The sequence below is a fragment of the Benincasa hispida genome, chromosome 3 (genome assembly GCF_009727055.1).
Source record: "Benincasa hispida cultivar B227 chromosome 3, ASM972705v1, whole genome shotgun sequence".
Classification (NCBI taxonomy): domain Eukaryota; kingdom Viridiplantae; phylum Streptophyta; class Magnoliopsida; order Cucurbitales; family Cucurbitaceae; genus Benincasa; species Benincasa hispida.
The window spans coordinates 29,422,959-29,495,047 of NC_052351.1; the positions used below are offsets into that span (position 1 = coordinate 29,422,959).

The 72,089-nt window shown below is 32.8% G+C and overlaps 4 protein-coding genes across 8 annotated transcripts; 1 reads left to right on the plus strand and 3 right to left on the minus strand.

Annotated features, from left to right (window-relative positions):
• Positions 1–8,089: 8,089 nt before the first annotated feature.
• On the plus strand, positions 8,090–15,037 carry LOC120072990 (cellulose synthase A catalytic subunit 2 [UDP-forming]-like). Its single transcript, XM_039025542.1, has 14 exons — positions 8,090–9,084; positions 9,766–9,961; positions 10,038–10,273; positions 10,367–10,466; positions 10,555–10,729; positions 10,945–11,211; positions 11,361–11,706; positions 11,861–11,998; positions 12,204–12,329; positions 12,478–12,690; positions 12,780–13,050; positions 13,153–13,346; positions 13,451–13,801; positions 14,067–15,037. The coding sequence occupies exons 1-14, from the start codon at positions 9,004–9,006 to the stop codon at positions 14,646–14,648; spliced, it is 3,276 nt and encodes a 1,091-aa protein (XP_038881470.1). The 5' UTR covers positions 8,090–9,003; the 3' UTR covers positions 14,649–15,037.
• Positions 15,038–26,707: 11,670 nt separating this feature from the next.
• On the minus strand, positions 26,708–30,460 carry LOC120073169 (ribonuclease P protein subunit p25-like protein). 2 transcript variants are annotated; one of them, XM_039025832.1, is made up of 9 exons: positions 30,096–30,460; positions 29,865–29,990; positions 29,237–29,317; positions 29,056–29,144; positions 28,892–28,966; positions 28,317–28,378; positions 28,172–28,228; positions 27,577–27,759; positions 26,708–27,111 (listed from the first exon to the last, which is right to left on the minus strand). In XM_039025832.1, exons 2-9 carry the CDS (start codon positions 29,988–29,990, stop codon positions 27,029–27,031), a joined length of 756 nt encoding a protein of 251 aa, XP_038881760.1. In that variant the 5' UTR covers positions 30,096–30,460; the 3' UTR covers positions 26,708–27,028. The 2 variants fall into 2 exon arrangements, with proteins under 2 accessions (XP_038881760.1, XP_038881759.1); XM_039025831.1 differs by having other exon boundaries at positions 26,708–27,120; positions 30,096–30,454.
• Positions 30,461–31,493: 1,033 nt separating this feature from the next.
• On the minus strand, positions 31,494–40,929 carry LOC120073168 (RNA-binding protein 39). 3 transcript variants are annotated; one of them, XM_039025829.1, is made up of 13 exons: positions 40,101–40,726; positions 38,572–38,650; positions 38,427–38,483; positions 37,915–37,970; positions 36,798–37,020; positions 36,094–36,180; positions 35,920–35,994; positions 35,747–35,830; positions 34,331–34,395; positions 33,980–34,175; positions 33,821–33,909; positions 32,082–32,196; positions 31,494–31,905 (listed from the first exon to the last, which is right to left on the minus strand). In XM_039025829.1, exons 1-13 carry the CDS (start codon positions 40,724–40,726, stop codon positions 31,867–31,869), a joined length of 1,791 nt encoding a protein of 596 aa, XP_038881757.1. In that variant the 3' UTR covers positions 31,494–31,866. The 3 variants fall into 3 exon arrangements, with proteins under 3 accessions (XP_038881757.1, XP_038881755.1, XP_038881758.1); XM_039025827.1 differs by lacking the exons at positions 31,494–31,905; positions 32,082–32,196 and adding an exon at positions 33,383–33,596 and having other exon boundaries at positions 40,101–40,929; XM_039025830.1 differs by lacking the exons at positions 31,494–31,905; positions 32,082–32,196 and having other exon boundaries at positions 33,815–33,909; positions 33,980–34,167.
• Positions 40,930–43,972: 3,043 nt separating this feature from the next.
• On the minus strand, positions 43,973–50,091 carry LOC120073872 (protein LIKE COV 2-like). Of its 2 annotated transcripts, XM_039026778.1 has the most exons (8): positions 49,501–50,091; positions 48,150–48,202; positions 47,945–48,054; positions 46,623–46,790; positions 46,348–46,445; positions 44,700–44,826; positions 44,247–44,365; positions 43,973–44,165 (listed from the first exon to the last, which is right to left on the minus strand). In XM_039026778.1, the coding sequence occupies exons 1-7, from the start codon at positions 49,615–49,617 to the stop codon at positions 44,265–44,267; spliced, it is 774 nt and encodes a 257-aa protein (XP_038882706.1). In that variant the 5' UTR covers positions 49,618–50,091; the 3' UTR covers positions 43,973–44,165; positions 44,247–44,264. The 2 variants fall into 2 exon arrangements, with proteins under 2 accessions (XP_038882706.1, XP_038882705.1); XM_039026777.1 differs by having other exon boundaries at positions 43,973–44,365; positions 49,501–50,090.
• Between the last annotated feature and the right edge of the window lie 21,998 nt (positions 50,092–72,089).

Here is a 72,089-nt window from a genome sequence, read left to right on the forward strand (position 1 = left end):
TAGTAATTATTTCTCCAAATTTATTTATTTATTTATTTTTTTATATTCATGAGATAGGATATTAAATCCTAAATATGTGACCACCATGAATTAAACCCATGACTCCTTAGCCTTTGGCCTTTTTTTATGTTTTCATTACCACTAGGCTAATCAATGATGGTTCTTCCAAATTTATTCATTTGTCATCAACCTTTTACCAATGGTTTGGAAAATCAAGTCAATTTTAAAAAACTAAAAAAAAAAAACTTCTAAAAACTTGTATTTGTTTTTTAAATTTGACTAAAAATTCAATTATTGTATTTTAAAAAAATGTAAATTATTGTATAAAAAATTTAAAAAGAAATAGGTTTAATTTTTAAAAATTAAAAAATGAAAGGATTATCAAACACTGCTAAAACATGTGAAGAACATAAAATCGCCTAACATATATATCAATAGTGTCTATTGTTAATTCATATCTATCAATTAGGTAAAATAAAAATAAAAATATATAAATGTCTAAATATACGTGCACAAAATTTAAAAATGTCACTTATTTTTGTTGCGTGACGCATGTGCAAATACGACAACATATATGATTTTGCCATTTATTATAATTTGTTTTAAAGTTTTTTTTTTTTAATATATAGTTTCATCTGTATTTTTAATGCAAAATATCCCCTCTCTCTCTTGAAATCTTGAATGCAAAACATTGACACATCAACTTCCCAATTTAAAAAAAATGTTAAAAACAATTATTTCTGCATTATATTTTTCATTTTAAAATTTTCGCACAGATTTAAGCTGATTTGATTATCGTCATTATAATTATGTACTTTTACATTGTATTTGATAACATATTCTCTCTATTGTTAATTTGTTATGTATGCCAAAATTTAATAATTTATATATTAATTAAATTCTTATCGATACATGTCAAGCCAAATAACAAATCTTAACACTGTTTTTTAAAAATAAAATATTAAACTTTTAAAATTTAAAAAAGTGACAAAATCATCTAAAAAACATACAAATATAGAGTAAAAAGTGGTGTGAACTTGTGGATAAATGGAACATGAATATCAATAAAATATAATATTAAAATAAATATAATATAATAATAAAATAAATTAAACATAATATATAAATAACTAACATAAAATAAAATAGAAAATAAAAAATAAAAACTTTCTCTAAATTCTCTATTTCTCCAATTTTAATAGAATTTAACCAATGTGCATGTATTTCAAAACCAAATTAGAAAATAAAAAATAAAAACTTTCTCTAAATTCTCTATTTCTCCAATTTTTATGGAATTTAACCAATGTGTATGTATTTCAAAACCCACCAAATGTCACTATTTATAGGTAGTTGATTACACGGACACTGATAATGTATAATGTTTAGACACGTGGACAACATTTTGGAAAATGAAGACATGACACATGGTCAATGGACACTAAGCATGAGCAATAGGTATCTATTATCACAATATTTACAATACTCCCCCTTAGATGCTCATTATATATGTGAAATACGCCTCATTAGAACCTTACCAGGAAAAAACTCATTGGGAAAAAATATTAGTAAAGGAAAAATAGTATATACTTCATATAATCTAATACTTTTTTTTTTTTAAAAAAAAAAAAGATATATTTACTCCCCTTCTTGAAAACATCACTTGAGATCTCCGAGTCGTCGCATTCCAATATCATGCACCAATTTCTCAAAGGTTGTGATTGTAATGATTTTGTAGATAAGTTTGATAGGTTACCATTCGAACACATTTATTGTACAGTGACGTCACCATTTTTTTCAAGATCATGAGTGTATAAAAATTTTAGTGAAATATGTTTTGTTTTACCTCATTTAATATATACTCATTTGATTTGGGATATGCATGCTGTGTTGTTTTCGTATAATATCGTCGAAAGATTTTTATTATAAGACAAACCACATGTTCCACAAATGTTTTGAATTATTGATCTTAGCCATACACATTATCGACTATCCTCGTGAATTGCAAGAGTTTCACTCATCGTCATGATATAAAAATTATTCTTCATGTACTGAGTAACATGTTTAAGATCTAGCTTGTATGGGTTAGATGATTAACTTGCATCTTCACAACCGATATAGATCATAATTAGATTTATTAGAATAAAATAAATCAATATATACTAATTCTCAAGTAAAATGTACAATATATTTAATTCTAGTCAAATATCTTCATTTTGGAGGAAGATCATAAATATGTAACAAAAATACTACAAAATGCAGTGTATAAACTAGTAAAATTTATATAAGTGTACCTATTTTTTAAAAAAATTTATGGTTCTTCAAGTCCTATTATTCTTCATCATCTTTTGTAGATCAGATGATATATCATTTTCACATCGAGTGAATGAACCACTATTTGAGTATTCAATAATATACATAATCCACAAAAGATCTTTTATGTAATTTTTTAAAATTCATGGTTCTTCGGGTCTTATTATTCTTCATCATCTTTTTGAGATCAGATGATATATTATTTTCACATCGAGTCAATGAACCACCATATGAGTATTCAACGATGTATATAATCCACAAAAGATCTTTTACGTATAAATTGATGCAATTTCATTTGCTCCATGCTTTATTTACAAGCCAAGGCAAAATTTATCATCTCAATTTCTTTTTTCATAAATTCTATTGTCTTTTGAACTATTTTTAGGAGTTTCTGCTCAAATCATCAACATATGGTAAATCTCAGGTTATGATTTCTTAATAAAAACACATGGATATATTGGATTGTTTTGATATCCCTATTTCAACAAACATCCACTCAAGCGATTGTACCACATTTGTCCTAATTGTTTCAATCCGTATAGCGATATTTGTAACTTTATTAAATACAATTCCTGGGAATTTGATTTATATATTTCCGGTACCTTAAATCATTATGGGATTCTCATATAAATGTCATCATCGAGAGATCTATATAAATATGTTGTGACTACATCCACATGACGAATCCTTCTGGGATTCATGGACTTCAAGTTCATTATTGCATATGTTTCAATTACTCGTATATGAATATAATATAATCCAGAAGATAAAGCAGACAACTCTTCCAAAATACGTTTTTCATACGAGACAATAGATATGATAGAAAGATACTCAATATTATTCTTTCTACCAGTCTCGATATGATAACTATTGCAACATATATCTTTAAAACTAAGTATTAACTTTTGCTTCTAGCATTTTCAATTTGAAAAAAATACTTTCTACTTGTAAATATTGTATATGTAGTTGCACGGTTTGCCAGACATAGATATTCTTTACTCTTTTTTTAGTCACCCAACATATGAAACTGATACAGATTTCTTCATTAAAAGAAAATAATTACAAAAAGAAAAACAACACTTAGAATATACAAAATTTAATATTAATCCAAGAAAAAAAAACATGAAAATGAAATAAAAGAAAAGAAAAGAAAAAAAAGAAAAAAGACAACATTAATACTAAACATTCTCAAAATCTGTCTTGAATCTGTTTGTGGGCACTTCGAACAACCTAGTATTCAACATATTTATTTATTTGTAGTATTTACGATTTTGACCATAGGGTTTAGAGTAGTGCACTATATAAACACTCTAACCCTAGAGGCGCCGTTTTGATGTAATTTTGAAAACATTATCTCAAATAATATTGTTCTCCCTCTGCCCGTGGATGTAGCTAACACACTGTTAGTGAACCACGCGTATCTGTGTGTCGATCTTCTCTATTTCTACGTTCCTTTTTGTGTTCTTTAATTGTCGTTTTCGCAACAAAAATGTTTGTCATGTCATCAATTGTGTCAATTTTCTCTTCAAGAGTTTTGAAAAAACGTGCTACATTCAAATATGTAAAATTTGCTTCCACATTTTTCCATTTTTCTTTCAGGGAGGTTTGTTAGAGATCAACTAAGTGTTTTGACGTATGATAGGTATTGACCGCTGCCTAATCATTCCACATCGGAAATCTTTATTTTCAACACTTTTTGAACTCTTATCTTGTGGGGTTTTTCTTTGTGATCATCATTTTGTGTGGTTCTTTTGAAATTTGAATAATTAGAACGACTACCATAAAAATAATATTTATTTATTCATCTGCCACAGTCACGACCTCGACCACGATTATTACTATTCACAGCATTCGCTTCAGGGAATGGTGTTGTTCCAATTGGTCGAGATTTATGATTTTCCATCAATAACTCGTTATTTTGCTTGGCCACAAGTAAACATGAAATTCATAATACTGTTTAAAACGTTTCTATCGATATTGCTACCATAGGAGTATATTCGAAATGTAGAAAAATGACTTTTCTAACATATTAATTTAAAATTTTGGAGCCTCAAGTGCATCCATTTACGACGAGTTTTAAGAAGAAAGATTGTTTTATGATGATCATATTTTTATGGCATCTAGATGTATTTTGTCATCAAGCACTAATGACAAATAATTATTACCATTAATATCAAATGCTACAAATTATAATTTTATAATATTTTCATAGTAACACCATTACAAAATATTATATTTATATTAGAAATTTAATATATATCAAATATGTAAAACAATATTTAATCTATTAATTATAATGAAGAAAGAAAACCAACACACCTTTAGGACATACCTTTAGCGAGGAAAACAATAGGAGCTTGTGAACTTGAGGAGCATAACGGGAATACGGATACCAATAAAATATGATATTAAAATAAATATAATGTAATATAATATTAAAATAAATATAATATAATATAATATTAAAAAATATATAATATAATATAATATTAAAATAAATAAATTAAACATATTATATAAATATGTGAAGTAAATAAATAACAAAAGTAAATAAAAAGGATGAATTTCTCCACTTTCTCAAATTTTCGTGGAATTTTGCTCAATATATGTTTTCGAGTACCCACTAAATGCCACTATTTACAGGCAATTTGACAAGTAGGAGGTGGATTACAAATTAATAATGTGTAACGTTGAGACATATGAACAACATTTTGAAAATGCGAGCATGACACATGGTCAATGAACATTAAGCATGAGCATCTAACGGGCATTTATTATCATAATATTTCTAATAAAAATAATATTTGAATTTCTAAACTAAAAGGAAATCTTATGGTATAGAGAATTTTGAGGTGCAATATTTAAATGTTTTGGGTCAAAGGAATTATTGATGGGGATAATAATGGATGATTAAGAAAGGTAATAGAACTTAAGTGGAAGAAGTTATTTCTTTGGAGACCAAACTTATGTGCACTCAAAACTTCAATTTGCTCAATAACAAAGTGTCTTGAATCATTAAACATATGGCTGTTCTCTTTTAATTAAATATTTGCTTCACATAAATTTGTTATGGAAAAATAAATTGTAATTCTCTCTCTCTCTTTATTATTATTATTATTTTTTAATTTTCTCTCTCTTTTTTCTTTGAAATAAACCGAATGGAAAGATTTGAAAAACGAACCTCTTGATTCCCAATACATACCGATGTCAATTGAAATAAACTCATTTTGACTCGTTTTTCTATAATTCTAAATTCTAGATTAGAAACTTCTATATCATACATCTTAACTTTGAACTTATAAGAAAGTATTATTGATGTTGAAACTGTCATGGTACATTTAAATTGGTTTGTTTATGTTTTTTTCCTCCAAATTTAAAAGTTATATTTAATTTATTATGTAAAATTCTTTATATTCACATCGTTAAAAATGTGATTTATATATTCCAATCATTGCATGGATAAGAACTAGACATGAAAATCGATAAAATAATAACAACAAATGACAAATTATGAAAACCACTGATATAATATAGTAGCAATTATAATTATACCCTCAAACTATTAATTATAAAATTTGAGCTCTCAAATTTATATATTGTTAAAATTTAACTCTCAAACTTACAATAGTTGTAAAATTACATCCCCAAATGATAAAAATTAAACACTCGAACTTATATACAATTGTTACAATTTCTATAATAATGTAAGTTTGAGGGTCTTGTTTTAACAATTGTATAAATTTGAGAGCTTGTGTTTTATAATTGGTAGTTTTGTAGTACACTTACATTTACTACCATGTTTTAGAAATAGTTTTTGAAATTTACCCAATAAAAGTTTAAAAATACAATTTGAGCTTTTGAATATATACATTACACAAACATATAACTTTGAAAAATAATTGTTAAAAGTAAAAAGAAAAGCGATAAATTTCATAAATCAAAACCCCATATATATCTAAACCAACGTGAGTAAAATCCATTGAAAATCCATTGATTCATGATACTTATTTATATCTTGTCCTATACAATAAATGTCGAGCAAGTGAATTTGAATCAAATTTGTTTTCGAATTATTAAAAATGTATAAGACAATAAACATGACAACAATAGTTTTACCAATTTCAAAATTACTCTCCAACTTTGTATTTAATATCTTAATCACTAACATACCTGAGTGAAGGGATAAATGTCCATCTTTATGTACTCAGATAACACTTTAAACCATCAATTGAAGACATATGCCTTGCTTGGCTGAATTATGCCCAAGTTATTTGTTAAGAGATGTCATTTTGATAGTTTTCAACAAATATTATCTTTATTTTTTTATAAGAAAATATCAATGTTAATTATAACAAATACCCTTAAACTTTGTCATTTATTACAAAATCCTTTAACTATTTTTTAACAAAAGTTGCAATATTACCATAAACATTTTAGAGACATTTTTAAAAAACTATTATTGGAATTTGTAATATAAATTCTTTATAATGATAGACAAAAATTGCAACTTGAAATAACGTATATCGACCTAAGTCGTTGTGATGTGACAATTCAATTTTTTGTTCAAGGTCACTAACAAGTTGTTTCACATCCTAATTGATGTTTGACATTTTAAAGAATTTCTACTCCAAAGTTAGTTTAAAATATTTATAAGAATAGATGGTAACACTATAATAAATTTCTACTCCAAAGTTAGTTTGAAATATTTATAAGAATAGATAGTAACACTATAATGGCACTAGGGGTGTACATAAGTTGGATTGGATTGAGTTGAGAGGATTTTTAGGACCGAGTTGGTCGGATTGACTACTCGAGTGATATGAATAAGGTCTTTAATCCAACCCAATCCAATCCTCAAAACTCGGATTGGATTGGGTTGTTGGGTTATTTATTTATTTATTTATCTTTTTTATTACATTTTTTATTAACTTGAAATACTTAAAATTGGCACAACATATACTAGTAATTGAAATTTCATAAAACTCAAATGTAAAATATCAAAATCCAAGATATCTATTACGAACATCATAAAAACCTATATATATGATATTAAAAATTTGGGTTGGTCAATCTGAATTTTTAGAAGTGTAAACTGAATTGAACTGAATCCAACCTGAAAAAAATAAAAAAATTCAACCCAACGCAATCTGAAGTTAAAACTAACTTAACCCAACATTTACAATTTGGGTTGAATAATTCGAATTCGAATTGTTCGAGTTGTCGAGTCATTTAAACACCCTTAAATGATACAACTTTTAAAAGAATAAAAGAATATATCTATCTATCTATATAATAGAAAAGATTAAATCTATCTTTTATTTTTTAATATAATTCTAACCAAAGCCAAAAAAGCTTAGTTTAAGGATAATTGATCGGTCAATTTATTTATTTTTTTTAAAAAAAACTTATTGTACTAAATAATAATAGTTATAATAATTTGATCGAAACAAAAGAAAAAATGGTATATACATAAAGAATTTAACAAAGAAGCAAAAGTGAAAACCGGGGATGGGAACATGGAAGGAAGAGCTAAAAGGAACCTTGCAATGTAAGAAGAGAAGCGTATAGTCAAAACTACTATTTAATAGTCAACTCCGTCTTCTTCGTAACGCTCCCACCTTTTTTTTTAACCCTAACCCTAATCCCCCATTTCTAATCCAATCAAGAAATTACTACGAACAAGCAAATTGAAATTAAACATTTTAGATTTACAACATTTACACTCAAAACCCCAAAAAAGTTAAAAAACGCGTTTGCCAGCAAGCACCACCACTACTGCTCTAAGATGCGAGAGATAGAGATCAAAGCAAAAAGACATAATCTTCGCCGCGTGAGCAGATCCTATTTCCTTTTTCTCTTTCTAACTAATCTCCCTTCTTAATTCTTAATCCAATTTCACTTGCCATTTGGGAATTTCCTGAAATTCTTGCCTTTCAGATTCTCTCTCTGTTTCTTCACTCACTTAACGCAACTGTGGAATCTGGAAAGTTCAATCCCCTCTTTCGTACTGGACACAACCCACTACCACAAATAAAGTAACAAACACCCAACCCGAACCAAACCCATCAATCGTTTTCTCTTCCTCTGATTCCATTCGTTAATTTCGAAACACTCTGTTTTTGTTGTGGGTTTTTCGTTTTTTTAAATTTTTTTCTTCCCTTTCGCCACCAACTCCGGCGGTGGTGGACACTGCCCAGCGCCACCACCACACTTCTGGGCCCACCTTTCTTGTCACTCACACATACGAACCCCTTTATCCCTTTCTCTCTCTCTGTCTGTCCATCTCTTATTATCTCCTTCTCTTCTACGCCTTCTCATTTCCACACAAGAACAATCTCCTTCTCTCTCTCTCTCTCTCTCTCTCTCTCTCTCTCTCTTTCTCTTTCTCTTCCTTTTTCTTGTTTATCCCTTTGGCACTGGCCTAGATTAAGACGGGGGCCAGCTAGTTTTGCTAAGGGGACTCACTTTGCCGTGTGCGGGAATCCTCGAAGATATGCGTTTCTAGTCGATTTTCCAATGGGGGGTACTGAAGATTGAAGTTTTTTTACGGCAAAGATGGGATTTTTTTGAGGTGATTTGTGAGGGGCGGACTCGTTTACTTCGAGATCGGCTTCTAATTGGGATTCCCCTCTTTCTACAATCTGGGTTTTATTTCAGTTCAGGAGCCGAATATTTGTAGTGCGTTTGTAAACAATGGACACCGCTGGTAGACTCATTGCTGGGTCTCATAATAGAAACGAGTTTGTTCTGATAAATGCAGATGAGACTGCTCGGGTAAGATTAAAACTCCTTGACGCTTCGTTAATGCGACGCATTGGCTCGTTTGAGGAATTTTCCGACTTATCTGTGTTTGTTTTCCGTTTTACCTTGGGGTTTCTTGACAATTTGGGGCTTCGATTCTTTGTTCTTGGAAGGAATTTCTTCTGTAGGTCTTTGCTTCAACCGACGACGAAAGGATACTGTTTTCTGTCATCCCTTTTCTTTTCCCCCCTTTGTTTTTCCACTCATAGGAAAGCTAAAGATAAAGAAGGCAAAATACCAAGTCTTTCCCTGATTTCTGTGCATGTCGAGTTGCTTTCGTAGTTTTGGTCAGGGGAGGAGTTGATCGAATTGAAGAAATTAGTGTCTGTTCTTAGTTCATCTTGCATTTTGATACTTCATTTTTTTTTTTTTTTTTTTTCAGATGCTTTCTGGAAAGCTTTGAGCTTTCTGCTTTGTGTTATAAATTTTCATTTTTTAACATGGTCGTATAGTCTTTTAGATCTACCCTGAGTAGGGCTAGAACAAAATCTCGCCTCTCGGCTAAATTTTGACTGCACTGCTTTTGTTTTGTTGATTCTGTTTAAGAATCAGAAGTAATTTGCTTTTAAGATGATCAGTGCTGGACTCATTTTAGCCGCCATTTCTAGTTTGGGTCCTTATTCTACTCTTTCCATCTTTGTTTGGTGTTTCCAGATCAAGTCTGTGAAAGAATTGAGTGGGCAAACATGTCAGATTTGTGGAGATGAGGTAGAGTTGACTGCTGAGGGAGAGCTCTTTGTTGCCTGTAATGAATGTGCTTTCCCAGTTTGTAGACCTTGCTATGAGTATGAGAGAAGAGAGGGAAATCAAGCTTGTCCACAGTGTAAAACCAGATACAAGCGTATTAAAGGTATAATTTTTAGCATCATTCTTCTATTGTTGTGATTTTTTCAGGTGCCATGTCTAATCAGTGGTGGAAATTACAGGCAGTCCTAGGGTTGAAGGTGATGAGGATGAAGATGATATTGATGATTTGGACAATGAGTTCGACTATGGAAACCTTGATGCTTTGGGCCCTCATCATGGTGCAGAGGGAACATTTGCCTCACACCTTAACATTGGCCGCGGTTCCCACCCTAATGCATCTCATATCCCTGGACAGTCAGAGCATGAACCTTCTCCCCTTGGTTCAGAGATTCCTCTCTTAACATATGGCGAGGAGGTAAGTGGAGTTATTCAACACTCGTTCTCTTGGTTATGCTAATTGTTGATATTCATAATCAAACCCATGTCATGTTGCCTTTTCACGTGGTAGGATTATGAGATTTCTTCTGATCAACATGCTCTTGTACCCCATTTTATGGGTAATGGAAACAGAGTCCATCCAATGCCTTCCCCTGATCGATCAAGTCCTTGTAAGTCATTGAGGCATCGGGATGCTTATTTTTAATACACATGTTCATAATATACATTATGGTTGACATCTTGATTGCCATCCCATAGCTCAATGTAGACCAATGGTTCCCCACAAAGATTTTGCATTGTATGGTTATGGGAGTGTAGCATGGAAGGACAGAATGGAAGATTGGAAGAAGAAGCAAAATGATAAACTTCAAGTGGTGAAACACCCGGGGGTTGATGATGATGGAAATGACATCGATGATCCTGATTTGCCCATGTAAGCCACTGTAATGGGTTTATTTACATGCATTTTTGTTACACCTATCTAAGTTCGGTTTGTTGTTGAACTCAACATTTTAGTATTGCCGTGGACAAATTGGCATGCAATTTAACTTATTTCATGGCTTCTTTGACTCTTCCTGTAACTCTATTTCATATTTTCTTCTTTGATCCATGTAATAACTAACCATCTATTTGTGTACCACTCGACAGGATGGATGAAGCTAGGCAACCATTATCGAGGAAATTGCCTATCTCTTCAAGCAGGATAAATCCGTACAGATTAATCATCCTGCTTCGTCTTGTTATTCTTGGCCTGTTTTTCCATTACAGAATTCTTCATCCAGTTAAAGATGCCTATGGCCTGTGGTTGACTTCAGTGATATGTGAAATATGGTTTGCTGTATCGTGGATTCTAGATCAGTTCCCAAAATGGTATCCAATTGAAAGGGAAACTTATCTTGATCGGCTGTCACTGAGGTGATGGACACAATTTTCTTAATGCCTTATTCCGTCACATATCAATTCCTTTTTTCCCATCAGATGATTCAAATCGTTTTTGGTAGTTTGGAGATTTTTCTTTCTACTTTGGGAAGTTTTCCCTGATTATTTGGTTTCCACTTTTTCAGGTATGAAAAAGAAGGGAAACCTTCTGAATTAGCCAGTGTGGACATATTTGTTAGTACTGTCGATCCAATGAAAGAACCTCCATTGATCACTGCAAATACAGTACTTTCCATCCTTGCAGTTGACTATCCAGTCGATAAAGTTGCATGCTATGTCTCTGATGATGGTGCAGCCATGTTAACATTTGAAGCACTCTCCGAGACATCTGAATTTGCAAGGAAATGGGTTCCTTTCTGTAAGAAATTCAATATCGAGCCCCGTGCCCCAGAATTTTATTTCTCTCAGAAGATTGATTATTTGAAGAACAAGGTCCACCCAGCATTTGTCAGGGAAAGGCGAGCAATGAAGGTTTGTAACAATTGCTGTTTTTTTTCTTTCAGTTGATGCAAATTATATAACCTCCTTTACAACTGTGGTTGAAGTTAGGATGCTGATCTTATATCCTTATGGTTTGCTGCAACAACATTACTGACTTTCTGTTCGTTTACTTTGCTTTCAACAGAGAGAATATGAAGAGTTTAAGGTTAGGGTAAATGCTTTGGTCTCCATGGCTCAAAAGGTTCCTGAGGATGGCTGGACAATGCAAGATGGTACGCCATGGCCTGGGAACAATGTTCGAGACCACCCTGGCATGATTCAGGTAATACACGTCTTGAAATTTGTCAACATTTTGTTAATAAGAATGGCTTGCTGTTTTTGAAGCTCTGAAACCTACATAAGAATGACGTCTTCCTCTGATTGTAATTGTGTGAAACAACCCATTTCTGCATTTACATATACATGTCTTATTGGTCATGTAATGTTTGTACAAGCTAAAGGGGTACTTTGCATTTGTGCCTTAACAGGTCTTCCTTGGCCAAAATGGAGTGTGTGATGTTGAAGGAAATGAGCTACCACGTTTGGTTTATGTTTCTCGTGAAAAGCGGCCAGGGTTCGAACATCACAAAAAGGCTGGTGCCATGAATGCACTGGTATGTATTAAGCTAGAATCTTCATCTCCTGATTTTTTTAATTGATCAGCACTTGGATAGTGCTCTTGTGCTTTTTTTTTTTGTGTACCCATTTGATTATATTTGCTGCCCTTAAACTTTACCCTTATTTCCATTTTTTTCTTCAAAGGTTCGGGTCTCGGCAGTTCTCTCAAATGCTCCTTATCTTCTCAATGTTGACTGTGACCACTACATTAACAATAGCAAGGCACTTAGAGAAGCTATGTGTTTCATGATGGATCCTACATCCGGGAAGAAAGTTTGTTATGTGCAGTTTCCTCAAAGATTTGATGGGATCGATCGACACGATAGATATTCAAACCGGAACGTTGTATTCTTTGATGTATGTATAGGCTTCATTGGTTGGACAGTGTACTTCAAACTTTTATACTTAAGCCTGGTTGAAAGCCTAATGTAAATAATTTAATGCAGATTAACATGAAAGGATTGGATGGACTACAAGGACCGATATATGTTGGTACAGGATGCGTTTTCCGGAGGGTTGCTCTCTATGGATATGATGCTCCTTCAAAGAAGAAGCCCCCAAGCAAAACTTGCAACTGTTTGCCAAAATGGTGCTGTCTGTGTTGTTGTGGGTCTAGGGGCAAGAAAGGAAAGGCCAAGAATGCAAAAAAGAAGACGAAGCACAGAGAAGCATCAAAGCAGATCCATGCACTCGAGAATATCGAGGAAGGAATCGAAGGTAACAAATCAATTTGATTTTGGAACGATGTGTTGTACAATCTTTTTGTGATTTAGGGAGATTAGGAGAAACCCAACTTGACTTGCCATATGTTTATTGCAGATCTAAGTGTAGAGAAATTGAATGCGTCTGAAATAAAACTGGCGAAAAAATTCGGGCAATCTCCGGTGTTTGTTGCCTCAACCCTGTTGGAAAATGGAGGTGTTCCCCATGATGTGAGTGCTGCATCTCTCCTAAGAGAAGCCATTCAAGTCATCAGTTGTGGTTACGAAGATAAAACAGAATGGGGGAAAGAGGTTAGTAATAACTGAAATTTTTAACTTTTTCTAAAACAATACAAGTTTGATTTTGCGTTCTTTGAGATCTCGTCTCTGAAATCTTTCGACATGATTGATTTCAGGTTGGCTGGATTTATGGTTCTGTGACTGAAGATATCTTGACTGGATTTAAAATGCACTGTCACGGCTGGCGGTCTGTGTACTGTATTCCCAAGAGACCCGCATTTAAAGGGTCGGCTCCAATCAATCTCTCAGATCGTCTACACCAAGTTCTGCGGTGGGCTCTAGGATCTGTTGAGATATTCTTGAGCAGACACTGTCCTATCTGGTATGGCTATGGAGGTGGGCTGAAATGTTTGGAGCGATTTTCGTACATAAACTCAGTGGTCTATCCGTGGACCTCGATTCCATTGCTTGTTTACTGTAGTCTGCCAGCCATCTGTCTTCTCACTGGGAAATTCATTGTTCCTGAGGTGATCTCTTCTCCTTTATTTCGGTTTGTTTGAATATACTTTTTTAACTAAAAATTACTGTACATAACGAAATGAAACTGTATGATTAACTGTAAATTATTTCGTCTATTTGCTACAATGTGTTGAATGAAAGGATCCTTGGAATGACTTCTGTTTTGGTTACTCATTTCATTAACTAGCATTATCAAGAATTTGTTTTCTTCAATTTGTGATCTTAGATCTTAGAAGGGGTTCTAATCACCAACATATTTGTGAATATTTGCAGATAAGCAACTATGCTAGTCTTATTTTCATGGCACTCTTCATTTCGATTGCTGCAACCGGTATCCTTGAGATGCAGTGGGGTGGTGTCGGGATTGACGACTGGTGGAGAAACGAACAGTTCTGGGTTATTGGAGGCGTTTCGTCACATCTTTTTGCTCTCTTCCAAGGTTTACTTAAGGTTTTAGCTGGTGTTAGTACCAACTTCACAGTCACATCGAAAGCAGCTGATGATGGTGAATTTTCAGAGCTCTATATCTTCAAGTGGACATCATTGTTAATACCTCCCACTACCTTGTTGATCATAAACATCGTTGGTGTGATCGTCGGGATCTCGGATGCGATCAATAATGGGTATGATTCCTGGGGTCCTCTTTTCGGAAGGCTATTTTTTGCTCTCTGGGTGATTATCCACCTCTACCCTTTCTTGAAGGGATTGTTAGGGAAACAAGATCGGTTACCGACGATCATTGTTGTTTGGTCAATTCTTTTAGCCTCAATCTTAACATTACTCTGGGTAAGAATCAACCCATTTGTATCCAAAGATGGTCCTGTTTTAGAAGTTTGTGGGTTGAATTGCGATTAGGAAACAGGTTGGTCGGGACAAGACCGGACGATTATGGTTTTTGCAGGAAATTTGACTAATTTTTGTGAGAAGAAAGTTAATGCAGTATGATGTAGATAGAGGGGTTGGGTTGGTTGGAGAGGTGAGTAATCGTTATTTGTTCTATAGATTTCTTTGATTCTTTTATTAAAATTACTCTGGTCTCTGGGTGCTTAATTAGCCTTTACTAAACTGTTCCTTATTTTTGTCCCATGGAAAACATCAACTTATATAATTTATTCCCTTCTCAAAACTCTGGGGGGATATGTAAAATTTGTCTCAAACTCTCATTTTTGCCCTGTTTCCTTCATAAATCTTTGTTTCCCTCTTTTCAGTGTTGAATTGAATACCACTCTGTTATTGACTTTCCATTTGAATTTCAACTTTCAAATTCCATTGTTTGTCACCAGAAAAGTTTGGGTCCTCAACTGTTCTTTGCGTTTTCCTCAATATTGATCTAACCGTCTTAATATCGGTCAAGATGAAAGTTTTATGTTTCTTTTGTCATAGGTTTGGTGAAAAAAGAGAATTTTCATGACATTTTGATGAGTGTGAAAGTGAAGAAACTTTCCAAAGTTAAATTATTAGCATTAGGACTCGATGAAATTCTTCTAAGGTGACAGTCCAGTCTCACATGACTCAAATCAAATGAGAAATTTGTAAAGGAAACTTTTGTTTAGTTTAATTGGATTTCTCTCTATCTATTATTGGTTTTTTCTTCATTGACATCTATGACCAACATCTGTTAAAAGTCATATATCTAAGTATATGCATATACAAATGTGAAAGCAGGCTTAAACCATACTTTAAAAAACTTTGAATTACTGAATTTTACCCATTGAACAATTCTTAATGGGTCATTCAATAAGCTAGATCCATATTCCCATTAGAACGTAGGAACTATACAAACATTAAAATAACTTTTTCTAGAAAAGAACAATTATACTTTTCATCCACCAGTTTTCACCTGTCAATACATATCTATCCACATTTGTCTATAGTTTGACAAGAATCAACATCTTCATTATATCATATAGAAATCAATGAAACATTAAAAAAAAAAAAAAAAACTAATGCGAATCTAATAGACTAGCCAAAATAAGCATTGACACAGTTTATTTTTGTACCACCAATCTTGAAGTCAGATAGAATCTAGAGGGTCGATTTTTCAAAAAATCTAATAAACTAATACTAAGGGAAAGAAATTAAAACCTGTTGTGCTTATTTGGTAATTTAAATAATTTATCATAAATTTTTAATATTAATAATTTTTTTTTTAAAAAAATCATATATTATATCAATATTTCTGTAGAAATTTTCTTGAAAACTTTCTGGGTAGGGTAGGAGTCAAAGATGTAATAGGGAAAATAACAAATAAATAAAAGTAATGACAAAAATGTTCAGTTAATTTTTTAAATGTTATTTTAACATATTTAATATTACAAAAGCAATAAAAAAAAACCTAGTAATTTATTTATTAATTGTAAAGTTCGAATTGTTCGATCAACTAATTTTAGATGCATACGTTTTTTTTTTCTTGAAAGAAAACGATTTACTTAAATTTCCTTTTCAATTTACTTAAATTCGAGAGATGGAAACAAAACTTCTAACCACGTAGATAGACTTTTAAACGTCATTTAGAATAACCATAAAGAGTGAAAATAACAATTTAAGAAAATGAATAGTAATTTCCATAAGAGGAATATTTAAAAAAAAAATCAAAATATAATAATAAGAAAAGTAACCATTTTCCTAACGCAAAAGCAATTAGTCTTTTACACGCTTACTTATCATCTAGCGAAGCCTAACCCAAGAAATGGTCAAAAGTCATCCTCCTTCGATTCTTTCAAATTAAGCCTCAATATATAGGAAAAACATGGTACACGCGAGTTCGATCATTTTCACTTTGACGGATCAATAAATTTTGTTGATGGGAGTTTTATATAATTTAATAAAAATAAGTATAATAAATGAATTTTAAATTTGAGTCTAGAGAGGAGTAAAAGATATATTTACCACTGTGCTACTTAATGTTTTGTATACTATATTAGTTTATATATATATTATTTAAAAAACCATAAACTTGAGGGGGGCTCGAGCCCTCTTGAATCCCTTGTCAATCTGTCATTGCTTCTCCCAATCATAGTATTTCATTTTCATCCATAAATCGACGTTTTTATCGATATTTTTTCATTATGTAAACTCGACATTGACAAAAGAAACAAATCAACATTTTTACTATATCGTAAAAAGTCTATGAAACATAAAAGAAAAAAATCAACAATATATCACTAATACAAATATGGTACAAGTAATAAACAATTTATTTCTTTATTTTAATAATTTCTCCTTTGTAAAAATATACATTAACGTGGATATTTTGTTTATATTTTTATAAAATTGAGACTTGACATGTTTGTGGATATGGACATTTTAAACCTTGAGGACTCAACCAATTACAACCGTTTGATTCTAAACGCTGTGCATATCCGACGGCTTACTCTTTCTTCAGCAAACTCGTATTTGTTGGTGGCGTATTATCCTACCATGGGATTGCCTGTAGAGGATCCTGGCTCGTGTGAAGACCTCATCACAAGGGATGCCTTCTTAGCTTGAAAGACCATTATATATATAATAGTGATTACTCATGCCTTTTTCGGTAATTATTCACCATTTTATTTACTTCATTACCATTTAAAGACAAATTCTTTGAATATTTCTTTGAATATTTCAGGGTGAAATTATCCAAAAATAAGGTTTTTAGTTTTTTAATTTTTTTCTAGTCTATAAATTTAAAAATATTATAGTTTTATCTGGAATGTTGAGTTTAATTTTTATTCGATTTCTAGATTTCTAAAATCGAAATTTTCGAAAATAAGAAAAGAAAAAGAAAAACTATTACATAAAATAGCAAAATTTAATCTCCAGATCAATAGAAGTATATTAATAATAAAAACTTATAGAAGTTTATCATCGATACTATGTGATAGACGCTAATAGAAGTCTATTAGTGCCTATCAATATTCTTTTTGCTATTTATATAAACAGTTTGACATTTTTTCTATCTGTGAAAATTTTCCTTTAATGTTACATTTTTCACATTTGATTTTTCACTATGTATTCACTTCCATTTGATGCTAAAATCTATAATTAATTTAAAAGAATTAAATTAAGTATAATTAAATTAGTTTTTACTCAATTTTTTTGTTATCATTATTGAAATTAATTTAAAGTTTTTTTATCACAATTGTTTTAAATTAATTAATTGAAAATAACGCTAAAGACCAAAAATGAGAATTAATAAAGACTCGAGAGGAAGTATAAAGTGTTGTAATATAGAAACCAAATGAAACCTAAATTCAAAATTCAATAGATAAAAAATGTAATAATTTGAAATCTAAGGACTATGTGAATGATAAAAACTCAAAGATAAAAAATATAACATTTCGAAACTATAACAAAAAAAAAATTATTTTCCCCATGTTTTAGTAGAATAACATTCTTATTCTTAATTTTTATTTCGAAGTTAATAATAAATAGATTCAAACTTCTTTACCCTCTCTTAATTTTCTTTAACCATCAAATAGAGCCTATATTTTAACCAATCGTGTTATGTTTTGGGAAATGAAATTTTTAATTTTCAATTTAGAAAAAATTAAGAGTGCTTAGAAAGCTATATTGAAATTGTAGGTTTATTTTTAAGAAGTCTATATCTTGTACTTTGATGCTAAAATAATCGCATAATTTGAAGGACATGGTTGATGGTTAAAACTTTGAGTTGATTTTAAATTAACAGTCCTAAAATATTAAAAATAATCGAAAATTTATTTCTTTATGAAAGCTAAAGATTTTTTTTTTAAAAAAAAATAAATAAAAAGGTCAATCACATTTATTTATTTATTAGGAAACGTAAATGCACTCGTAACATAATTCTCAAAAATATAAATCTAGTTTAAGTATTAAAAAAAAATAATACTTGTTCAAATCATAAAAAAAAAAAAAAAAAAAAAAAAAAGAATAGCAACTTGGAACGACATAGGTCAACAAAGTCAACAATGCGTTATTTAAAATTTGCAAGAATCCAACGGCTTAGATGATTGCACTAAAAATAAATGTGACACCCGAATTCTTGAAGGATTTTTTAGGTTAAAAGGAGAATTTGAAATTAAAAACTTTGAAAGGAAAAGTTTGATTAAGTGCCTGAACTATGTCTTAGAGGAAAAAAAAAATTATAAGTGTTAGAGACATAGTAGGTTGAGGTCAGAATTTTGGCCAAGTGTTCAAACTATGCTTTGAACCTAGAGTTGACTTGAGAATGAAGAATAACAAATTGGCTAAGTATGGGAGACAAATAGAACACCTAGTCTAAGGAAGAGGAAGGAATTTGGACTGAACACTAAGTATGGGATAAGTCACTCTAGAGTTGGAAGTATAACTGGAATTGTAAGAGCCTTAGACGCATGTTTGGACAAGAACAGGCTCACTTGGACACATGCTATGGCAAGAAGAACCATTTCGGGATGTCTAGGACTAGGTGAATGCATGGGAGAAGAAATAATTGTGTTGGACAACCATGCGTTGAACTATGCACAACTAAGTGAGAAAACTAGGGTTGGATGCATAGCAATGAGATAGTGAACGAATAAAAGGTCCATGCTGTAAATTTGGCTAAGTGTTGGACAACATGTGACACAATAAGTAGGTGGAACACTAAAGTTTGAGGGTTGGGCGCCTGGAAAGTATAGTGGACGCATAGAAGGCGATGCAAATGCCATTTTAAGCATATGAAGAGCAAGATTCGAGCTTGAGGTAACCATTTAGGAGGAATTTGCATAAAAAAATCCCATGAGAGACAAGGTAAACGCATACCATGAGAAGACAACTTGCTTGGACGTATGATCTAAGGTGTTAGGCGTTTGGGAAGTCACTTGGGGAAGTATAAACCTCAAAAGGATGGTTTGGATACACAAACCTGAGGAAGGCATGCATTTAGTTTCATCTTGGACGCATAGTAGGGAGTTTGGAACTAAACCAAGGGAAGAAATCATGCCACAAAAAGGAAACTAGAGCCGAGTAGGATTTGGGAAGTTGAACGCATGAACAAGGGGATCATGCATCCAATAAGGAGTATTTGGGCATTGAGTGATAGCCTGGGGAGGATTGTGGCTTCTCCGAATGAAATTTTGGCAAACCGAAGTAGGAGGTGGAGGGTAGAGATGCGAGATTTAATATGGGGCAGCCACATCAAAGGAAGTATGCATTGGACATATGCAATAGAGGACACAACTTACCTATATGCAAGTAGATGGTGGCAATGAAGAAGGTAGTGGCTCAACTGGAGAAAGACACTCAAGTTTTTTTCAAGGAGGAGGTGGTTGGTGTTGGATGCTTGAAGGATGACAAGGATGATCTGAAGTTGGTTGCCTATAAATACCTTGAGGGAGTTACTTTTCACTACATAACTTTCTGATCTCTTGAGAAGTCTTAAAAAGAGAGTGATTAGAGAGAATTAGAGTTTGGAGAGAAGACCATGCGTTGGAGTGTTGTATCAGGCATCCAAGCTTGACTGTTAAGTGTAGAACAGGTTGAACCAGGCGTTGGTATTGCTGTCCATGCATCCAACAGCTGTTTATTTTTCCAAATTGAAGGTGTAGTTTAAGCCTGGTGGGTTGGCAAGCTAGGGTTAGGGTTAAGGAAATGTTTTAAGATTTTTTTAACCCTAAATACGGGATTCTAAGTTGATATTTGGATCAATACAGGTTTGGGATTGAAGATGAAAGAAGATACAGGAGATTAGGGAACCTTGTTTCCCCGTGAATTGTGAGTGGTTCTCTTTTCTCTGTCTTGGTGAATTGATATGTTTATATATATATTGAGGCCATGCATACTATGTTTGGTTATCTGTGAAATGATATTCCCAAAAAATATTTCCAACAACAAATCTATTTTTATACTAAACATACCACTCATTGAGCTTTCCCAGCTCATATTTTTCAAATGTTTTATTTTCCCCCCAAGAAGCTCAAGAGTAGAATTCCAGGGTGTTGTTAAGGTCAAGGTTTGGCATATTGTAACCACGTTTCTGGGTTAAGGTCTGCTCTTTATGAATTCTGTAGACTAGGAGTAGAGTTATCCAAGCTGAGTTTGGAGTTGTTTTAATATTATAGTGGTTTGATATAAAATAAATTAACCAGAGAGTTGTTGTCATTTTATACTAGGTCCAAGATGAGCAATAGTTATCACAAAAGAGTTTGAGATGTGCTTGATAAGTACAAGGTGATGGATAACATGTGTTACAATAGAGTAATGTCTATTATCTTCAAGCCTTCTTTTGGGTGAAAGAGGTAAGAGCGGAAGGGGGTGTGACAATAAAAATATCGATATTAAAATTTTAATTTTATGAATATATTGATGACATATCGATAAATAAATAATCAAATTCTTATCCTCAAACGAAATTATAGATGTTGTTGTGATATTTAAAATCATATTGGGTTGAATCAAAATGATGATATACATATACATATATATGTGTGTGTTCTACAAGTATTTATTTCTAATAGATAGAGATTGTCCCATCTCATGTATCCCTTTCCATCATAATTGAGAAAAAAACATCTTTTCAAAAAGAAAAATACCTGGTTGCATTATATTTGTGTTGCTCACTTAAGTGTTGAATCACAAGTTGTCACATGACAAATTTATCTTTATTTAAAAAAGATATTTTAAAAAATATATATATATATATATTTCCTTTTATGATCGAAAGAGATGCATGAAAATGAGTGCAACTCAATTATTGCTCTTTTAGATTAAGAAAATTTTGTCATGTGATATAAACTTATTGTTAAACACGACTATACAAAAATGAATGCAGGTTGAAATAAACGAAATATTTTTCCTTTTTATATAAATGTTGAACTCTCTAATTGACAGATAAATCAAAATCAAACGACAACTTATGATTAGACACTTAAATAGATTGCACAAAGATGAGTATAACTTGAGATACATTCAAATATTTTTCTTTCTTGATCAACAAATGTATCCATGTGGCTACCAAATGTTTTAATTCTTAGACCCACAAACAAATTGTTTATAATAGAACCGGGTGTAGCAAATCACTTCGAACAACTTTATATAACAAAAAAGAAAAAAGATATAATTTCCATCCATCTTCTTGGCACCAACGTCGCAATTTCATTCTTCTGTAACCAGTTTTCTCTCTCCTCTTTTGGTTGCTTCTCTCTCTCTCTAAAAGCTCTACAACTTCAACTATTACGCGCTCTTTCGCAAAACCCATAAAAACCCATTACAATTCACACACACAAATTCAACACAAAAACTAAAAACACACCAACTTGATCACTACACTTCATCCTCTCTCTTCTTTCTCTCTCTAAACTTTTTCTTTTAGTTTTAATGGAAGAAGAATCGTCGAGTTCGCATAATTCGGAGGAGGTTTTGGGTGCAGCGCAGCAGTTGATGCAGCTGAGCAACGACGACGACAATAGTAGCAATGTTGCCTTCATCGTCTCTGCAAAGGAGAACAAGAAGAACAAGAAGAAGATGAAGAGGGACCACGGCGGCGATGGCGGCGGGGGCGGTGGAGAGGAGGAGGTTGATCAGAAGAGATGCCAAATTGAGTCATCAATTTGGTTGAAAATTGAAGAGATTTTTGGGAAAGATGATGAAAAAGATTGTTATGATCATCATTATTCTACTTCTCGTCCTAAGAAGCGACGATTTCGATCCATTCAAAGCATATATATGAACACTAAACCTATCAATATTAATGGTAGATTCTCCACTAAGATGATCGTCGGGAATTGAACGTGGTGACGGTGGTGGTCGCGGTAGATCAACTCGCATGAGCATAGTTCTATGGTTAAAGTACATCTCTACCTTTTTAAAGGGTTATGTTTCGAATTTTTTTAACTAATTGAACTATGTTCGACAATTGATATTAAAAGAAAAACTTTGATCTTAATTTTGAATATGATGTTTGAAAATTAATGGTAGAAATTGTACATTTTGCCTTCCTGCTACTCTCTATGCAAGCCATTGGAACTAGAAAAGAGATGAAAATTGTTGAATGAATCTTTATGTTTTGATCTCTATTATCTTTTATATCTTTGCATTTCTTTCCTATTCCATTTTAAATTAATTAGGAGTTGCACATGAAATTTGAAAAATCTTTTTTAGTCATTTTAAAAAATGATATCTTTGTTTTTAAATGATTGTTGATTACCCTATTAGAATTGGGATGGTCATTTTTACTAAGCCCTCTATGGGTTTTTTTCAGAAGTGTTTATAATTATTATTCAAAATTATGTTTTTTTATTAAGTTATTCAAGATTATGTTTATGTTAGGGAGTAATAATAGAAGTAGTAATTTTAGAAAAGAAGAGTTAGGATGAATTGATTTGTAAATTTGATTTTCATACCATCCTATCGATATTAAATTGTAAGAATCATTATGTTTTGTTTCAAAAAGGGATTTTAGAATTTACCAAATTACGGACATTTTTTTTTTGAAAACTTATTTAACTAAATGGTTATGATAAATATCTATTTTTATTTGTTTTACTGTGAAATTTTTATTTATGGGATTAATATTTTAAGTATGAAAAATATGTACAATAAATATCAAAAGAAAACACAAATCTCTTTTTCTATATTCAATGCATCACAAGGTCGATTTAAAAGAAATATTGTTATTTTATTAATACCCTTTCTTTATTTATTTTATTTTTTCATCTTTCTCGTTTTCCTTCTAGCTTTTAAATTAAATTACATATTTGATTCCAATAATTTTTTTTTTAAAAAAATTATAATTTAGTTTTTATAGTTGTCTATGGTCTCTATTATTTATGAGAAATTTTATCAAACTAAATTTTAATTATAAATCGTAGAGACTAAATTAAAATTTTGTCAAAAGATTAATTTTTTTTAAAAAAAAAAAAGAAAAAAAAAAGTAATTTTAGATTTTAGTGCTACAAATTTTCTATTATATTTGACATGAAGTTTAGCCTTCCTATTTTCCAAATTTGGTTTTAAACTTCGTGTGAATAATGGGAGAGCTAGAAGCAGCGGCACTAGGGTTTATAGTGTGATCACTAAAAAGGTAAATTGTATTCCAAAATTATTTAGAGGTTATTTTGAAAATTTTAAAATCACTTCTATTTATTTCAAAATTACTTTAAAACGTGCCACCGATCATTCAAATATAATTTAATTTTCATGTCATCGAATTATTAAAAATGTATAAGGTGTTTTTTAAAATAACAAAACTGATTTAATGATTTCAAAATCACTTTCAAACATCCTTCATTTATCTCAAATACACATTTACAAAAGTAATTACTTCAACTTAATTATTTTTTTTTTACCTTTAAGTTGATAGAATATTTAGAGGTGTGGAGGATCCGAACTTTAATTTACTCAGCTGAATTATACTTGGATTGACACTTAAACTTAGGTTAATGAAATTCTTTTTATATACTATACGCTAATAAAATAGTTAAGTTATTGAAATAACTTGTATAATTTCTTTGTTGAAAGCTCAAATATAGATGATATTATAAAAATTCAAAGGTTCCCATTCTAAAATTTAGATTAAAAAAAGTTAAAGATTCGATCTTTCATCTCTTGTTGTACTATGAAAACACTTCAACATTTTGTCGTGTGAGCTTGAAAAAGAAATTGCCAGAAATAGCCTCCTCAAGTTTTCATCTTTCAAAACTAGCATATTTTTTAAAAATTCTGTACAATGGTTTTTATGGATCCATCTAACCTAAGATCGACCATCAAGGCGAAATCTAGGTAGTTAACACCGAGATTCTATCAAATTTTCTAAATATTATGTAATCTTTCCAAATTATTGTATATCAAATCTTACCTAATTTTCAAATCTTTCCACCCAAAGATCAAATTTTGCTAAGAATTAAGTAAAATTTGGGAGATCTAAAGAATCTTTGCGTATCTCACCAAAATTAATATCGAGATTCTATATAATTAGACTTTAAATCTCGAGTAGATTAACATCGAGATTCTTTCTGTTTTCCCAAATCTTAAGTTTTTTATTTACAAAATTTAGACATCACAGTGCACTTAGTTATATTTGAAAACCATAATCGGTAAATTCATTTAGAAATTTGAAACTTTATATAATTGTGGAAACAAAAATTAGGGCCGAAAAAAATAGTTTAACAAATTTTCAAAAAGCATACCAGTTTTGAAAAATGAAAACTTGATAGTGTTATTTCCCAACTTCTTACTATGATATCAAGTTAAATCATCAATCCAAAAATTCAAGCTAATGGGTCAAAGTAAATTTAATCAAATTAATACTTTGACATAAGTGAGTCATGCTAACTTGAGCATAACTTGTCGTAAATTCAATTTCTTATCTCAATAATTATCGTAAAATAAATGAATGAATAATTATTAAAATAAAAATGTTTAAAAAAAACACTATTCAAACAATAATAATATAAAATATTTTTATACAAACGTTTAAAAAAAAATATGTTCTTAACATCATTCTCAATCAACAGTTTACCAAGTCTTCTCGACACATTTTAAGATTTATTGAAATTATTTGTATTTTGTCTTATAATTATAACGATTAGATGAAGATTTGAAACTTTTATATATGTCGGATAATAAAATCTCCACATGTAATACAACTCTCATATTACAAGTCAGGTTGTTCGAGACTTGTATATAATAGGTATAAATAGATATTCAAATAACTAAAAGAAGATTAAACAATATAATAATAGAAGGGTCATAAGATAAAAATGACATTCATAGCTCAATATGAATTAGTTAAAGACATGTTTGTCATACGTAAGATATTAGAAATTTGAATCTTTTAAAAATAATAATATTCGATAACGTTCATATAGTATAAGGCCTGTTTGTAAATATTTTCGAACAATATTCTGATTGTTTTAAAGAAAACAAAAGTTGAGTGAAAACATGTTGCAAAGCTGTAATTGTTGACCACACTTTTTTCTCCAAAAGTTGTAATTTATTGGTTTTGTTTAATAGGACTAAAGCTCAATGATAAAATTAAGGCATGGTATGCATGTTTTTCATAAATAACTCCACTGTTGAGTAATAGTGGAAGTTAAATGCTTTGTGTAGACTTGGAGAAACAATCGTTTTCATTTTTCACATAACAAAAACACATATATATGCCCATCATTTGCACATTGTCCACATGTTTTGGATAAGACTTTTTTGTTTTCTTCTTTTCAGATAAGTTTTAGGGGAAAAAATTATTGTCCTATTATCTAGTGTGCATTCTCAATATTTAAGCGCATTCGTATTGAGTACCAGCATTACAATGTTAGTCCTGGGGACATTTTGCTAATTTTGTGTCTTCTTTTAACTTGGTTGACTTGGTGTTGATTTAGATTTCCATTTGTTCATTTAAGCTCAATTTTCGTTGTAACACTTGATTCTACGTGTTCGCGACTAGTAAAATAACACATTTCAAGTAATCATTATCCTCTATTTGAAATGAGTTAGCTGGAATTGCTAAAGGTAATATGACCTTACTTACTATCATGCATTATTTCATTTCAAAATTTGACCTTGTAATATTTATGACTAGCATCTTGATTCTTATCAAACCTCACATCTTGAGGTCAAAAATACTTTTTTATATGAATTTACTCATTTTGGTCATCTATGGCATTTAGAGTTGTAGTATGTCATCATGCAGTCGGACAATGTATAGAAAAACGTGTTTCTATTTCTACCAACTGTTTATACATTGTTCAAGAAGTTTGCCTTATAAGTTCATATATCACTTTAGCCTAACGATGTGATGTGTTGTTTTCTTTTAGTAACATTAAATTTAAAATCCAAAGTTAATATAATAAATATTAATTTATTTATCATATTTTAAGGAAATATTAAATCTAATTGATACAACTCAAAACCTAAACAATGATTCATATGTTGCCTTACCATCCAATTATATAGAAGAATGTAACTGTTCCATTAAATATTGATAAAAAGAAATCTAGATCAGTAGATTAGCATGCAAATTCATTTAAGAATAAAAGAATGTACCGCTGCTGCTACACTCTACCTCTCCTATTGAATAGAGAATATAAAAAATAATAATAATTTACAGCCATTTGCCTCGGATGTACTTTTAAGTTAATTAGGAGCTATGAAAATCTTCCTACCTCAAACTACAGAAACTAAAACTCCTACCTCCATGGCAGCAATTTACGAACATGAAAAGGAAAAAAGAAAAAGAAAGGAACAAAAAAAAGAGACAGAACTATAAAATATCGAGGCCATCGGCAAAATGCAACCACGTTGATCACATTTGCCTCTCAAGCAGCAGCTGCTTGCACCGGACCATCGGATCGATAATAACCACCGCGACCACGAGCCCGCCCCCTGCCACGACCACGCCCTGCAAAACCTTCAGATAATATATAGTCAACAGAATGTGCACTTCAACAGAACCAATTTTAACAACGGAACTAAACGAAGGGTGTGCACAGGTTTGGAACAAGGATAATAATCACGAGTTTGATAACAATGACGATACGACAACCATGCTTTTCTACTTAAGCTTTTGAATTACTGCTTGACATGAAAACTGAGCACTTGGTTTAAATTTAATAATTTTTAATCTATTATGAACATATTAGTCTCAAACCAGAACCGCTGTTAGAAGGTGAAAATTTGATCATCTACCATTATCCCCCTACCCTTCTGATTTTCTTTCCTAAAAGTGTCTTGCAATTTAAGCCTTTTTTATCTCACACTTTAGTTTAACATCCTTTTATAAGCAAAAGAACAAGATTAAGAAAACCAAGAGATACACAAGCACCTGAGTTTTGGGTATAATTGTATCATAAATTCCATAACTTACCCCGACCCGGTACTGGTGGTGCCATAGGCTCACCATAATCATAATATCCCCCCGATTGGCGACCATAACCACGCCCCCTTCCACGAAATGCACGACCTCTTCCACGTCCTCGACCTCTAGGTCCAAAACCTCGCCCTCCATCCCAACCATCTCCCTGATACTCAGATGGACCGTTGTAGTTCCCTACATAAAAAAGGTTCAATAAAAAATTGGCACAGACCGTAAATTTGAATTTAAGATCATTAAAAGATAAATCTCTCATTAATCAGAAAAAATGCATCAAGTACATGTAAAGGGTCTCAGACCCTATTAAATAATTTGATATTTCGTATGACCGAGGTGCTTCCATGTAAGCATTTGCCTTTTTTATTTTCTGTACTTTAAGTGTTCTTTTTCTTTAAAATGAAATTCACCTATGTCATCTTTTTTGGATGAACTCTGTACTGCTACAATACAAAAACCATACTTACTATACATTACACAGAAAAAGTGATACCAGCATACAGTTACATTAAATAAATCCAAACCAAATATGCCTGAAAAAGTATCCTTACACATATAAGGCAATCTAAAAGAATAAAGAGAATAATATTACCTCTACCCCTGCCTCTTCCTCTACCACGTCCCCTACCTCGTATTCTAGGTGATCCCTCTAAAAGCATATTGGTGCAAATAAATTAAAATCAGTTCATTACTAAAAGTAAATGATTAAAATATAAAAATCATTTTATATAATTCACCTCCTTCATCTTCGAATTCATTCCATGGTTTCACTTGGTCAACGGGAAGAGGTGGTTGGTATCTACATATGAGTAATACAAATGGAAAATGGTGGTGAAGAAGCAGATCCATTTAAAAACTTGAGAGTACATGGAGACTTAACAATAAATCTTAACCAAAAAATCCAAAAAATATATCAAATACACCACAATTAGTCTGTATCGCTGATTCATAGAAAAAAAAATTATAAGAAAAAGAAAAGACAGAAAATTTCACATCAATCCCCATTGTATTAAAAGGCCAAAGTATATATATATATATATATGCCATTCCAAACGTGCTACGATTACCATTAAATGTTAATCACCACAATTTTAGAGTAAAACCGCATGTGCCAAATTTCATTGAAGTTAATAGTGATACTAATATTTAATACAAGAACACAATCCTTAACCAATTTTTTAAATATAAAGGTAGGCTTGCAAATTAGGCAACCCACATGAATGTAACTATTCAACATTATTATACATTGGTATTAGAAAATATACAATCGTAAGAGAATATTTTTAGTAACTAAAATTTGACAGATATTTACCCTGTCGAAGATGTATCTAGCTCTTTCTTGGACAAGGTAATTGACACCATTGAAACATGTCTTGTAGTCTCGAGACTGCCAACAGTAGGGAGAATGAGCTTTCCATACTACAAAGCTAATAACGGTAAATTTTCAGAAGCATATGGGAGACTAGGAATTCATACGGAAGAAGGCCTTCTTCGAGTGGCTCCCACATGTCAGTTATATCAGTGGATCCAATTGATGTGTTCTGATGGAGACCAACAATCCTTCTCTGAACAGAGAAACGGTAGATAATACAAACGATATCGCAAGAACACCAAAAAAAAAAAAAAAAAACAAGCACAGTGAAGAGAATAACCCCACCTTAATTAGCTCAGCTATCATTACAGTCTTATTGATAGCTCTACCCATTCCCTTGACAACAATCTCGTTTGATCCTTTCTCCTATGAAACACACCAGAAATCATAATCAATAAAATCTCAAAATATTTTTTCAAGACTAGACATGCAAGAAAGGGTCTTGATGCAGACCACAAAACGTAAGCAAACAAGAGAGAAAAAGCAATAGCAAGAATTTTATTTTAGGATGGATAAAAGCATCAAGTTTAATACGGACAAACAACTAAGAGAGTCTGTAGGTGAAGAAGGAACATGCACTAGGAGGAAATAATAGTAAGAAATTACCAAAAATGAGAACAAAAATAAAATGTGCAAATGTGTAGCAACCCATATTTGATAATGATATCAAAAGCAAGTTTTCCCAGATCTTTTCATGGCAAAAGAAAAGCACTAACAAATAAAGTAACAGCATGAAACAGAAGTTAGGCATTCAAAACAGGAATTTCAAGTATTAAAAGCACGAGTACTACGAAATTAGGAAGTACCCATTTGAGGTTATACCGTTTTCATTCACATAATTAATAATTACCCATAATTCTACATCAATAACATAAAAACAAACACATAAGAGAGAGCTCCAGAAGAAATCAACCTGGAGAAGAGTGGTGGCATAAGTAATGTAGTTTCTCATCCTTCCTTGAGTAGTAATGCGAATCTCATTCTCATTTATAGGAGTATTCTCCGACTTGGGCTTCTCCACTCTCTGATACCTATCCATCTGACACCAGAAAGAAGAAGAAAGAATTTAGTTAAAACCCCATATCAGAAACCAGCAGAAATAAACTAATGAAAGCAGCCCTAAAACTGGTGAGTTGTTTGTTACCGTAAGTGAGGCGACTAGTAGAAGAAGAAAGAAGAGGTGAATCTGGAGAAGCTTGGAAAGAGATAGAAGAATCTACACCACTCCCTCTCTGTGCGTGAATCTGAGTGAAACCTGTTTTGTTTGATTGGGTAATTGGGTGGTTTCGAAAAATTAAGCCCCTTTCCGAAGGCCCCGTGGGTTTGGCGAAAGAAGGAAGATTATATAGAAAGAGAAGGAGAAGAAAAGGGGTGGCCGAGTATGAACCAGTGAGAGTAGGGCTTTGAGGCCCCGGTCTTATCGCCGCCGTGACCGCACGTAATCCCTGCTGGATCACTGCCACCTACCAATCCCCCTCCGCCAACAAACTATCACAATTCTCTCTCTTCGGCCCCTTTTACTACATACCCTCTTCGGCCCATTTGGCCCATACACACTTTTAAACTTGGAATGTTTTAAGAACGTAAGTGCTTGTACTCGCAACGAATTCTCTCTTGCTTCTTGTAGATCGACTCTAATAGCCTAATGTTATTGATATGCTCCTCGGTGATCGGAGGTTTCGATTTTCCATCTTCGTAATTATTTAAAAAATAAAAACTCCGAATATAACTATGTGAATAAAGATATTAATTACCATCTCAATAGTTATTGATTTTATCTCCATTAAAAAAATTAAATATGATTTAGAAAAGATATATTAAATAAGAACAATTATGTTTACATACTCTATCTTATCTAATCAAAAAAATTAAATATGATTTTTTTGCTGTTGCCCTTATTGTAAGGATAATAATTCTTGTAACACGTGCTATTCACTCATCCAACCTCATTTTCATAGTTCAAATATTAAATTGAGTCCTACAATATGATGTTTAAAAGAATGTGGGGACTTTTGAAATTGATATTTCTATTTATTTTTCAGTGTAGTTTAGGGAGAATTGAGATATTTTATTACATGACAAATCAATACCAAAAACAAATTTTAAAAATTTAAAAAAAAAAAGAAAAAAAAAAAGAGCCGAAATGAGGGTAGGACCCTCTTGATTTTAAAGTGTTGCAGTCAATCCAAAGAACAGGACGTTAACTTTTCTATTAAGACAATTGAAGATTTTGATTAAACATAGCATGTTAAATTGATTTTAAATGAGTAAATACTCTTAGAGTAGTTTTAAACCCCTATATTTTAAACCAATTTTTAAATCAATTCCATACCTCGGAACTGTACTTGTGAAGCCTGAGATGTATTGAATAAACTTGAGCTTCTCCGACTTCCTAAATCATTTTGAAGTCGTGAATCTTACAAATAACATCTTGTTGTACCAGATCTGTCGGATAAAAAGTTAACATGGAAAAATTTTACACAAATTCAAGGCTTCAAAATGATCGCTGGCAGAAATGAATCTGTAAATGCAAGAAACCCCAAGTCAAATAAGTGTTTCTGGGAATCTTCTACAAAATGCATTGCAAGACATGTTCATAGAAAGTAGCTCCATAAGTCAACAACAATAAAAGCATCCAAGCCAACCAAAAGTATTCGCTTGACACTAATGTTACAGAGCAGAAATTTAAGAATTGGTACCAATATCCCACCATAAAGAACAGGACGTTAACTTTTCTATTAAGACAATTGACACATTTTTAACCAGTACTTCTATAAGCACCTATTACAGAAAGGAGAGACATTAGACATCGATGGACCGGACCGGACGGGATGCCACCTGAGAAAATATAGAGCAGGGATTGGCTAGAGGAATCTTCTGATTACTCCTAAATGATGAGAACCATGAACGGAAATTCAAGCTCCTATGAACTTGGCTTCATACACCTGCGGTTGCTGCAAGACAGAACAAGTTGGGTGATACTGAGAAGCCGAAACTGAGAGAACTAACACAAGGAATTCAAAAGAAACAAATCGAGCTCCTGGGCATAATTTCTTTTTCCTAATACCACTAGTCTAACAGCATTGAGAAATTTATTAACATATTGGAGCTTTCGAGTTCAATAACAAACCATGAACAAGACCGATATCTGTCTGCCTGCAAACCATCTCAAGTGCATTGCACGTTGAGCATTTATAGCTGCTTCCACAGTATCATATTGCAGATACACACATCCAGCGCTATTTCTGCACAATGTAAAATAATAAAAGAAGAAAGACGATGAAATGATAACTTCTACATAAACAAACATCTATTTAATCATACAATAACGAAAACATCTATTTTTGGACATAAGATGGAGAGTACCTCAGTTACATTACCTACAACAAAATAGAAAAAAGATATGGCACAGAGGTTTAAGAAGAAACACAAGAGATACTGACATAAAATGAAACTTGTTTGGTAACATTTTGTTTATAGTTTCCAGTTCAGAGTTTTTAAATTTATGTTTGTTTTCTCCCAATTTATTTAATATATTTTTCACTCTTCTTAAAATAAGATCTGAATTTTTTGTCAAAATCTAAAAACAAAAACAATTATTGAAAAACTCGTATTTTAGTTTTCAAAACTTGGGCTTAGTTTTTGAAAAATTTAGTAGAGTGGAAGACATAATGTAGAAATTTAGAGTGGAAGTAGAGTTTAAAAGCTTGTCAAACAGGTTAAATTTACAGTATCTAAGCAAATGCATGAAATATAAGAGCAATTCTTTACACTACCTTTCCTACCTTTCACTTGCCCTCTCTCTTCTCCATTACATCAAGTCCCATCACATAAAACTACGAACCTAACAATAATTGCATTCTTTTTATGGAAGCAATAATTGCATTATTTGACTTCCCAAACTTAATGAACTTCTGGATTATGTTGACATTACTATGCAACTTGCTAGAGTGAAGCTGCAGTAAAGCCTCCGTAGAAATATGTGGAAAACTGAACTATGAGAACAACACATCTCAGACTTGGTAACATATTTGCACAGACAAAAAAAATTCAAGTATGTTTCCCTAACCATCATAAGCTAGTAGAAGTCCAAATAATTTTGCAAGTACTATCTAAATGTTCAATCAAAACTACAACTGTCCAAGAAGAATGTGAGCTTTACAAAAACAGGATATCTACAAATAATTTTGCAAGTACCTTCCAATGGTTTTTGTCATCAGAAATTAAAAGAGTTAACAGATTACAATAGAAATTGCGTCCTAATTCAAATCTCAGAAGAATAAACGAACAAGACCTTGATTATTCAAAAAGGGTCAAAGATCAATCTCAAGAGCAGCATAAAACAAAACAAACTCCCAACCAAATCCAACCCCCCCCCCCCCCCCCCCCCCCCAAAAAAAAAAAAAGAAAACAAACAAAAAAATATTATCATTTATTTAAATTCTTGTTAAATAATTAATTTGTCAGTAAATACTAAATGGAAAATGTCGTCAGTCGAGTATAGTTATAAATTTGTAATAATTCAGGGCTAATGTCGGCATAAGATAGCCCTTTCCATAACCATCCTAAAATTAAATAGGGAAAATAAGATTCTCCCATCCATGGAGGCATTAGTAATTTTTTTCCATCCCTATTCCGGAAGTATCTGCAAATGAGGATCAAAGATCCAAGTCAATGCCCCAACACGGAACAAAACAAATTCAAGAAAGATGTGAACAGGGGACATCCTGTTTTAAGCGTTGTAGCCATAAATATGATTGACTTAAAGAGAGAGCAGAAATATAAGTTTGAACCAAAAAAAAAAATGTTCCACTTGATAATATGACCTGAAATAGTTAATATGATTGTAGGGACAAGAAAAATACTCACTTATCCACATATATATGTTTAACGCGACCGTATTTAGAACACTCCTCTTCAACATCTTCTTTGATTTCCATGTCAAAGTCTGGTGCTGTCTGCAAGATGATTCATCTAATAAATAATCCAGCTTGAAAGATGAAAACAAAAAATACAAGTATTCAGTACCTCCGTTGATGGATCAAACATATTTTTCAGTAGTAAACATTCACTAGGACTTCCAACAGATTGTAAAACAGGTGGAGTAAAATTCGCCGGAAGTACTGGTGCAGCAACTGCAACTTGACCATTTAAAGGCAAGCTGGTAGATCTCTGATTTGGGGCTGACCCATTCAACACTGGAGCTCCAAGAGATCCTGCAATACTGAAACCATGAAGCAGTTAACTTGCATTAATCCAATCTTTCTTTCTTACAGAATACAAATACAACATCCATTGAAGAAGGATATGAGCACACTGACTACTAAAGAAAGAAAATAAGACATCTGGCTACTTAATCACACCAAAAGGGAGACAAACCTAGTAGCAATGCCAGTTCGGTCAAGCTTCTGCATCAGCAGAGCTCTTGATTGAGCATTCAATGCCTGCAGTTAGATGTTACAATTAGCAAGAAACTTTTGCTACAGCCAAGGAGTAACCATAAAGCACTCTAGTTGGAAGCGATTAAAGAAAACAAGGTTCAGTCAGCAAGGTTCAACAGTCATCAAATAAATGATATGACACATAATAAGCATAATCTAATTAGTCAATGACAATAGTCTCATTTTCATTTCTTTTTTTCTCCCTTTTCCATTAAGCATGTGAGAGGAAGAAAATCTTAAGCAAGGTGTCAAATATTGGAAACCAAGGCTAAAAAACTCAGGATGTCAACCGCCAGGAAAGAATCATTCTCCCTTAATGATGCCAATATATCAACAATAGACTAGCATGCTCCGTTCATATGTCGTCATCCAATACAAGAAAATTTCAGATAACAATCAATACATCGGGAATATATCTACAACTTGGAGGTGCTGTTTCCACATATCACTCAATCAATTCCTTCATGTAATTATCCAGCCTTTTAGCATGTATACCACCATCCACCTTTCTAGTTTCCATGGGCAGCCTATGACGAAGTAAGAATCCGTGTGTGTAAAAATTCCACAGGAATCTAATATTAGTATTTTTCAATGTGCATTCCAGTGAATGTTGTTCAACACCATTCAATCAATATTTGACACTCGCCACCCCACAAAAATTTATTCAAAGGCTCAATACTTGGCCCACTCTGGACTCCCCATGCCTCTCAAAATTAAATTACAGCCTATGAGCCCGTTCTTTTCCTCTTTTTTTTTCTGTTGGCCCTATTGTATTCCTTCATATTTCTCGACAATAGCTTGGGTTCCTGATATTATTATTTCAAAAGTATATATAAATAAAAGCTATCTACATAAGAAGGTCCTAATCAATAGACCATGTGTATCTACAATCTACCATCATGGAGATATCAAAGTCCAAGCATCACCTAACTACACCCAACACAATTATATTACGATAGGAAGATGGAGAGGAGCCAATGATAGACAATTGCAATTCCTATGAGCACACACTCAAGGCAGGTGCTTGGCTCGCACAAGAGAAACTCACCTAGTCTCACTCATAAAATAATTGAAAGCAAAAATGTCTTCAGATCTAATGTCATTATAACAAGGATATACTTATACTTAAACACAAGAAGATCATTTATGAGACAGCCAAATTAAATTATTGCAAACTTCAACTATAGTAAAGACCAAATTTTTGTGACATAAAACATCTGATGCAGAGCTTCAAATAATTAAGTCATCAAGATAGCTCAACTCAAGCCTTAGCAGAAGGAGACTGAAAAGGAACCGTGCTAAAAGGATTGTAAAAAGATGTTTATTTAACCGTAAAAAAAAACTATACACCAACCAGACCACCCCCTTCATCGTCATCAAGGTCATTTGATTTTGCAACGCTCTCCTGTGCTCCAATATGATCTGTAACAGATGAAACCTGCACAAACAGTATTAATTAGGACAAACAAACCCAGGATGTCATCATTCTTCAGAGGCGCTAATAACAAAGAAATAGTAGAAGACTACCTTGATGGTTCGGCCAGCAATTTCTAATTTCCCGTTCAAGCTTTGAGCTGCCTTTGCATGCTCTAGATGAGCAAACTGGAAACAACTCAAAAAATTAAGACAGACGTTTATGAATGGACTATGATACACAGTACATTAAAAACTTGCAAAAATTGATAATAAATGATTACCCACTTGAACAAATCCAAAACCCTTACAGTGACCTGACTCAAGGTCAAGAGGTAGTTGCACAAGCTCCACAGGACCAAATGCTTCAAAAATCTGATCAGAAAAGAAGTAATGATCTGTTAGACCTCCAATCCAGAAGATTTATTCAAGGAATGGCAAACTGAAATGTAGCTGTTTCCTGTTTCTAATATTTAGAAGTATCAGTCTTGGGTTTCCTTGTTTGAATATTTTGAATAGTGAAGTTATAAGTTATAATTCCCTTGGTCAGTTAAGTTGTTTCTGAGTCTCCGTTTACATGAGGTTTATGCTGGATATATGTACATATTGTGTGTTAACTAACAGTAGTGTGGAGAGATGGATGGCCCTCTCAAATTAGTCCTTGGCAAGTTAGATTGTAATTTCCTGTGAAAGCTATCTGAAAGAAAGGGAATAGCTATCGTAGTCGAAAGGTTATTATGCTATGATTATTTATGAGCCGTACAAAACAACTCTAAATCCTCTATCAGGGCCTATCATTCATAGACTCTGATTCTACAGTAGGAAAACCATATTCACTGCATATACTTGCAGAAATAATACTGATGCATAAATTTGGTTTTTGTTCAATGACAGTCTATAGTTGTCGCTTGTATAGAAAATAACTTCATATGAGAGGAAATCAAATATGGATGTCTCGAAATAAAATTCCATAGATTAATTGGTCTTAGTACCTCTCGAAGGTGAGTCTCCGTCATGTTAAAATGTAGATTTCCAACATATAGTTTCCTGTCTACTGCTCCATATGGACCTGCACCAGAGGCCCCTGACGTATTTGATTGAACAAGATTCTTTTCAGCCTCCGAAGGTTTAACCATTACAGGTTGCCCAAGAAGTAGTTGACCAGAGAGAGCAATAGCCATAGGCACAGACATCGCATCATAAAATTCAACATACCTGCAGTTTAATCAATGCCTCAAAGTAAACTTATCAGAACACAATACAGCAAAAACAAGAAACAAAATTTACAAAGCATAAAATAAACAAATATGGAGAGACCTCTTAGTTTCTTCTGACTGAATTAATGATCAGGTCAGTTCATCAAATGAAGAGGCAACACAAAACAAAATAGCAGATGACCAGCTTAGACTAGAAGAGGGGGGATCAAATGGTGACTATTCATCACCCTTTCTAACATTTTCAATGAGCATATTTCCATATACAAATTAATTCCCAAAATCCATTATAAAAAATTGGACAGTCCTCGAAAAATAAAAAAGAACATTGCACAGTAAGTACTATAGGGAAGTCAAGATTCCACAGAAGACCAATTTTCTCTAAATTTTTTATTATTTCGATAATAGACTGAAATAACAACCCCAAGCTAGAACCTTTCTACATAACATTCGGGGAAAAGAAACAATGAGTAGATGATACCCAACCAAGCATGTTCATTTTCATGAAGTGTAACAAAGCAATCTCTGAAAGTCAATTCAAACCAAGAAAATTCCATAACAGAAAGAAATGAATCTAAAACCAAGACCAGAGATAACAGAGTCATAGGAGTTAGGACTGTTTCTTATCTGCACAAAAACATAGAGGAGCAGAATTAGGAGTACGATGGGGAAAACAACAAAGGAAACCTCAGGTTTATGTTATCTACCTTGAACAAGCAGCATGAATTGATTAAACATGACTGCATTGTATTCCCACCATCCCTCATCATTATCGCATTGCTAGTTCATTTAAAAATACAGTTAAATTTGATACTTGAAAACTACTATGTTAATAACCATATTAACAAGATCACAAGCATACAATATAAAAATTGCTCATCCCAAGACCACATACCCAACTCCTTTTGACCGTCTGGAATTCCTGTCCATGATCAGCCGGACATCTCTCACCTGAAAATAGAAAAAACAATGAGAACAGGTTATTTTAGGAAGCCAGCAAAACAGAAAAGCAATAAAGGTCTACGTCCTTTACACTCGAAGCAAAGCACCATTCAGCCATCAATGAGATGATGACATAACTCATATACATTTTCACTCACCCCATATAAACAGAATGTTGAGATAGAAGAAATTGATTATAGTTTCGAAACTGAAGGCAGAGGAACAGTAACTGCAATACGAAGCAAATCTATCTCAATATCTATGCAACCATAACATTTCTAGCATTAACATTGCAACAAAAATACTTATATTCTAATACAGGCTACAGAGGTGAACAAGTACAGGGGCATAACACTTGAAATGATATAGACGAATGTATGACTGCTAATACCTTTAATTATTCATTTCCAGCAAAAGAAAAAATAAATGCTCAAATGTTTCACTTGAGTAATTAGTTTCAAATACCTTTCCCGCTTTTGAAAAGAATTCGTAAACATCTCTCTCCGTGGCCTTCAAAGGCATCTGTACAAAGAAAATATAGGATAACAAGAATGATAAGCAAAATGTAGACTGAACATGGAACATAGGGAAAATAGGGGAAGCCATTAACCTGGTAAGCAAATACAGTCCTTTGATCCCTCTCTGGATCCGCTTCAGGCTCCACCATGTCTTTCTTTTCCTTCATTCTCCTGTCATTCGCACACCCAAAATATCAGGCAAAATTGAAGGAAAATAAAGTGATTTAAATTGAAAACAAATGTTTAAAAAGATTTAGGATGACTCAAATTTCTTCTTAGTTCTTTCCACTCTATATTACTAGGGGATAGTGATTGAATAAATTTGAAACTTTTTCTCAGTAAGAACTTCAGCACAGTATATCAGCAATTTAGCCAATCCACTACACTAAGAAGAGAGCTTGCATAATAAAAATATAAAACCAACTTAGAGAAGGAGTCCAAACTTATATGATTCCATTTTGGTGCCTTCATTCTTGGAAATCCTGAGCAAATTAAAAATGAATACATTAAGAAATGATGGGTTTCTAGGATTTCCACACCGTGGTGTTGGTTATCATTGGTTGTTTATCAACTTCCTGCCCTTTTTGCTGCAAAATATCAATTTGGTAACTGTCTAGAAAACTTTTGCACTTGTCAATGAGAACCTAGAGTTCTTTCTATTCAAACAGGTAAAAATAAAAATAAAATCTACTGCCATTACAAGGCTTGAAAGAGATCCTAATTTCCATTGAATATCTGGTTTATCAATGATGCCAACCCAATGGCCTGGGAATTAGTTCTAATATTTATACGCTTCACTATCCAAAGCATAAATGGATTCTAATGAAGTTTCCAATTCGATAATACAATGTCATATCGTTTAATGCAACGCTTTTTTTTTTATGAGACGGATTTCATAGGTCGAATCAAATTTAAAGATGTTGATAAGCAGTTACTAAAATGATATTTAACAAAAACTTCTTCTTATGCCTTGAACACTTTAGCTCAAGTGTTGAGGTGGGCTGGTGTGTATAGTCATGAAAATCATCTCCTGTATTCCAAGAGGTTTAGGAGTTCAAAGCAAACAAACAACAACCGAGTATGGCTTATTCCAGATTAACTTATTTATGGTTGTGCTTGGTTGAAGGATTAGTGTGCGATTAGTTTGGTGTGCTTGAAGAGATTTTGGTTGCAAAGTTAATGGTTTGTTTCAGAAAGGAGTTTTTCTATCCAGTTTTGGGCAGTTATCCAGTTGATCTCCAGTTAGTCTGCAGCTCGGAGCAGTGTTTGGGCTTGGTGGAAGCAGTTTTTGTTGTTTTGGCTCGCTGGCTTTTCAAGTTGTTCTCTCAGAGTTGCTAGGTATTTCCCTCAAGTTCTCAAATGTTTTGTTTATCTTCTGGCTCTCGTAGAGTTTGAAATTTTTTCTTCACTTAATTTGCTTGGGTAGTTGTTTTCAATCCCATGGGGGGTCTCTATCCTTCAATGTTTTCCATGAAAAGTTTGTTTCTTGATCAAACACACCGCCCTTGGAAATTTCAAGAATAACAAGAAACAAGCGGACAATAAAAATGTATACAAGCAACACCAAGTACTCAACTAAAAGCTTTCATGTTCAACAAAGAGCGCACAAGTGAACAAATACCTGTTTTCTCTGACATCAACTTCACGTTCTCGTTCCCGAACAGACCGACTCCTGCTTCGCCTCGATCTCTCCTCTTCCCTCTCCCGCTCCCTCTTCTCCCTTTCTCTCCTTTCTCTTTCTTTTTCCTTCTCCCTCTCTCTATCTCTGTCCCTTCTATCCTTGTCTCTCTCTCTGTCCTTCTCCTTATGCCTCTCTCTATCTCTGTCCTTATCCCTTCTATCCTTGTCTCTCTCCCTCTCCTTCTCCTTATGTCTATCTCTATCTCTCTCCTCTCTATCCCTGTCTCTATCCCTTTCCTTCTCACTGCTACCCCTCTCTCTCGTACGGTTCCTTTCTCTATCCCTCTCTTTTCCCCCATCTGCTTCCTCCTCTCTGTCTCTTCGATGCCGATCCCTCCCTCGCCCCGAGTGATCCTTATCCTCCTTCCCGTTTTCATGCTCGCTTCTCGACCGCTTGACCTTCACCTCCTCGTCCTCACGACCACCGGAGCCAGCTTCCTCGTCTACCTCTCTCTTTCTGCTGCTTTTCTCGTTCCTCTCACTCTCGCTCTTCTTTGGCTTCTTCGTCTCCCTATCATCCTGCTCCTCCACAGCTTTCTCCAAGTAATCGTACTCGTCGAAGTCCATCGAATCTTCAGAAATTCAGCGGCTCGAGAGTAGACCCGCAAAATGAAAGCTTCGGATCTTGCCGGAATTCGTGTTCGAACAAAATCAGCGAAGCTAGGCCGGGGAAGAAATTTCGATAAATTGAGAATTCTAGGGTTTTTTGAAGGGGTTTCTGGGAGAGGAACTATTGGTTGGCTTTGAGTTTCTCAATAATCCGCGAGTGAAGAGTTGGAGTTGTTTTTATATGGATGAAAACAGATCAGATTCCACAAAATTGAAAAATTCGTATTCACTTTGGTTATTAAGTAATGTTAATATTAACGTCAAAACGAGCATAGTTCAATCGAACTGATGTGTGAAATTTATTTTAAAAAATAACTAAATTATAATTAATATGTACTCTTCTCTTTAAAGTCAATAGTTCAATCCTTGTTTATGATATTGTTGTGCTAAGAAAAATATATAAATTTTGGATACCAAACTAAAAGTATATAGACTAAAATGAGGATTAATTACTCAAAAGACCAATTTTAAAGGTCTATAATGACAAATGACCTAGTTTTTTGAAAAAAAAATGTCAAATGTCTCTTTGCTGATGCCATGACCATGTAGAGTTATGTTATTGCCTTTTTTTCTTTTTTCCTTTTTTCTCCGGTACGAGAAATTTTCATCTGCACTTCATCTTCTTCTTCTTTGGCTTCATATTCTCTAGCACAACGAATCTACGCAAGTAGCTCAAATGCGACCAACTTCGATGAGCAAGAGACAAAAGAGATGAGTGATTTTCGTGAGTGGGGAAACGAAAAGAGAGCGAGACGAGTTAGAGCAATAGACTTAGTGATATGTGAATGGGAAAAAAGAGAGAGAGAGAGAGAGCGATATGAGCTAGAGCGAGAGACGTAGTGACTTGTGAGTGAAAAAAGAAGAGAGAGCAAGAGCGATATTACTTATCCGCGTGCGCGTGAGTATATTTTGGTAGTTTTACCCGAACTTGATGTCATCAAAGGGTCATTCAACATTTTTTTCAAAAATCGGGACATTTCACATTTTTATCTAATTTTTTGATTATCCATCCCGTGGACCCCTAAAATGAACATAAATTAGAAGTTTGGAACTTTAAAGCATCAAGACAAGAACAATTTGTGATTGAGGATATTGGTGGGAATAACACAACATTTAAGCCAAATATACACATTTTCCTCCTTTGTCAATCCTATAAATGAATCTGGTTGGAAACTATATTATTATTGGTAAGTTTCAATAGCACAACTCAATGATGTGTATTATAGTTGGGGTAAAGAGTTGTATTATAGTTAGATTATAATAATTTATATTTGGGATGTAGATTATTTTAGTTTAAGTTACAATGATATGTGTTTGAGGTATAAACCATTTTAGTTTGAGAATGAAATAATAAATATTGTAGTAAATAAATAAAAAAAATAATGAATATAAAATAGTAAAAATCATGGCAAATGATAAATACGGTAATAAATGAGAATTCTAAAATAGTATTGACGGTAATTAATTAGAATCTCATTACGTACATTCAATTAATTATAAGCACGTGTACAACACAACATTAAATAGGACTTTATAATAAATCAACATCAGTAATAAACTTTGAGTTTGTTGATCGAATCCTTGATCAATTTTAAGCATGTACAAAACTGATTTCATTGGAATAAGTAAGTTTTTAAAGATTCATTTTTAGGATTTCACCCGCGTGCCAAATGCCTCTTTTATCTTTTTATTCCATTACTTATTTATTTAACCACCTACTTAAGTATAGCGTAATTAATTGAATAATATGTATTCTGATTAGTATTTCAGGAGGCAATGACATTTTTCTAATCCAAGAACAAAACTTGATTTCAGAAAATATATTTTCATTCTCAAACTTAATTTAATAAAAAGTTAGGCGTTATTCGATGATCATTTCATTTTTTATTTTTTGTTTTTTAAAATTAAGTCTCACAATTCCTTATAATGATTTGCATATTTCTTAAATATAATGATTGAATTATTAATTAAATTAAAAACAAAAATATATTAAGAAAATTGAAAATGTAAGTAGTATCTATAGACTTGATTAAAAAAAGAGCTAAGGTGTTCAAATAACCCAACAATCCAAACAACCTAGACCACCTAATCCAAAATGTAAGGGTTGGATTGGGTTGGATTAGTTTTGTTTTTAGATTGGGTTGAATTTTTCTATTTTTATTGGTTTGGGGTGTTGGAACCCACCCAAATTTCATATATATATTCTTCTTTGTTTATTTTTCTTTTAAAATTATTATGATATTTGTCTTTGTTTAAAATTTACAATAAATATCATAAATATTTAGTATTTAGCATCTTAATTTTTTGAAATTTTAGTTATTAGTCATGTGTTATATATAAATTACATATTTTTCATTAAAAATAAAAAAATAAGTTATAATCCGACAAATCCAACCCGAATTTTAAGAGTTGGGTTGGATTGAAAACTTTATTTTGGTCATTTAGATTGTCAATAAAACCAATCCGAATTTTCGAGTTGATCCAAAAAATACCTTCAACCCAATCCAATCCAACCCATGTACACCCCTAATTAACAAACATAACAAACATAAGGAAAACTTGTCTGACTATTTATTAGGTCATTTGAGAGAGTAAAATAGATTCTTCATAGAACATACAAATTGTGAACCATTTCCCATTGTAGTCAAAGAACATGAATGGGATAGACCCATTTTTCACCTTTTAAAAGGACGAGGCCCAATCAAAATATAGTTTTTAAGGTTCAATATCTTTTCCCCCAATTTCTCCTTTAACAGAATACAAGAGATTATCTGTTGATTTAAAAATTAACCCAAGTAACCGGTATCAAATTTAGATACAAATACACTAAAAATCTATATTGCCTGTGTTGCAACTGATTTCGAGAATTCTTCTAATTTAGATACAAATACACTAAACGAAATCAGTGGATAAGAATTGCAGAACTCACTATATTGCCTGTGTTGCAACTGATTTTGAGAATTTTTGTTAGAAGAATCTTTCTTCCCATTTGAAAGATGGAGTATTTTAAGGTTCTGATTTTTCCAGTTGATTATTGATGAAGGGAGAGTTGAAACCGACGCTTGTTTTTAATGTTATCTTTCAAAAAGGAAAGACAAGAAAAACAAAATATACCAATATACTTCTGTATCTTTTACTTTCTATTTCCATAGGAAATCAAATCGCGACCTATTTCGTGTGAGAAAGAGCAATCGATGCCATAACTAGAGAGATATTTGTGTCTTTCTATCAAAAGATTTCTATCACTACTATGATAATACTACAAACACATCAAATAAAGGTAGTAATAACTAACAAGAACCACCATTTATAACTCGCACTCGAATACAAAAATTCAAGAGGGCAAAATGGCTCACCTCGCAAACAAGCCTATCTTTGTCAAGTACAGCCCATGACTCTGTCATATAAGGTCACTATTACTACTACGACTTCCACACTATTTATAGGACAATAAACTGCTCGTACAAACCAGGGATACCTGCTCCTCTGCTTGTCACTACTTTATTCTGTTCAAAGTTATTCTATCAGCCTGTCTATCAACTCTCTCCAAAGGAGTAATAATTTGTGGCATCGTCATACCGCCAGAAACAATAATCTCTGCACAATTCCCAGTAATATCAAATTAATAAGATGAGTGGAGTGAAGTTTTGATTCAGTTTTAAGGCGAAGTGATAGAAGTAAAATCCAAGTTATCTTTTGCACTAGATTAGTGTTCGGTTAAAAAATATAGCACAACTTATCTGAAGGTTAAATAAACAAGAAGTTCAATGCATCAACCTAAACTACTTTGAGGAACAGAAATTTACAGCATTATCTTATGCACAGAAAGAGAGCTGAAAGTATCGTTATGGAATCAGACGAATATGATCGAATCTTTTCAAGTGCAGTGTTGTATTTATAACGATGAAAACAATAAAGAGAGAAGACATACCTATTCCTTCTCGTATAGATAGGTTTGGTCTTATGATTTCCTTAGAATTAACAAGAAATATATCCCCAATGTATAGGTGATTTGTTGGCACAAAAACGCTACATAGCTCTTCATCTTCGCTCTCTCTCTGCAATGAAAATCAATATTACAAGGTCCCGAAGAACAGGCAATCATTCGTAAAGCAAATTTCCAAAAGTTATAGAAGAAAGCATTCATTCAACGTTCAGTACAAATAAAGTATAACCCCCAAAGATAAAACTTTCCATCACAATTCCTTTGCTAGCATATTCCCAAGTGATTCGAGCTTTCTTCTTGAAACCCACTAAGCTCTGGTCAATTGCTAAGAAATGGGCCGAAAAATGTAGTATGCCAGGTTAAACTCGTCAAAGAGAGTTCCGGAGAGGGATTTAGGCTGGGTAGTCCATTTTGGATAACAGCAGCAGTGTTTAAGCCCTCCTGGTACTGAATTCCAGTAGAAGAATCCAGATTCCTTTTGTGTTTCACCAGCCCAAACATGCCTCTAGGTCACTCTCCATGACCTCATTTTATTAGTGAGGAAAGAGGATTGAAAACAAGCCACAATAATAATTACCAGAACTGTCCAAATACTTGTTAAGCAATTTGGCCGATTGTTCAAGCTGTTGAGACTCAACATGACCAGAAGATTGGTCAAATCATTCATCATGACCAAGCTGCATAAAGATGAGATTCTGATAAACCCTGAATTATTTATCAAGAATTTATGGCAGTATCAGATTTGAGAGCTCCCCTCTCTCCAAGAACTTTCCAGTATGAATACTAACACAAAACACAAAACATGCCCAACCCCTCTCTCTGAATCCTGGAATATGCCCTTATAAGGCTATACCTGTACACAAAACACTCGGCCAACATTCTAACCAACCAAAGCATATGGGTGGCACAAAATTACTGCCAGGATACACCCAAAAACAAACACGACTGTAGACCTCAGTGACCCAGGGTCTACTAGATTCAAATGCCTACCCCGATCCCACGCTTCAGCAACATTTCATCCTTTTGGTACTAATTTGGTCTTGTTCAAATAAGTATTCGCGGTCTGTCTCCCACCCAACTATAAATCCCATACCTAGTAAAATAGTATTCCTCCCATTACAACCTTTATAGATAGAAGGATGGTACAAAATTTTCTGCCCAAATTCACATATCTCCCAGGAAAATTTATTCTCATTCGCTCATGATTTCACCTGTGAACCAACCTAAATCATCCTGTCCAAGTTTACTCAAATGACAGAGTTCTGAAAAGAATCATTTTCAAACGAAAATCTCAGAATCTACCGAGAGTAACCATGGCAATTAGCTTCTTCTCTGATTTTGCAAACTCCTAATCCTCCTGCAACTTTGTGATTGATCACTTTCTTCCAATTTTTCAAGCACGTAACTTTTTCGATGAGCCAGTGTTCATTAAATAATAATGATGATAATTAAACACACCCACACACACACACACACACCTATCCTCCCTACCAATTAAAATGAGTCAAGTCCAACATTCCACAGAAAGAATTTGTGCATTCTATTCATGGTTAGGTTTTACAGACGAAATAAAGTGTATCAAACCTTATGTACTTAGCAAATATAGAGTCTATAGTGCATAAAGGATTATTACCTGAAGGGTAACAGTTGAAGTAATAAAGCCAAATGCATATTCACCAACACGTGGATGGCAAATAATTGCAACTTCTTTGAAAGCCCTAGTATTTTGATCTGCATGGGAAGGAGGCCCTAATAAATCAACTCATATTTGATTTTTTATTTTTTTAATAATGATACTATCAACTCATATTTGGATATGAGACAATCATACATAAGAAATTGCTCATGAGACCACAAATTGCCATTCAACATCAGATTCAAACCAGACTATGAGTGCTACAAAATTACCAGGAGAAATAGCTGCACTGATTTGTTTCGAGGCAGAATATAGATGCCTGACAAAGGGCATTCGCTGGATGAACCATTCTCCAAGCCAGAAGAGTGTAGCACCCAGCCATGATGAGACAAATATACCAACAAAGAATACAAAGAGTAAAGATGTTATGAACCCAAGTCCTGCATCAGAAACTTTCTTTATCAGATGTTTCCAGAAAATGAAAAACCTATATGAGAGGCAATAATGACGTGAATAGCAGACTCCATGTAGAAATTTACGTTTAACTTAAACGTCTATAAATTTTCCCTAAGTTGATTCTAGGTGCCATTTTTCAGCTAGGAATACACATTACCCATGTAATATTTTATATGAAAGCATTGGGTGGTACATATAGTATATTTTATACCATCACACGATCAAATCAGATCCTTCTTGTTAATAAATCATTTTAGACCCAACAAAAGTAGAATATTCAAGTTAAGGAAGAAATGGAACATGAGTAAAATCCAGAAGATTTTCCTATCATTGTTAACAATTGAGTACATGTTAAATGTGGGTCCATAATCTAAAGTTGAAATATGGAACCGTCCTTGCTACTAGTCTACTACCCTCCATTAAAATAAAAAGGAGTTGCATTATATTTCAGCCAAACAAAATTTTACTATAAAAACACTTTTGAGAAAGTGTAACCAAACACATGTGCGTTTTTATTTTAAACAAATTTTATAAAAAGTTTTTAAATGAAAAGGACATTTTGAAAAACACTTTTTTCCTAGTCATCCAAACAGGCCCTTTACCCGGACTCAGTCAAGCTAGGACTAACTTTTAAAGCTAGCAAATACCAGAAATACCCATGACCCCAGTTGACATGGTGAGGAGCACCATACCCTCATAGTTTTCTTTTTAAATTACAAATTCCTTTTTTGACATCCAATTCTGTGGGATTTTACCAAAGTTGGGCAGTAGCAGCAGCAGAAGAAGAAATAACTTATAAGTCCATTTTTGTTTGGATGAAAATAACCTATAACTCCATAGACAGTAAAGGTTCATCAAATTAGAAGAAATATTCTAAAACTCTATTGAGCGACAGGGAATGAATGCTCAAGCATTCTTATGCTTCAAGCACAACTGTCAAGGAACTTTCAACATATGCAAGCGAGGGGCATCTTCTAAACCATAATCTGAAAATAGTTGTTCGATTCTCTTCAGAATGCAACAACATTCTCTTACGATTTGCACCAAGGCCAACGTGAAGTTTTCAATTATTTATGTCCATGTCATTTTATACATAAAAAGAATTTTAATTCTAACATACTTAGAAGTTAAACCTTACCAAATATGTCAACTCCAAGCCTCTCATATAGTGGGCTGAAGAAACCATCAACAAATTGAATGAACCACCATGTAACAAAAAAGGTAACAGCAACAGGGAAAAGAACCACACTGCAAGATGAACAATTGAACAAAATGTCTGAAATTATAAAAGAACAAGAGCCACAACACACAAAGAAATGGAAGACAGTGCCCAGCCAAATTACCATCCAGTCATAAACTTCTTTGACACCCAGCTTTGGAGAACATAATAACAAGCCTGCAGGAAAGAGAGAATTAAAGTCGGACTTAAATGGAAGAGGAGAAGAAAACCTGGCTATTCACACAACGATGAAAAGAATGACTATGCTTACAAAGAGGAGAAGAGGAAGAAGAAAGGACAAAAAGAGAAGACAAAATTAGAAGACAGAATATGTTAAACATTCAATATATGACCAGAAAAAAGAAGGAACGGAATGAAATTTACCATGAAATACATCATATTTCCTACATATTAACCAAACAACTATATCTCTAGACCATATACTATGGCTTCAGGCCTTCAAATGAGATATCCATTGAGAGTCGAGTCATCATAAGATCCTTAATGTGCTTTTTCCAAGTTTCTCATTTTTGAGCGTTGTATGAAACTGGTTGCAGATGCAGAATAGCTGGTATTATACTAGATGAACAAACTTGGAGAAAATTTATCGTAACTACTTGCACAAATGATGCCATTGGAAGCGAAACCAGTCGATATTTGTCTTTCATTCTAAAGGAAATTAATCCTCCAGATTGTAGAATGATCAGTCATCGACACTTTTTGGCCTTTGACAAAGTTCTAGGCAATATACTAGCCCATTTCTTCTCCGGTTTACACTTCACATACATCATCAAGTTTGTAAACTCGGCAAAGTAACATATCAGTTTTTATATTTTGACCCAGCAAAAATGCTGTCAGAATCCAATACCAGTCAAAATTCACCCACACCACGAATGCCATGGCCAGCCATCGTTCTACTAATTATTGTCTGGTGCTGTCTCTTCTTATGCTAGATTATACAATTAGTCTACTTTATAACACGACCCAAATATTTTAAATAATAAGTTTACCTTTTAGCTCAACTTTCAAGATCGAAAAACATATAGCCCAATTATCATTATAATGAAAAACAACTCTTCAACCTAGTTGAGTCCAAATTTCTTTTGGGTGCCAACATCGTGAATACTTCTGCATTTTCTTCGCCGACTTACTGTCATGCATATTGACTGGATCACCACCGGAAAGATCATTTCCGATTACCAGAAAAAGTCGATTCAGATCTTCCCAGATAATAGTCTTGAGTCAAAACTTCAATCCGAACTGGATCACCACAGGATCGAGTCACAATAATTTAACATCCATTTGACCATAATAGGGCAAAAAATAGAAGAAAATCGTCAACGGAAAAAGGGAAGCCTCCAAGTACAGGGATCCAATAAATCCGGCCAAATGGATCGGAGCAAATTTCGGAGCAAATAATGCGACACTCAAACAAAAGAAAAGAAAAATAAACGGTAGAGATTCAAGAGCCAGACCTTACGAGTGGACGAGTTGGGAGAACTGGGAGGAGATTTAACAGGATCCTCAGGATCCTGGCCGCCATTATCAACTTGACTAAGAGGAACCGAGGTCGATTCCTTTTCTTCAGCCATAACTTTCTTAAAATCAATTAGAATCTACTCGTATCTCCAACGAATCAGACCCCAAACATCACAAACAACCAAACACCACCTTGTTAAGAAAACAAAATCAAGCAAAATTCCAATCTGACTTCACAGTAGCCACGGCAAGAGTCGTCGCCGCTTGATAAAGAAGGAAGGAAACTGGCGAGCAGTTGCACTAAGAAAAGGACATTAGCACCAAAATGGGGTTTGTTGAAACCGCAAGCAAATGGCAGGCAAGTAAGCACGTGATTAGGAATGGTTTTTGGACAAGATGAAGTGGGAGGTGAGTACAGAGAAACCTTATCCTCGTAATAATCGCTTGCTGTTGTGTTAATGGCGTCTCGATTACTCCAAAATTCTCTGCCTGCCTTTACTATGCGCTTACACATATGGATATGGTCAGAGAATCCACGATGAAGATCAGCGCCGGATAATTCTACCTTCTTCAATTCATAGATAACCCTTCTAATTTTAATTTAGTCTAAATTTGTCGTTTAATTGTTCTTTTCGGGTACGGTTTATGTATTTTGCCATTTCAATGTATCCGTTTATCGGATATTCAAGTAAAAGAAGAAAATAGAAGGGCATAGGAGAAAAATGAAAATTACGTAGAGTAATTAATTAATTATCGTTAACCTAATGTTTTGCTTCCATTACAGTTTTGTTGATACTATAGTTAAACTGACATAAACTATGTGTTTTTTCTTGTTTCAAATATCTTGATTAAATTTTAAGATTGTATTTTAGATAAGAACATATAAATAAATATTATCGTAGATCTTAATTATTTAGAAACTATTGTAATTGTTAAAGAACACAATAGACAATTAGAAGTGTAGAATTAGTTGAATTTGTATTTTGTGCATTTCTTTTATGTTGCGCATATAAATGACTTTTATGGATTTATTTAGAAATTTTTATTTGTTTTAATGTGGTCTACTTTTCTTGCGGTTGATAATGGATTTTGTTACCTTTTGTGACATAAACATTTATTCTATATGAAGTTTTCATTTTAGTTTGAAAGCTTGATTATTATTGCCATTTGATTTGAGCGTTTATCAATGAACAATTTTGACGATAACAATTATCATTAACACTATCGCCACCTCCCTTCAACAATAATAATCATTGGTTACATGCTCGACGATCAACTTCAACAATAACCTACTACTATTGGAGACAAACCACAACTTCATTATTGCAACAATCATCGCCGACAAAAACCTCTCACGATCCATTTCGATTAGGGTTGGCAAAATTTTTCGCGGGAATCCCTATTTGACCGGGGATGGGGTCAAACCGGGATCCCGATTTGACTATAAATATATATTTATAATATATAAAATAATTTAATGTGTGTGTATGTTTATAATGTATAATATTGGATTTGAGCCTAATATTAAATATCCAAATTCTAACTCTAAGCCCAAGAAGCCAAACCCGAATTTAAAAAATTAATCATAATTTGATGTCACATTTGATGCAAAACTCTAATGACTACCTCCAACATCAACTTTTGACGATCACCGTCAATGAACATTGACACCAACTCTTACGGACAACTACATAGTGAAGACTACATTCAATCATCAATTTTGATGAACAACTTTGATGCTAAACTATGGTGATTATCTATAGTAGCCAACTTTGACAACCACCGTCAATAACTAACTTTATCGATCGACTCCAATAACTAGAGAACAATCAACTCGATTGCCGGTATACTTAAAATAAAAATAAAAGTCCCCGAAGTGTGACCGAGACCAAATCCAACTAAACCATATATTATTTTCTTCCATACTGTCTTGGATGTTTAAAAAGGCGACATGTTTTTTTCCCAAATCATCGAGCCTCGTCCCTTGTAAGAGACTGTCGAAATTTTCAACATTTTTCTTTAGTTATAAATATGTGTATCGCACACACAAATTGAATAGAAAGATTGTTGCTTCGATCATTTCGCAGCTTACGTGCCATTTTTCATACGCTTGCTTTAAAATAACAAGTACAGGGGTTTTGTTTGTCTTAAGTGGATTGAACCCCAGCTAGATTAAGGAGCACATTGGATAGGTTTTAATTGCTTTTTCTTTTATTACTTCTTGTACTTTTCTTTCCATAATAATTTTAATTCATGTTTTTAAGCTAATTTTTTACTTTTATTCACATTAAAACAATTATTGTACATTTTCGCAATTCTACATTAATGCGAGTTTTTTATTCTTTGTATTTTTTTTCTTAATTTCCTGTTATAAACTAAACATTTTATGGTGATTCAAATATATGGAAAAAATACTTAGGTACTATCTTTGTGCATCTCACTAAGTTGTACCTAATCATAATTTATTATGTGAAAAATCATTTTTATTTCTTTTTTGAAATATTCTAAATCATTTTTGGTGTGAGTGATGAGAGAGGAAGCATATAGAGATGAGTCATCCGTTATTAATATGTAGGTACCCTAATGATGGAACAAAAACTTCACATGTCCATATTACTTTCGCTCGACATTAGTATTCACATGTTGTTATTGGTTTTACTGCTTATTGTTTACTCATTTTGCTTAACTAAGTTAGCACACTATGTCGGGTCTAAAATTGAAAGAGTTGGATAATATACAGTTGTCATAAAAGTTTAGACATGAGATTTTGTTTTACCCACATAAATAGGATAATTCGTATGGAATCACTATAGTTGTTTTAATTTCTTAGTCCCCAAAAGGTAATTCTCAAATAAACTTAACAAGAGATAAATTTGATTCATGTTGCTAAGCGTCGATTAGCAAATAGATTGTGGCCACAATTCTACAATTTGGTTGCATACGACTTAACCCTTACTAATTTGAATTAATGCAGATACATTTAAGTCACATACTAAATTGTATATGGGTCTAGTCGAGCAAAGTAATTATGAACACAAATTAGGTACAATTTTTTCATTAAGGTTGAAACAATGTATACTTGCACCTGATGTTTTAAAAGGCATCATCGGGCACACGCCTAGGCGCAACTTGCAAGGCACATATGTGGGGCATCGCCTTGAACAGACAAGGCATATTGAAGAAGTCGCGCACTAGGCGCGAGCTTTTCTTGGACATATATTGTCTAATTAATTTAATTAGGAAAGTTTTTTTTTATCACATTGATTAGAATCCATCACATCATTAACCGGTACCAATCAATCATCCAAGGTAGGGCCTCCCTATCTCATCTTTTCTAAGCCAATTTGATTAGGTTCGGTGTTAAAAACAGCTTTCCAGAGATTTGGGGATTCGTTTAGTTGTTGACTAAGACGGATATTATTATTCGCCTCACCCCACCAAACGGACGACAACGACACGCGCATGGAAATACCATCAAATCCTCATTTGCCTACCTCCTCACTCCTTCTAAACCTTGGATATCCCTTGGCACCCAAACCGGTAAATGAGGAGACACCTTCATGTAATCCCAAACAATGTGAGATTCTCTACTCTTTTTTTTTCTCTCATTTAAAAAATAAGAAATTTTACCAACATATAATCTCAAACAGTCTTATTTTCCCAATTTACATATGTGATATGTTTGTTCTCTTTTCTCCCAGTAATAATTGTTTGTTTTGTTACTTGCAATTTTCACAACATAGATGGTTGAGGATAGTTTAAGAAGAGATTTAGCATGGAAATATGCTCGATTGCAAAATGCCCAAGATATAAATACATGTGTGTGGGTTTTGTTCGAAAATAACAAAAGGAAGGGTTTATAGGATGAAACAACACATTGTTGATGGTTATATAATGTCACGACATGTAGAAAATGTCCGGATCACATGAAGGAATAAATTAAATAGTATATGTCCAAAAGAGAGATTAAAGAATAAAGAAATTTGATCATGGAAATTGATGCATTATGGTATTAAGGACGATGATGAAGATGAAGTGAGTGTAAGCAATTTGAATAAAAGAAGCGGCACTAAGTGGTCCAAGCTCATGGAGGCCAAGACAAAGGATCTAATGGATGCACATTTTACAAGTAATATAATATATATAGATATATTATAACTCAAAGTTAATTTTGAATAAGATTAAAAATTATACTTTATAATGTGTGAGAGATAAATATTTAAATAAAATTCAAATATTAATTATATGAATAAGATTCATATAATAAAATAGGTTAAAACTAATATTAATAAGATTCATATTAAAACTATAAGTTATATGAGATGTTATTATTCGAATATGATTCAAATTGAATTAAATATATGATGTTTAATGAATTAATTAATTGTTAATCAATTGATATTTGTTTAATTATATATTGAATTTGATTTAATATATAATTTATTTAAATTCAAATTATTGACTCCCTTCAGAAGTTATTGTGAGTTAGTGGAAGGGAGTTTTAATTCCCTCCCCAACCAACTCGCTCTCAAGTAAAAATAGGAAGGAGGAGATTAATTTTTGAGAAGCTTCAATACAACGCATAGATCACTCAAAAGAGAGAGAGAAAAAAAATTTATATGCACTATTCATCTTCTTCCTCAAGAAACATCTCTAGCACAAAATCATTTCTCCCTACCAAATTAAAGAGCCCACATATCCTTGATTAATTGTCTCGAGAAAAGCTAGGAAACCAATTGGTGGTGTCCCCTGTTCGTGACTTGTTTGTTCGTGAGAGGTATTTTTCAGTTCGAGGGAGATTTGTGTTTGTGCCGTTTGTTGGAGTTTTATGTCCAAAAGCTCATAGCTTTTATAAATAAACTATTTATCAAACAATTACTAATTTGTTATTTTATGTTAATTATCATTTGCCTAACATTATCAAACAAACCAAAAAATCTAAGGTTATTGTATGAAATCTTGAACATGCATGTAAACATACGAGAGGATCATGTTCAATAAATAACCTAAAGGCCTATAGTACATGGTTAAGGTTGGGTGTCTTATCCCATTGATCCTATGGATACGACCCACTTTGTAATAGTACAAACGTTTGATCCAAACCGTTAATGTGGAGATATGTGAATGGAGGTATCCTATACAAAGAGTTTGTATAACATCAGATCGAGAAATATTTAATCTCTCTTTGTAAATCTGTTAATTGATGAGATCAATGTTTCATAAGATGATCATGTGCGACTTGATCTTAATCTTGGGTGATTTATGAACTTCTGTCTGTGAAGCCATTTCTTTGATTTGCAAGGTGAAAATAGCCTGAGTTGTCGACTCAATAAGCCTACATTTTGTGGACTTGACTAAATAGGGAGCTGGGAACAAAACTTCAAAAAATGAAATTCATTCTTTCCCATATAGGATAAGTAGACGAGTAGTTCCCTTAAGTGCTTATTTTGGGTCTTGAGCAAAGGGATCTCACCCTCTCATTGGCTCAAAAGGGACTTAGTGGTTGGACCATAAATAAGTTGTTCATTAGAGAAATCAATGTGACTTAAGGAAAAAATGTAATTACAGGAGTGAAATGGACTTTTTGACCCAACTGTAATTATGAACAATTTATGAAGGATCAACTTGCTTATATTGATTATATCCATGGACACAACTTGTCATGTATAAGAGTTCAACTATGAGTCTATAGTGGTTTGCCCTATAGTTAATGAATGAAGGTTGATTTAATTAAAGAGTTTAATTAATTAATCTTGAATCATTGGTGTTGGATTGTATGTCCTAAAACTCATAGTTTGTAAACTTTAGATATATTCTATTTACAATAAAGTTGTTATTGAACATATAAATTGCATTTACAGATTCATAAATCCAATAAAGTAACGAACTTATGGCTATAACATAAATACTTAAACTTTATGTGGAGACATAAAAGATAATCAAGTTTGAGTGTATAGCCAATATGGTCTATAGGTATATGGATAGGGTTGAGTACCTTATCCCGGGGACACTATGGATGTGACCCGCTTTGTATATTGATATAAACGATGTGATCTCTAAGTCGTTCATGTGGAGATATGTGAGTGGAGGCATCCTATGTAAAAGATATTTGCATGAGACCGGACTACGAAATAGTCATTTTTCTTATAACGACCGTTTACTATCAAAACTGACTATTTCAATTTGATGATCTAAGATAACCTAATCTTAATCTTAAGCTAACTATGAACTCTTGTTTATTCAAGACTATCCTTTAATCTGTATGGGTGAGAGTGGCTCAACATCGCTGCTCAATAAGCCTCCCATTTTAGAGGTAAGACCGAATAGATAGCTGGAGACATAGTTCCATAAGACAAAATTTACTCGTACTTGTTCTAGGGTTAACATATATGTTGCACCCTTAAGTACTGACTTTTGGTCTTAAATAAAGGGACTCCACCCTCTATATGGCTGAGAGGGACTCGGTTTATTGGTAAGACTATAAACCAATTGTTCATTAGTGGATCAATGTAAACTTAAGGAGCAAGATGTATTATAGGAGTAAAATGGTAATTTTGATCCAACTGTAAATAGAAACAACTTGTGAAGGATCGACTTACTGATTATGGTTAAATCAAGTAGACAGGAATATATTTACAGCGAGGAGAGTACAACTATTGAGCTATCGTGGTGTGTCTTGATAATTAACAAATATTGATTAATTCGGTTTAAAGAGTTTAACCAATTAATCTTAGATCGTTGGAGCTCATGATCTGTAGGTTTATTAGGTCCCTCTACTAGCTCGCAAAAGGATTAAACTTTAGAATAGCATGTTGAATGGATTTGAAATGTTCAAATTTAGATTAGGATTTGGATTATTATATTTCATATAATTAATGTTTAATTATCGAATTAAATATTACGGTTTTAGAGAGTTGAGAATATTTAAATATGATTTAAATATTTTAATTAGGTGTCTTATTAATTTAATATTCGATATTAAATTAATCTCAAATTAACTAATTAAATGGTTTAATTAATTATTTATCCAAATTAATTTGATTGAATTTTGAATTTATGAAATTCAAAATATAAAATTGATTTTTTTCTCATTTAATAGATTTTGGAAATTGTTCCAATTAGTATTAAAAATAAAAGGATTAAATAGAAAGTGGGATAATCCCATACTTTTCACTTAAATCACACCTAATCCACTTATCTAAGTGGGAGATTAAGTAGCAAATTCTTGTTGAATTTGATTTGCAAGCTTAAGACCTATAAAACGATTGAATGTAATTTATTTTCGGGTTCATGCAATCCAAAATTCATAAGGAAAAAAAAAACTGTCGTTGAACACTCTCTAAAAACCTTATAAATTCATCCCAAATCTCGCTCAATTTAGGTTCCACCACCCAATCTAAGGTCTGAGTATAGTAGAGAAGGCTCTTGTGGTAGTCTACTTCAAGGCTCGAAGAAGAAATTCGTGGAGATTTGGAGTAATTTGAGGATTCATCAAAGGTTGTGTTCTTGAAAACCTATTTATGTATTTTATGAACTTGCATGTTTTCTTACTAGAACATAATGTAATTAGACTGCTTGAGATCCAAATAGTTTTCGTATGTCGAATGTCAACTCTATCAATTGGAGTTTATAATTTGTAGGTCAATAAGGTCCCTTGCTAGCTCGTTATGGATCAACAAGGATTAAAAGAAAATTTGAAATGTTTAAATTCACAAGGAAAAATATTAATTTCATTAGATACAACTAATTACATGATTTATCATAAAATTTATTTGAATATGATTCAAATTATAATTTTATAACATGAAGAATCAATGTATTTGAATATGATTCAAATAATTAATTATTTATTTGGATGAGATACATATAAATAAATAAATTATTTAATTTGAATAATGTTTGAATTAAATAGATGTTGGGAGAATTGATATATTTGAATATGATTGAAATTAAGAGATAATGCATAGAATAAATATTTAAATTCATTTAATAGAGATATTAAATTAATAATTGTCTTTTAATATGGGTTATTAATAGATAATTAAATCTCGTAGAGAATAAATATTTTAATGATTTAAATATTTTAAACAATTTAATATGGGATATTATTTGGGTAGATATTTATTAATATTGGATGTTATTAAATATTTAATTAAAAATCTATGTAGAAGGGTTATCCCAATAGGATTAGAAGTAACCCACATAGTTCTATAAATAAGGCCCTTGGGAGCTTTCATAGAATATACTATTTGCAAGAATAATCCCTAACATTACTCTGAAACTCTCCATATAGAAATTCTCTCAATTTTCTTATAAAACTCCCAATAAAATTCTTCTTCCCTCTTCCCTCTATTCTTTCAAGAAGTGGTTCCCATGATCTGGATCTTTGCTAGAGTTATATTAAGGAAGACATCGTGGAATTTTAAGAATCTAAGAAAGAGACTACCAGTTTCAATAGGAGATTTTGCTATAGCTGCGTGTCGGCAACCGTATGACCTTTAACCTTTTTCTTGTTTACTTCTTTTAATTATTTCAAAAAATTAAAAAAAAAAATCGATCACATGCTTCCACCTGGATTCAATTTCCTTCAGTTGGTATTAGAGTCAATCTTAGATTCTTGATTCGAAATTAAAAATCAAGAATAGTGAGTAGCTTTTAAATCAATGCATAAGATGTATGTGTTTTTTTAATTGTGGTTTACAGTTTGCCTGTTTAGGCTTTTGACATTTTGATCTATAGTTTTATCAGTGAGATCAATGTAAAATCTAGCATTTATGGGTATTTTTTTTAAAAAAAAAAAATTGTTGTAAATTCAGTCTGTAAGTCTGTGTCGTTCATAGTAAAGAGTTGTTGTGAAGATAACCTAAAAAAACATAGGTGAAATAAAAAATTCGAAGGTAAGGCAGTACTGTTATGTGAATAGCATCACGACGAAGCGTCGCAATGCTTTGACATGAAGCAGACAACACGAAATGAACAGTATCGTGACGCTCCGACGATTCCAGCAGGCATAAGTTTTTTCCCCATTTTCTTTCAGGGGTTTTCCCCCTAAAAATTTATTATTTTTAGATTTTTTTTCTATGGATGCCAAAAGCCGACAAACTTTGTTGTTTTTAATTTAATTATACATGAGATGCATAATTTAAATTAAATCTTGATTGTTGTATATAGTATGCCATTTAGTTTAAAAATTCTCCAAAGGTTAAGAATATCATGCATATTTTAAATATAAGTGTTATATTTAATTAAATGCATGATGAGGTTCACATGTATTAAATACAAATGTTATATTTAATAGATGCAAGTAAAGATTCCTCTTTAATTAAAATATATTTAATATATTGTATAATTAATTAAAGAGCTTAGTAAGCTTGCATGTTTAGATAAACATAGTATTAATTATTTACGGTTTATCTTTACTTTCTCTAATGAGATTAGAAAAATGCATGCTTACCTAATAGGATTAGGTTCTTGCTTAAATAAAGATAAAATTAATTTTTGTTTATCTTTATAATTTTTTAATGAGATTAGAAAACATTGCATGTTTATCTAATGATATTAGATTAATTTATATCTTTCAATTTAGTTTTAAATAATTTAAAATGGGTAACTTAAAAGATTTAAATAATAAAAGCTTGCCTATAAAGGAACCTGTTAGATAGGTTCCATATGATTGGGGTATTTAAGCTGACGACAACCGAACACCTCTACCTGAAAACTGACCTGAGAGTTGAATTAGTCAAACTTTTATTATAACATAATGTGATTAGTTTATTAAAGAGTTTGATAAACTTGGATATTTTCCATTATGTCAAATAAAATATCCAAATATAATAGTTATGTTTGGCAAACAAAACTAAAACTTGGGTGAATGATTTAGCCTAAATTTGTCAAAGTAATGAAACCCCTTTTCAAAATACTCAGTGGGAGATTAAATGTATATGATACGTCGTCTCTCCTACATTCTTTAATAAGATTCACACCTTGAGACTCATGCTTGGCCTCGTGGTGGCTTGGCTTCGGCTCTACTTTCATCTCTCTTCGAGAGGTGTTTGTATGAGTCAAGATCAAGGTGAATTAAAGAAAGTATTTATGGTAAGTGGAAGAAGAACATATGTCAACATGTCTTATGGTCTCCATCATTGATTTATACCATGAGACTCATGCTTGGCCTCGTGGCAGCTTTGCTTCGGCCTCTGCTTCTATTCTCTTTCGGAAGGTGTTTGCATGGGTCAAGATAAGGTAAACTTCAACCATGGATAAGATGTAGTATTATGTTTCCAATATTGACCTTCCTTTCGACAGACTTATTGGGGTAGAACTATAAGATCTAAAATAATAGTTTATACTTACAATAACACATTAAAGTTGTTAATGGTGTTTTGACCAAATAATGACAATTAAACGATATAAGAATAAGAGTTGTTCTGGTGTAACATTTGGTTGAGAACATCTCAATCCAATGAAAGAGCTTTTGGTTTACCCTTTGGCGATACTTGTTCTAAATCACTAGAGTATCATTGCATTAGACATGGTTTATAAGGTTCATAAAATTTATTGCTAAATTTAATTGGATTAAAGTTATATAAATGGTCGATTGGATAAAATGTTTTTCTTTCCAACAATAACGTTTACCTCTATGATCTCTTTTCTCACCACTAATTAATTGACAAGTGATAATTATACATGGAAAAACAATATAAAAAAAGTACTAATACTAGACAATGCAAAATTTGTCCTAACTGAGGAATGTCCTTAAGAACTGGCTCTAAATGCTACATGAAATGTTCGTGAAACCTATGAAAAATGGATAAGGATAAACGAAAAGGCCCGAGTCTATATCTTGGCGAGCATAATTGATATTTTGGCCAAGAAGCTTGAAAGCATGTAGACTGCACATGAGATAAATGGATTCATTGTATGATATGTTTTGGCAACCGTTTGAATACATCAAGCATGATGCTCTTAAGTACATTTATAATGCATGTATGAAGGAGGGAACATTTGTTGGGGAACATATTCTTGACATGATGGTTCACTTAAACATCGCATAAATAAATGGAGTTGTCATTGATGATTCCAACCAAGTTAGTTTTATGTTAGAAACTCTTCCTAAGAGTTTCTTACAATTTAAAAATAATGTTATTATGAACAAAATTACTTACAATCTCACAAATTTGTTGAATGAACTATAGACTTTTTCAGTCTTTGAACAAGGGACAAAATGGAAAGGCCACTTTAAATAAACATAAGTTCATGGATTTGACCTTTGTAATGAAGTCTAGAGCTTCATTCTCTAGTTAAAAGAGCTAGAAAATGAAGAGAAATGAGAAGAATAATAAAGCTAAATTTTCCCCAAAAGGGAAGAAAGCTAGAAACAAGAATGCAAAAAGAAAATGATTCAATTGCAATGAAATTAGGCATTGGGAGAGAAAAGTATCTGGCCGAGGAAAAGAAGCCAAGGAAGGTAAATATGATTTAGTTGTCCTAGAGAACTATTTAGTGGACAACAATAGTTCCACCAGGATAATTAATCTGAGAGCCATTAATCACGTTTGTTCTTCTTTTTAGGAAATTGACTATTGGGAGCAATTAGAGGCTGGAGAAATGATGATACAAGTTGGAACCGGTAAAGTCGTATCGGTTGTTGCTGTTGGAAGCATTAAGTTATCTTTTGAGAAATGTTATTATTATTTTTTGGACAGCGTTTATTTAGTTCCTAGTTCTATGAGGAACATGATTTCGGTTTCTTATTTAGTTGAATATTATTATTCTTTAAACTTTATCGAGAATAAAGTTTTTATTTCTAAGAATGACTTGGATCCTTGTTCAACTTTTATTAAAGATAATTTATATGTGCTAAAATCACTAGCATGTAAAATACTTCTTAACACTAAAATTTTTAGTACAACAAACTCTATGACAAAAAGACAAAGGTTTCTCACAAAAATGTTACATATATTTGGCATCTAAGGTTGGATCATATAAACTCAATAGGATTAAGAAGTTGGTAAATAGTGTTCTTCTAAATAAGTTCGAAGTGGACACATCTTGTTTTGAAGGCAAAAGACCTTTTACTGGAAAATATCATAGAGCCAATGAACATATAAACTTATACATTCAGACCTTTGTAGTTTGATGAATATTAAAGCAAGGGAAGGTTATGAATATTTCATCTCCTTCATAGATGATTATTCAAGATATGTATATCGTTACCTAATGCAACATAAGTCTGAAACTCTTGAAAAGTTCAAGGAGTATAAGGCTGAAGTTGAGAATCTATTAGGTAAAAAAATTAGAACACTTCAATCGGATCGAGTTGGAGAGTATATGTACTTGAGATTCCAAGACTACAGAGAATGAAATCACATCCCAACTCTCAATTTCTAGTACACCTCGATAGAATGGTGTATAAGAAATCAGTAACAGAACCTTGTTGGACATGGTTTAATCGATGATGAGCTATGCTCAGTTACCATATTCCTTTTGGGAGTATACAATATTGACTGTACTGTATATTTTGAACAATGTTCTATCAAAGAGTGTCCTAGAGACACCATTTAAACTTTGAAGATGTCGTAAGTGTATTTTGCGATATTTCAGGATTTATAGATGTTCAGCACATGTGCTGAATGAAAACCCAAAAAAATTGAAACCACATTCAAAATTATGCCTTTTTGTAAGCTATTCAAAGGAAACTAAAGGTGGTTGTTTTTATGTTTTTAAAGAAAATAAGGTGTTTGCGTCTACAAATTCCACGTTCTTAAAGGAAGATCATATGAGGGATCATAAACATCGTAGTAAAATTGCGTTGAATGAAATGACTTCCGTTGGAGCTACTTGAACATCAACAAAAGTTGTTGATGAAATACCAAAAAAAGTTATTGGTAATTCATCAATAAGAGTCGTTGATGAAGAATTTGTTAGTCAGGTTTGTCCTTCCCAAGAGTTAAAGTGTCTTGGTGTAGTAGGAGGGTTATAACACAACCCATCTAATGATGACATCAAGGATCCATTAACTTTCAAACAAGCAATGGATGACGTTGATAAAGATGAATGACTCAAAGCCATAAACCTTGAAAGGGAGTCTATATCCTCCAATTTAGTTTGTGATCTCGAAGATAAACTTGAAGGGGTAAAATCCATAGAATGCAAGTGGATCTACAAGAGGGGAAAAAATATAGATGGGAAGGTGCAGACCTTCAAGACGAGACTTCTGGCAAAAGAGTATACCCAAAGGGAGAGGGTGGACTATAAGGAAACCTTCTCGTTAGTTGCCATGTTAAAGTCAATTCACATTCTCTTTGCCATTGCCACATTTTATGATTATGGGATATAGAAAATGGATGTGAAAACTGCCTTTCTGAATGTCAATCTTGAAAAGAACATCTACATGGGTCAACTAAAAGATTTCATAGAGCAATATCAAAAGTATGCGGTTTGTAAGCTTAATAGGTTCATTTATGGACTTAAACAAGCATCAAGATCTTGAAATATTAGATTTGAAAATGTTGTCAAATCATATGGCTTCGAACAAAATGTTGATGAACCTTGTATCTACAAAAAGATCATTAAAAGGAAATTAGCTTTTCTAGTATTGTACATGGATGATTCAGAATGATCTAAGTGTTCTCACATACATTAAAAATTGGCTAGCTACGCAATTATAGATGAAAGATTTGGAATAGGCACAATTTCTTCTAGGGGTTCACATTATAAGGAATCGCAAGGACAAAACCTTAGTCTTGTCTCGTGCATCATATATTGACAGGATGCTTATTAATTCGATGCAGAATTCGAAGAAGGGTAATCAACCTTTCAGGCATGGAACTATTTTATCTAAGGAACAGTGTCCTAAGACACCTCAAGATATTAAGGAAGTGAGACTGATTCTCTATGCATATGCTATAGGCAGTTCATGCATGAAATATTATGTATGAGGCCTGATATCTGTTATGTAGTAGGGATTGTCAATAGATATCATTCCAATCCAGGATATGATCGCTGGATTACAATCAAAACGATCCTCGAGCATATTAGGAGAACGAGGGACTATATGTTTGTGTATGGAGCTAAGAAATTGATCCTTATAGGATACAAGACCTCTAATTTTTAGATTGATTAGGATTTTAGGAAATCCATTTCATGAACAGTATCCATTCTATGTAGAGGAGCTATAATGTGCGTAGCATCAATCAAGGATGCATTGTAGACTCTACAATGGAAGCTGGATATGTGGTTGCTTATGAAGCAGCTAAGGAAACTGTTTGGCTCAAAAAGTTCATGACAAATTTGGAAGCTATTCCAAATATGAACCTGCCTATCACATTTTATTGCGATAACAGTAGTGTTGTGGTTAACTTTAAATAACCTACAAATCATAAGAGAGGAAGCATATAGAGAAAAAGTATCACTTGATTAGATAAATAGTGCAAATGGGTGACGTAGTAGTTCCTAAAATTGCATCTGAAGACAACTATGTTGATCCATTTACAAAGGCTCTCACGGTTAAAGTGTTTGAGGGTCATCTAGAAAGTATAGGTCTATGAGATGTACATCACCTTGTCTAGGACAAGTGGGAGATGTTATAGGGTGCATAATATACCCTAGTTTATTTGTAGTCCCCACTAGCATTAGTGTAAGTGAGAGATTGTTGGAGTTTATGCCCTAAAGCTTGTAACTTTTGTAAATAAACTATTTATCAATTAATAAAACAATTTGTTATTTTATGTTAATTATCATTTGCATAACATTATTCAAAATAAACCAGAAAATCCAAGGTTATTATATGAAATCTCGAACATGTATGTAGTTAACATACAGGAATATCATGTTCAAGAAATAATCTAAAGGTCTATAGTACATGGGTAAGGTTGGGTACCTTATCTTCGTGACACTATGGATACAACCTAGTTTGCAATAGTTACAAATGGTTCGATCCAAATTGTAACGACCCGACCCCATAAGACTTAGGTAAGGTCGTTACTAAAATAAATGCATGCACAAAATTTAAAACGACGCTCAGTTATTTGAAATAAATACTAATTAAATAAGAGAAGTTCAAAAAACGTTTATTAAATGCAATTATTAAAACAGTTAATAGGGTACCCAAACTTCTTAAAGACGTTCAAAGGCATATAAGAGAAATAGTCCTTAGTAATAAATTTTAAACAGTAAAACTAAATATCAAATTTCAAGATGCGGAAGCAAAAAGGTCTAGTCCCAGTGACACAATCATGAATTCCGTTGCACCATCGCCGGTACATCTTTACCTTTTCCTGAAAAATCAACATAAGAAAGGATGAGTATGAAATACTCAGTAAGTAGCCCCACCACTGGGGTCAGACTAGGCACCTATGTCCTCTAGATACCCGCATATGGCACATAAACACATGAAACAAACAAGAGACTGAGTCCTATCCTATTGTAGTTAAGTATGCCCACAAAACTGGCGAATCTCAAAGGAAACACAAAACTGGTGAATTCCGAAGGAAACACAAAACTGATGAATCCCGAAGGAAACACAAAACTGGTGAATCCCGAAGGAAACACAAACTGGTGAATCCCGAAGGAAACACAAAACTGGTGAATCCCAAAGGAAACACAAACTGGTGAATCTCGAAGGAAACACAAAACTGGTGAGCATCTAACTAATCAATGAGGATATTCACACAGTTTCAACACCGTACAATTCTAAAACATACATGAAATCCTTGGTACCATGGCTCCATCACATACACATAATCCTTAACAACATATTATACAACATTCATGTAAACCTTACGTCATAATTCTACAACATACAAGTATGCCTCAACACCAACAGATTAGACGTCGACATATGAAAACACATACCATCACATACTAACGATCAAGAGCTTAGGTGTGTATTTAAACAATTCCAAACTCGTGCCAGAACATACTTTGATTCAGGTCATACTATCAATCAACATGCTAACAATTTACCACAACATACAGTCACCATGCTAGCATACAACTAAAGCTTGGCCTGTGGGCAGTTCTAGTGGTAAGATTACTTACCTCAAATTTGGTCCCAAATTAACCCAAGTAATTAACCTTCTTACAACTCTTGGAAAACTTTGAATCCATCCTATAACATACATTAAAAATATTAATTTAGCACCCCTAGTCCAAAAATAATAAATCAAAAGTTTTAAACTCATCTTTGGGATCTAAATCCAGTTAACCAAATTAAATTAAATGACCACAAATTTAACTTACCGAAGTCGCGACTTGGTTCTAGGCCAGTTCCAAAGTTCTATTTATTTGTCTAAACTGAACCCAAATCAAAACCAAAGTATAATAACTAAATTTTCAATGATTACCCTTAATCAAAAAGGGAACCAAACCAACTACTCACCCAAAACTTACCAAAATTGACGGAACTCATAATCTTGTCGGTAGCACCCAAAAGACTTTAAAATGCCTCCAAACTTTGTATCTAAAATTCAAAATCACAATTAATCCAGTAATTAGGCCCATAATTAGTTGGTTATTCAAAACCTGAACCACAAATCCTCAAATTCCCAGCAAAACTCACCCAACTAGTAGATTAGCGAGTGGCGACGACATCCTGCTTGACGGTGGTGTCGGAGTGGAGTCGCACAACCTAGGCAGCAGCGACTCGCAATCAGAGGCGGCAAGCTACAGATTCGTGGGTCATAAAGAGGGGCAGGCATTTGAAGCTCGCCGTCGAGCAGCGCATCGCTGATGGGAGTCGGATCCAGTTGACTGAGACAAGGGCGGTGTCGAGTCGCGAACGGTGAGGCGGCGCTTCAAATCTGGATTTTCCGGCGGAGTCAACACGAAGGTAGAGGGTAAGTGGCTGGATCTAGGACTGAGACTGCTAGGACGCTGTCTCTTATACACATCTAGATGTGTATAAGAGACAGATTTTATTCTCTTCCTTCCACTTTTAAATCCCTTGTTCCTTTAAAATTTTCAATTAAAAAAAGAATTTAACCAACCCCCTCCCAAAATAAAATTAATTCCTGATATCAATTTCAAATTAAATTTGTGTGACATAAAAGGTTCAATTTTCACAATTTCCCTCTGATTAAACAATTAAGACGAATCACCTCTTTCTTTGCGATCAAATCATAATAATTACACTTAAATTTCCAAAATTCCAAAAATTCCCTTTAATACTAGAAAATACTGAAATTACATTAATAACAAAATTCGAGGTGTTACACAAATCGTTCAAGTTGATACATGCTAGCGAGGGTATCTTATACAAAGAGTTTGTATAAGATTGGATTGGAAAATATTTAATATCTCTTTGTAAATCCCTTAATTGAAGAGATTAATATTTCATATGATGATCATGTGTGAATCGATCTTAATCTTGAGCGATTTATACTTCTGTCTATGAGGTCAGTCCTTTGATTTGTACGGGTGAGAGTGATCCAAGTTGCCGACTCAATAGGCCTACCATTTTGGGGAGTTGACTAAATAGGGAGCTGGGAACATAACTTCACAATATGGAATTCACTCTTTTCCATATAGGGAAAGTAGATAAGTAGTTCCTTTAAGTGTCGATTTTGGATATTGAACAAAGGGATCCCTCGCTCTCATTGGCCCGAGAGGGACTTAATTCATAGTTGTACTTGAAACAAATTATTAATTAGATGAATTAGTGGGATTTAAGGAAAAGTTGTAATTATAGAGGTGAAACAAATATTTTGATCCGACTATAATTATGAACGACTTGTGAAGGATCGACTTACTTATATTGATTATATTCATGGACACAACTGTCGGTATTGGCAATGAACAAGCGAAAGCAATTTGAATTTTAAACACTATAATTTCATCAATTTTAGCAACCAAGTAAGCATGGTCATAACAAAAAAGTAAAATTTTTTAAATTACCTTTGATGGACTCTTTAAATCTTCAAAATCCGGCCGGATCTCTTCTTTAGTAGATTGTAGACCAACACTTAATCTTCCTTACTTTCCTCTAGGATATTAGATTGGATGGTGGGATCCAAGAAGAGAAGAATTTTGAAGAATTTTCTGGTTTGGTGTCTAAGTGTTAAAGAACTCTTTTTTCATTAAAAAATTTAGAATTTTCAAATGACATGTACTATTTTTTAGCCGAACTAGCTGATCTTTTGTTTAAAAACACTACATGTAATCGGATTGTATGGTAATTTGACATCAAACAACTTGGTTTTAGTGGGAATTTGGTGTCCAAAGTGGGTAAAACTGACTATGGTTTTTTAATTGATTTTTATTCAAAATTCAAATTAACTTGATTTTTATTCAAAAATCAATATGAATCCAATTTAAAAAATTGGAAAAATTTATAAAACTAATTCTAACAAAAAAATTAGTTTTAAATCATTAATTAAACTATTTAACTAATGAAAATTTCGTATCAAATATCAAATATTAAACTACCATTTCCTAATACATGAATCCCTGTTCATGTAACTAATATTTAAATCTCATTTAAATATTTTCCAACTCTCCAATTTCGTTATATCACATATAATTACCGATTTCCTTAATTCAAATTTACTCCTATTCTAAGGATTAATCCATTTGTGAGCTAGTAGGGGGACCTAATGGACCTAGAGATTATGAGCTTCAACGATCTGAAATTAATTGGCTAAGCTCTTTAAACTAAATTAATCAACACTTGTTAACTATTGGATCACTCCACTAAAGCCTAGTAGTTGCACTCTCCTCACTGTAGATATATTTATATTCACTTGATTTAACCATGATTAGTAAGTCGAACCCTCACAGGTTGTTAGTATTAATAGTTGGGTCAAAATTACCATTTTACCCCTATATTATATCTTGCTTCTTAAGTCTCCACTGATCCACCAATGAACAATTGATTTATGGTCCTACCAATAAACCGAGTCCCTCTCAGCCATAGAGAGGGTGAGACCCTTTTATTCAAGATCAGGAGTCAGTACTTAAGAAAACAACCTTGTTGACCCTGAAATGGGTAGGAATGAATTCCGTAATTTGGATGACTCTAAGACCGACGAAGAAGATACAAATGGTCATAAGTTGAACGGTGGAGAAAATGAAGATGAAGACATATTTAGTGAAAAAGAATTTGATCTTTAGGACTTTAGAGTTGTATTTATGATTGTTTTTGTGTTGTTTCATGTTTTTGTTTGTAAGGTAAATTTTGTTGACTTCACTTAACTTGGTGTTGAGTGACTGATATTAAAACGTTATCTATCTTTTATTTTTGTATATTATTTTTTAAGTTCCATTTCTACCCATCTATATTTTGGTCATGTAAATAAACATGTATCTATATTTTTAATAAATAGTGCGCCTTACGAAAGAAGTCGACGCCTTTTTGTGCGCTTTGTGTCTAGGCTCCATAGGGCCACTGCGTCTTAATGTGCCTCGGCTATTTAAAAACCACTACTTGCACCTAAGGACAGATTGTTCCAACACTTATCAAGTCTACAACAAACCAAACAAAAAGATAGACTCAAAACACAAACTTCTTAACTTAGATTAAACAACTTTACACCATAAATACAAACTTAGTGACTCTACGTACATATTAACTCAAAGTTTCATAACTCACCTTAGCTACCCAAATAGTCCAATAGAAACCAAAAATAGTAGTTTTTAAAATAGTTTATTTGTTTTTGAATTTTTGTACATAATCCAAATGCTTATCTAATAAATATGAAGATCATGTTGTAAAGAAAAATTGAAAAACAAGCACAATTTAAAAATTCAAATGGTTATGAAATGAAATTAACAATTTAAATTTGAGTTTATACTTTGTTTATGTCATGTAGAATTCGATTTGGTTTCAATTCACTTACGTGAAACTCGAGTTTAATAATTGTTGCGTTCAGTATGGTCAAAGAAATTATAGTCTTGTATTGTGTCTTACTAAACAAATAAAATGAATAGTCTAGATTAGATGCAATGTTTTCCCTATTAAAACCCAAGTATAAGTCAAAATAGAGTCTTGATGAGTCTAGAGTCGAATACAGGGATAATCCATTAAGAGGCATTTGAGCTTAATGTCTGATCTTAATATGCGTTAAGAATGTTTTATACAACTAATCAATAATTGGACTAAGTACAAGTATGATGATAATGTATTCTAGTGACAATTGTAAGCGATAAATGATTGATGATGTGTCAAATGGTTGTGGAAGTGAAGGTGGTGATGACAATTGCAAACACAATGAAACAACGTGTGTAAAATATGAAGAAATATCAATGAATAAAGCAAGGTCGATAAAGATTTACTAACATTTTCCAAAGTAATGCACAAGTCTGTGTTCATGTCATTAATTTATAAAATAAAGCACTCACCTCTTGGTGCTTTTAAGCAACAATACCCTATTTTTAGGATGCAGGCTTTACTTAATTTCAAACAGAAGGTTAGCTTTATCTCTAAAGCCACTTCGTTCCTTGTTTAATGAGTTTCCTAGTCCCTTACTCTCTCAAGTAGTTAATTATTTCTACTTAAACCAATCTCTCAATTTTTTTTTTTAAAAGCAATCTAATATGCACACATTAAACAAGAGGAACTTTGACCATACAAAACAAGAAATGTTAGTTTAACTTCCTCAACCCATTGAAGAATTAATTGCTCATGATAAAGGAAGGAAATGACATGGATAGATTGAATATGGAAGAAGTCATATTTATATAAAGGCATGTGAGTTTTTCAATCTTAAATAACTCAACAAATAAGATGCCAAGGAAAATATAATAATGAGCAAATAATGAAAGTGTCAAATCGCAGAATGCAATCTCTTGCTTCTTTTGGCTTGTATGGTGGCTACTTCAATAGAGGTTACAATGGAGGTGATGGAGTTTTCTCTTATTTTAGAGAAGAAGAGTTATCACTCAAAATTTCTTAAAGAAAAATCTTGAAAGATGGATGATAATGGTGGAATTATGGAAGAATTTGGGCAGAGCTTCCGCCAATCTCTCGATGGGAAGTTACTTATGTAGACAAATTTTAGATGCATTATTTATAGGAGTCAAATGGAAGCTTATTTGCCTCTTTCTAATGATGTTCTTACACCTTTGCATTTAATTCCATGCCCTCTGTTCCGACTACTAGCATCACGGGTTCAATGGCTCTGTCGTGACTGTCTCAAATCAGCGACCAATTTGTATTTTGATTTGACATCCACAGCCCATGCGTTTGTCTTTTTCTCTCTTCGTGTTTCTGCTCATCCAATGGTTCTTTGCGTGCAAAATTTGGAGCCGATCTGATCACTTCATTTGCATTCAAAATATGTTAAATTTTATAATTTCCAGGAGGATAAATTTTGTAAATGCATGAACGTAAAGTGCAATTTTTGTCATACCCCTTCCCAGATTACCCTCTGAACCCAAGAGGAGATGTGAGGATAACAAATGTCAACCCTCTTATGATATCTATTGTCCAACTTGACGTACTTTACTTTAACTTATAACAAGAAATATACATTAAATTTATGATATTAAAACCAACAATTTTGATTATCACAAAACAACTCATAACATACTTCCAAGTATAAACTTAGATTACAGTCAGGGCCTTGACACCCTCATCTACTAATGTTGACGAGTACAATGACTAACTTAAAACAACCAGACTTTTAGTTCTTAGCCTACAAGATACTCTGATGTGGTGGCAGACTGGACTCTTTTAGTTAAAGCACCTTGGAACTCTCCTGTTACATGGAAGGGGGAGGGGGGAACAAAACATTAGAAGACATGAGTTTTGAAGCCCAATGAGTGGTATTTTTATACGAACATAGGGATTTTATTTTTAGATATACTCTTGAAATACATTCTTAAGCAAAATCACTATAATAACCAGATCTTACAATACTTCACTAAACTTTTCAGACATATTTCATCAAATAATCCTTTAAAACATAACAGATCAACTCATAATAGGAAATCCTGGAAACATATGCAAATCAATGTAATAGCATGATCATAAATCTTTTCAATTAAACCAGAAAATAGTTCATATAAATTCCAGTCATATCCAGGAAAAATCTCACTAAACCCCATACCTAATTTAACCCATCCCATGTGCATATGTCAATAATTTTTGCCAAACATACTCGAGTATGCTGACAATTCTAGTTAGAGCGTATTGACAATCCTCGTCAGATGTCCACAGAGTATGCTAAGATTCCCTAGATACCTAAGCCAGTGGTTTGAAATCCACTTCCCTCAAAACTAAAATAAAATCATAATATATCTCAAATCAAACTCTTCTCCCATCCTTAGTAAAATATGTTTATTTAAATAATTCGTTCAAGATTCACAATAAAAAAAATCATGCTTGAGTTCATTAAAAAAAATTAAAATATTTGAAAATAAAACCACCCGCAGTTAATTAGCTTTTCCCTAAATTTCTCATCCATCAAATTCTGGATAATCCTAAAATTTATTTTATTATTCCCATCATAGTCATAATTCAAATATCCCATAAATTAACCTTAATTTTGTCCAATTCGATCTAACTTTCCATAACCCTAATTAGGGTTTACATTAAATTAATCGCTTTAAAATATCTTAATGATGTTAATTGGGCTATAAACCAAGT

Coding starts and splice junctions, on each gene's coding strand:
- LOC120072990 (XM_039025542.1), top strand. CDS start 9,004: ATGGACACCGCTGGTAGACTCATTGCTGGGTCTCATAATAGAAACGAG. Junction 10,467..10,554: donor CCCTGATCGATCAAGTCCTT/GTAAGTCATTGA, acceptor GCCATCCCATAG/CTCAATGTAGACCAATGGTT. Junction 13,802..14,066: donor GGAAATTCATTGTTCCTGAG/GTGATCTCTTCT, acceptor GAATATTTGCAG/ATAAGCAACTATGCTAGTCT.
- LOC120073169 (XM_039025831.1), bottom strand. CDS start 29,990: ATGGATAGGTATCAGAGAGTGGAGAAGCCCAAGTCGGAGAATACTCCT. Junction 29,145..29,236: donor TGATAGCTGAGCTAATTAAG/GTGGGGTTATTC, acceptor TTCTCTGTTCAG/AGAAGGATTGTTGGTCTCCA. Junction 27,760..28,171: donor AGGAAGAGGCAGGGGTAGAG/GTAATATTATTC, acceptor TTTTTTATGTAG/GGAACTACAACGGTCCATCT.
- LOC120073168 (XM_039025827.1), bottom strand. CDS start 40,726: ATGGACTTCGACGAGTACGATTACTTGGAGAAAGCTGTGGAGGAGCAG. Junction 38,651..40,100: donor GTTGATGTCAGAGAAAACAG/GTATTTGTTCAC, acceptor TGCGAATGACAG/GAGAATGAAGGAAAAGAAAG. Junction 35,831..35,919: donor TTGCTGGCCGAACCATCAAG/GTAGTCTTCTAC, acceptor CTGTTTGTGCAG/GTTTCATCTGTTACAGATCA.
- LOC120073872 (XM_039026778.1), bottom strand. CDS start 49,617: ATGGCTGAAGAAAAGGAATCGACCTCGGTTCCTCTTAGTCAAGTTGAT. Junction 48,203..49,500: donor CCAACTCGTCCACTCGTAAG/GTCTGGCTCTTG, acceptor TCTTTCCTGCAG/GCTTGTTATTATGTTCTCCA. Junction 46,791..47,944: donor GCTTGGAGTTGACATATTTG/GTAAGGTTTAAC, acceptor TTTCTGATGCAG/GACTTGGGTTCATAACATCT.